Here is a 60,948-nt window from a genome sequence, read left to right as displayed (position 1 = left end):
TGGAACATTATTCAGCATTAAAAAGGGGGGGGGCACCTGAGTGGCTCAGGGTCCTGGGATTAGTGGGGAGCCTGTTTCTCCCTCTCCCTTTGCCTGCTGCTCCCCTTGCTTGTGCTCTCTCTCTTTCTGCCAAATATATAAAAAATCTTTTTAAAATAAAGTAATAAAATAATAAAATAAAAAGGAAGGAAAATTTGATACATACTACAAAATGATCAACCTCAAAGATATGGTAAATGAAATAAGCCAGATACAAAAGCATAAATATTGTATTGTTCAATTTGTATATCACAGAGACAGAAAATAAAATATTGGTTAAACAGGGTGTGGGGGAGGAAAGTGGGGGAATTGTTTAATGGGTACGGAGTTTCAGTTTGGGATGTTGAAAAAGTCCTGGAGATGGACAGTGGTGATGGGTGCACAACACTGTGAATGTACCTACTGCCACTGAACTGTATACTTAAAAATGTTTAAAGTGGTAAATTAAACATGTTTTATGCTAAATTAAGAAAATCCCCCTCGATGTAACATATATTAAGAATAGTGTATTATACATACATATTCTGTTTTAGAAGTAATTATAAAGCAAATACATGTGTAATCACCATCTAGGTCAAGAAATAAAATATTATCAAAGGGTATTCCTTTGGCCTGTGGCCCTCTCCAACAAAAAGCTTCTCCTCCTTTCTGAGTAACACTCTCACTCACAATGTTCCTGACTAACCCTTGGTTTAAAAAAAAATAAGGTTGTGATGTGATAATGCAGGATAAATTAAATCAACATTACAAAAGCAATGGAGCATTTATTTAAATCCAATATTTTCCATACATGCAATATTTTTTTAATTAATAACTTTTAAAGTGCCCTCTCTCCTTTCACTCCTGAAACTCTTCATATTCTACAACTTATCTTGGTTCTACAGTGGACCTCACCTGGAGTTAAAAACAACAACAAACCTACTTCACTGTTGAGTTTAGATTTTCATGCCTCCTGCTCTCCCTTGCCTCCAACTACAAAGAAACAATGATTTAAACCCTTTGTGCCCTTTTAGAAAATTACACAGATACCCCATTGTGGAACCCTATAATCCCTTCGTGGAAAGGAAGAGATTAGCATATGAATACAAAGCAAAATGAATCCAGAATACAAAATGATCTACTGGATTGTGAAGCTCTTGTATTCTTAAAAAATGTATTTATTTCCTCTTTTTGTATTGCCCCTTTAGTGGTTCTCAGGGTTAAGGGAACTGAGCTTCCCCTCTGATTACCCGGAAAAGGATTTAAAAAAAAAAAAAAAAAAAAAAAGCTAACATCCTAGGAGGTGCAAAACCAACAGATGGCTCCCAGAGCCAGTGGAATCGCCAGTGGAATCTGCTACACTCGACGTGAGTTTGCTTGCGGGCGAGGAGTGTAGAAAGTGCTGTTCGCAGACTGCGCGGTGAAGGAGAGAAAGCGACAGAAGAGAGAGCCATAGTGCTGACGTTGAAGGCCCGGCCCTGTGAGGTTGCACGGGGTAAGTGGCGTTGGCCAGGAGGCAGTAGCGAAGGGGAAGGAAAGAGGATTTGGGCTAGGGGCGGGGCCTGCGGCGCAGCGTGCGTCCTGATTGCTGGACCGCCGCTGCCAATCTCGCAGAATCGCTCGGTTAACCAGTGCGCTGGCTAGACGCGCTCAGATATACTGAGTGAGCCCTGAGAAGCAGTCTCAGATCCTGACGGTGCCGCAGCCCGCAGCCTCAGCCAGGGAGTCCCAGCCGCTTTCAATGGAGGAGAAGCCCGGCCAGCCACAGCCTCAGCACCATCACAGCCACCACCATCCGCACCATCACCCCCAGCAGCAGCAGCAACAGCAGCAGCAGCCGCCGCACCACCACCACCATTATTATTTCTACAACCACAGCCACAACCACCATCACCACCACCATCACCAGCAGCCTCACCAATACCTGCAGCATGGAGCCGAGGGCAGCCCCAAGGCCCAGCCTAAGGCGCTGAAACATGAGCAGAAACACACCCTCCAGCAGCACCAGGAAACGCCGAAGAAGAAAACAGGTCTGGGAGGGAGGACGAGTGGGGGAAGGGGAATGGGGGTGGGGGGTAGAGAAGATGGGGGTGGGGCTGGATGTGGAAAGCGCGGACGCGGTCGGAGAGAGAGAGAGAGAGAGAGAGAGTGTGTGTGTGTGTGTGTGTGTGTGTGTGTGTGTGTGTCGGTATCCTGCGGGTCCGGGGAAGCCCCCTTCCATTCTCCCAAAGCCCGGGCTGGGCCGCGGGGTTTGCAGCGCCCTCTCCTCCTCAGCATGGGAGAGGCCCAACCAGGCCAGTGTGACCTTCTCGGCCCCCGCCCGGGCTGGAGGGAGACCTGCAGGGTCGGCCTTGGGAATCTAGCCTCATTATTCCTTTCCCGTTTACCTTCCTGAGGCTCCAGAGGAACCTGAATTTGGTGGCCGAGTTAGGGTGAACATACCCGCCCCCCCCCAAAGCCCGCGGGGTGTATCTCTAGAAGGCCTAGCGAATCTCGACTCGGGTGGTGTCGCGAGACCCTCTTGCAGGCGGCGAGGCGAGGGGGTAGGTGGGCAGAGTTGAGGAAGTATCCTCCCTCACCCGCTACCCCAAGCCCACCTGTGGCCTTGGGGTTCCCCGTCTGGGGGGGGCGGCCAGGACCCCTCGACTCTCGAGTCATTTCTACCTCTGCGCGCCTTTTCTGGGCACCGGACCCCGCAGTCTACCCTCGCGGCTCCTCCCGAGCCCGGCGCCCGGGCCCGCTCCCCCCAGAGCCGGCGCGGCTGGAATGTTCTCTCCTCCTCGCGGGGCCGCTTCCTGTCCGCCATGTTGGAAGCCGATTCCTGTCACCGACTCCGGCCCGCTGAGGAGCGGAGGGGGAAGGGTGTCGAGGGGGCTCGGCGCGGCGGAGCTGGGGGGGGGCTCAGGATCCCCACCCGCGGTCGCCTACCCCCCCCCCCGCCCTGCGGGGGCGCCGTCGCCCCCGGCCGTGGCCGCCCCTCCCCCCGTCGCCGGCCGGGTTGTGTAACCCGGTGGCGGCCGCGCGGCCCCGGGCGGGTCCCTGGGGTGAGGGGCGGGGGCGGTTGGGGTGGGGGAGGGAAGCGGCCACGAGGGGAGCGGCCTGCAGCGGGCCCCGCGCGCCAGCGGCCGCGTTTCCCGCTCCCGGGTGCGGCGGGAGGCGCGGGCGGTCCGGGTGGGGAGCCGGCCTCGAAGTGGGGCCGGGAGGAGGAGGCCGCGGGCGACTGCTGCGGCGCTCCTTGGGGCAGGAGGGCTGGGGGCGGGGGGGATACATTTTGGGTAAAGGCGGTGCCTGAAGGCCGGGTGGGGTACCCAGCGGGAACCAGGCTCCCCGGTCACGAGTTTCTCTGCCACAGGAACCTCGTCTCCTGCCAGGTTCGCTCACGACTCCGCCTCTCAGGCTTTCACTTGGGCCCTCTCTTCAAGCAGCTCATTTTTACAAAAAAAGCTTGTTCTAGCTTCCTCCAGTCCCCCAGCATTTACCTTCTGGGCTTGGGTGTAGTGATTTCGAGGAGAGGGATTAGAAAAATGATTGGATGGGGTAGAGGGTGAGTTTTTTTGACCCCTATTTCTTGTCCTTAAGGGAGAAACGAGGTGGCTCATCCATGAGGTTGGCTCACTACCATCTTGCCTCAGACGAGGCTGTTTTCCATTTTTAAAGGAAAGGTGTTTTCCTATTTTCAAATTGATACGATCCCCAAACTCTTGATTTTCACAAATGTTAAATTGAGAGTAAAAGTAATTTTAGAAGACATTTGAGAAGAAATGAACTTAAAACCTTGAAATCAGGCAGGTTTTTTGTTTTGTTTTTTGTTTTTTTACAAATTAAAGGTTCTTTGTAAATTAAGAAATGAAGGGAATGATAAGAAAATGTTAAACCCAGCAAATCAAATGTGATACAGGCAGTTACTGAGAGCTGGAGAAAAATTCCTATTCTATTGAAGATTTAATGTAACTTGAAGACAAATTGGAATGCCAGATTTTCCACTTCTGGGGTGGGTAGGGACATCACGTGTGCAGTAGAAGTGAAAATGTAAATGTATTGAGTATTTAATCATAACAGATTTGAAACAGTTTGAAACTATTAGAAAGTATACAACATTAAATGTTTTAACGTTAGGTCTTTTTCAACTTAGAGGAAAGAGAATCTTGCTTTCTTATGGTTGTGTGGAATATAAAGCAGTATTACCGTTCACATTGGAAAATTTTGAAACATTGGTCAGGTATTATACCCTTGCAGGAATCTCCTCTACAGATAGAAACAGCCCCTGAACCATTCAAGGTGGTATTCTTTAAATTAATAGATCTATCCTGGAAGAGGATAAAGAGGGGAACCTGGGTTTAGCAATTTTGTGAGAATGTAAACAATTTGGGATGAATAGTTTTCCACATGTGGCCTGGTCGCAGTACTGTTGCTTCAACATGTAAAATACTAATTTACTAAGAAAACTTAGGACTTTTTAAATATATCTCATATGTTGAAGTGGGCTTTTATGACCCATTACCCATAAACCTATAAAGAGGAACCTGTTTCTTTTTCCAGAAGAGGGCACTAGAGAGGGTCAGATGTGTTCAGTAATTTCGGTTTCTATTCCAAAAGCTAGATTTATCCGTACTGAAGTTTTGCAGAGTCCTTTTGAAGTAGGGTTAGATGCTTTAGCACAGCAAACCTAAATAATAAAAGTACAAGGAGCCCTTTGATTTCTTTCAGTAATTCTGTGGTATTTGCATTTTTCTTAAATACCTAAGTTTTAAAAAGAAAATGTCCCTGGTACACTTTGCATTCCAGCAAAGTTGCTATGGAAAAAATTTTAAATAGTTAGAATGAGCTGTTGTTAGCCTAATTGTTATTAAAACATGGGAATGTAAGTATAGTGGCTTTTGAGCTGTTATTAAATTGTTTGGTGATTTCTGATATTGGAGCCACTAAATAATAGTAATTTTAGGAAAAATTATTCTGGTTCACTTAAAAGTCTTAGCTTTGGTCCAAGTTAGTTTGGACATTGGGGTGGGGTTTGTTTGTTTGTTTGTTTGTTTTCCCTTTCTAAGATTGCTTTCTTATCTTTGAGAAAGTTATGGCTAGTGGGCCCAAGAGTCCAAACCTTTGTTTAGCATATTAGGTTGTTAAGTGGTATATGTAGTTTTTTTCTTCTTAGTCTAGAGATGTACACAGGTAAAACTTGCATCTGTTAAAAACATTGATAGCTTCATTTTAGGAACTAGTTGCTTTTCTCAAGAAAGAAAAACCTTTCAGAAAACATCCTAAGCAGCGATCTTTTAGTAGTTTCATAGCTAGAATTTTTCCACCAAAAGTTTGATTTGAATAGCTGTCAGAAAAAACCTCTTTCAGCAGCCAAAAAATTTAAAATACAACTACATAAATTAGGGGCTTTAGCAAAATAGTTTTTATGGTACAACTTTTGTGCCACTCAATCTTAGGAATGATTATAGTCTTGAGTTATTTTCTGAAAGTACAATAGAAGAAAATGCCTTGCCTTTATTTCTTCATTCTTAGTGTCCTTTTTCTCTGATATAGAATGAGTGTCTTAAAATAAGAGTAAATCCTGTTGTTCATCTTCCCAGATTATGCTCTAGATCACATAAAATCCTTTTAAAACCATGGTTCTCAAACTTTTTTTTTTTTTTTTTTAATTATTTATTCATGACAGACAGAGAAGAGAGGCTGAGACATAGGCAGAGGGAGAAGCAGGCTTCTTGCAGGGAGCCTGATGTGGGACTCCATCCTAGGACCTCAGGATCAAGCCCTGAGCTGAAGGCAGATGCTCAACCACTTAGCCACCCAGGCATCCCTGGTTCTGAAACTTAAAAAAAATCTTAGATCCTTTATGCTTTAGAATGCACAAAGAGCTTTTACTGTGGTTATATTTATTGATATTTGCTGTGTTGAGAATTACAACAAAATTTCAAAACAAGAATATACACCTCACATTCCTTTTAGTCTTCATAGGCGGAAGGCCTGCAAGGATGAAAGTGACAAAGGCAGATTACTTGGTATTCTTATTGGACATCCCTTCCCAGCCCCCTGAAAAGCTGCCTTAAATGAATGTGTGTGTATCCTGTTATGTATCTGTTTCTAATGATTTGACCTCAAAATGCTTTGGGGAACATTTCACAGAAAGACAGGTAACTAATACCATTATTTTACTGGTAAGGAAATAAGAAAAGCTGTTGTTAGCCTAATTGAATAACGTATAGTAATAAACTTCATGGTAGTTGAAGGTCTTAAACTTGAACACTGGGGGATCCCTGGGTGGCTCAGCAGTTTAGCGCCTGCCTTCAGCCCAGGGCGTGATCCTGGAGGCCCCAGGATCCTGTCCCCCATCAGGCTCCCTGCATGGAGCCTGCTTCTCCAACTCTGCCTGTGTCTCTCTGCCTTCTCTCTTTCTGTGTCTCTCATGAATAAATAAATAAAATCTTTAAAAAAAAAAAAAAAAGCTTGAACACCATAACACTTTTTAAAATTAGGCACCTTTCACTGTAGTTTTGTTAGTAGTTTTGCACCACAAGTGATGCAGTATTAATGTAGTGATAGGAAACCATGTTATAGGCAGCCTGGAGTTCAGATTTCCAGTTCTCTACTTTGTGACTTGGGCAAATTAATTTCTCTAGTCTGCTTACCCAGATGTAAAATGAAGAAAATATATCTTAAAAGAGTTAAAACATTGGTATATAGGTGTTTTGGTTTCATACATTGACAGAATGATCTAATGTCTGGGAAATGTCAATAAATTTAAGACTACTGTAGGAAAAAGCTCACAAGTATTTGATTTTTGTTTAGCGGAATGCAGTAGAAAGAAACTGCTTATGGTGACTACCAGCCATTCATGGTTTCATAGAAAGGGATTAAAAAAAATTTTTTTAAGGATTTTATTTATTTGAGAGTGCGTGGGGGTGTGGTAGAGGGTAGACTCCCCACTGAGCAAAGAGTCTGATGTCTGACCCTGAGATCAGAGCCTGAGTCAAAGGCAGACACTTAACCAACTGAACCACCCAGGCACCCCTAGAAAGGGATTCTTTAACTTCCCTGTAATACATAAAATTAACATACTGGCATAATTTGACTTTTACCCAGAGGGTAGCCCTGCTGTTAATTGTAAAGGAAATTTTATAACAGCTTTGTGAGAACAATGGGGAAGTTGATTTGTTAAATGAGAGGTATAATGGCATTAATTTTTTATTAATTTATTTATTATATATATTAATTTATTAATTAATGGCATTAGTTTTTTGTGACCTCAGACTTTGGTTTGAAACCAGCTTGTTAGTTTCTTGCTTGGTAGACTTCTAATCAGTAATATGGGGTTCACAAGTGTTTTCTTGTAGTTGTGAAATAACATAGTCAAGTTAATATGCTCATAGCATAGTCTCTTTGAATGTTAGGTATTACTGTAATTTATATATTGTAAAAAAGCCTTTTTTTCCCCCCTCTCTCTAGGCTATGGTGAACTGAATGGTAATCCTGGAGAAAGAGAAATATCTTTAAAGAGCCTGGGTTCTGATGAAGCTACCAACCCTATTTCCAGGGTGCTCAATGGCAACCAACAAATTGTAGACACTAATTTGAAGCAGACTGTAAAGGCCAGCACCTTTGGGAAAGCAGGAATTAAAACCAGGAATTTCATTCAGAAAAACAGTATGGACAAAAAGAATGGGAAGTCTTATGAAAATAAATCTGGAGAGAACCAGTCTGTAGACAAGACCGATACTGTAGCAATTCCAAATGGTGTTGTAACAAATAATTCTGGCTATATTACTAATGGTTATATGGGCAAAGGAGCAGATAATGATGGTAGTGGATCTGAGAGCGGATATACCACTCCTAAAAAAAGGAAAGCTAGGCGCAATAGTGCCAAGGGTTGTGAAAACCTTAATTTAGTGCAGGACAAAATAATGCAACAAGAGACCAGTGTCCCAAACTTAAAACAGGGACTTGAAACTTTCAAGCCTGACTACAGTGAACAAAAGGGAAATCGAGTAGATGGTTCAAAGCCCATTTGGAAGTATGAAACTGGGCCTGGAGGAACAAATCGAGGAAAACCTGCTGTGGGGGATATGCTACGGAAAAGCTCTGATATTAAACCTGGTGTGAACAGCAAAAAGTTTGATGATCGGCCCAAAGGAAAGCATGCTTCCGCTGTTACCTCCAAAGAGGACTCGTGGACCCTATTTAAACCACCTCCAGTTTTTCCAGTGGACAATAGCAGTGCTAAAATAGTTCCTAAAATAAGTTATGCAAGCAAAGTTAAGGAAAACCTCAACAAAACTGTACAGAATTCCTCTGTGTCACCATCTTCATCTTCATCTTCTTCGTCTACTGGGGAAACCCAGACCCAATCTTCAAGTCGGTTATCCCAGGTCCCTATGTCAGCGCTGAAATCTGTTACTTCGGCCACCTTTTCTAATGGGCCTGTTTTAGCAGGGACTGATGCAAGTGTATATTCTCCAGGGGGTCAGCCACTGCTAACTACTGCTGCTAATACTCTAACACCCGTCTCTTCTGGGACTGATTCAGTTCTCCAGGACATGAGTCTGACTTCAGCAGCTGTTGAACAAATTAAATCTAGCCTTTTTGTCTATCCTTCAAATATGCAAACTGTGCTATTGAGCACAGCACAAGTGGATCTACCCTCTCAGACAGATCAGCAAAATCTGGGGGATATCTTCCAGAATCAGTGGGGTTTATCATTTATAAATGAGCCCAGTGCTGGCCCTGAGACTGTTCTTGGGAAGTCATCAGATCATAAAGTGATGGAGGTGACATTTCAAGGGGAATATCCTGCCACTTTGGTTTCACAGGGTGCTGAAATAATCCCCTCAGGAACTGAGCATCCTGTGTTTCCCAAGGCTTATGAGCTGGAAAAACGGACTAGTCCTCAAGTTCTGAGTAGCATTCTAAAATCTGGGACTACTAGTGAGAGTGGAGCCTTATCCTTGGAACCCAGTCATATAGGTGACCTGCAAAAAGCAGACACCAGTAGTCAAGGTGCTTTAGTGTTTCTCTCAAAGGACTACGAGATAGAAAATCAAAATCCTCTGGTGTCTCCTACGAACACTTTGTTAGGCTCCGCCAAAGAACAGAGATACCAGAGAGGCCTAGAAAGAAATGATAGCTGGGGTTCTTTTGACCTGAGGGCTGCTATTGTATATCACACTAAAGGTAATTCATTTGTTTTTATATAAAGATTCTTACATAAATTTAATAAGCATTTATTAGCTGGTGTATTAAGGGTAAATTTTGGAAGTTTTTATGAGATTCTTTAAGAATTTGGGAACTAAGGTGAGAACAGTGGATAAGCAGTAGATAAATTAATTCAGGGTCTTTGGAAATAGTACTATTTAGAAGGAATGTTCACTTTCAACTTCAAAATGTTTATATATATATATATTCACACAAACACAAAAGTATACTTGACTTCTTACACCTGGTTCAAAGAATGAAGAGGGATGGGGTGGTGCCCAAAGGGATGACATATTTTCTCATGAGTTCTTTTTAAAATTTTTCTTTGAACAGATTTTCCCTCTTTGCTTTTTATATCATGTACTTCTTTATTAGTGAGCTCACTTGATAGTTCTAATTTGTATAAAATGAGTAGGAGCAGTGTTTTTTGAGGAGGAGTCCAGAAAGATGGAGTGTCAAACTATTTCTTCTCTTCCAAGAAGGAATAATGCGTGCTAAGTGGTAACTGGAAAATAATTTTGACAATTGCAGTGGCAGGCTCAATTAGCAATGTAGGAACCAGGCTCTTGGGGTCTGTACTTTTCATAGCCCCAAAGCCTATGTTAAAAAAGGAATCATATCTTTCAAGTTCCATGCTCATAACTTTAGAATATGGTTTATTTGTGTCTTCTTTTTTTTTTTTTTAATGTTTATTTCAGAGAAAGTGAGTATGGAGAGGGGCAGAGGGAGAGGGACACAGGCAGACTCCCTGCTGAGCCGGGAATCTGACATGGGGCTCAGTCCCAGGACCCTGAGATTAACTCACTGAGCCATCCAGGCAGCCCTTTGTGTCTTTAAAGAAAAATTTACTGTATGGTATAAACTTATTTAAATCCCTACAGCAAATAATGAGTCTTAGTGAATGATGTTTATAACCTCGGTACTTTTGAGAATGGTGGTTTTTTTCATCTTCCCCTTCGGTCTTCCCCTAGTCCCCTAACAGAAATTTATACCCCATGCATGCATACGCACACCTCAGATATGCTGCATATTCCCATTTTTAACTGGCTCATTTAGGCAGTGACTTGGAGCTGCTGGGAAGGGGTAGCATATCAGATAGTGGGGATGAGGTAATTCCCATATTCTCCCTGGAAGGATCACTGCCTCAGAGATGAATAACAAAGCTATTTATGTGACTTTTAAGCAGATTGCCTCCTCTGCATACCTTTCCTTATCTGCAAACTGGAAGACATTAGTAAAATGAACAGATGTCCTTTTTCTATTTTTCTTCCTTTAGAAAATGGTAGTAAGTAGTAGTATTACCTTATGGGAGTTTAGGAGTAGAAATCCTGGCAGATAAAATTACCTGTCTGCACTTTTTTTCTCCAGCACTGCTGTTGGGAAGTAAATAAATTAACTAAGAAGTGGATGTTTTTAGGAAAGTTAGGACAAAAAAAATTACTTATTTTCTTAAGACTTGTAGTTAATTATAAGTTAAGTTCTGCTGGGGGAGTTGGTGTTTTTGGTGATATTATCTGTGCTATCTGCCCACCAGAGACCACTACTGGGAAAATCTTTACCTGAATATTTTGTATGGGTAATTAGGAACCTGAAGGAATATCTGGTTACGTTCTTCCACAACCTGCAGAAAAGTTTGGGACAAGTTGTTCCATGAAGTGGTTGTTGGCTGGTGTTTTTATATGTTTTTATTACGGAGAATTGTAAGCCTTTTTAAATGGGAGTAATAACTCCTATTTATTTATAGGTATTCTGTATGCATTTTTCCTATAGTGACACTAATTAGATCTGAAATTAGTGGTATTTAAATAAGCTAAATGCCCCTACGTGGATGCAGTTATATTTAGTTTTGCTGATATTACTGAAAGATTTGCTTTAGTAAAGTGCATCAATTTGAGTTTCGTAGTTGGGTATTATTGAGATTTAATTGGTATTGATTGTTTTTTCCCCCCCTAACAATGGTTAATGTTCAGTTCAGTTAGTTCCCAAAGTGGCAAGTTCTTTGAATTCCTGCCAAATGTGGATTGGTTCATTAGGTCACTAATTTCTCTTTTCTGTGAGTTTGTTTTGAATCACAACCTTTTCAAGATCTGAAGAACTTTCTCATAAGTGAAGGCTGGCCTTTTTTTTTTTTTTTTTTTTTTTTTTTTTGAGTTGTCTTAAACTCTAAAGGAGGTAATAATCAGTTGGGCTTATTAGACTATCTTTTAAAAGAGCACTTGTATTTTCTTGGTCCTTTAGTGAAGTCTTCTCTTTAAATGTTCAAAAGCAGTCACTTACTGAGTTAAAGTTAGGCTCAGAAATAGAAGTTTTTATGCATACCTCCTTACTTTAAAAGTAAGCTCCTCAACAACTTTATTTGGAAATAGTAGATAAGAGAGTGCTTAGTGTCAGTTGAGCAGGAATGGTGCATTTTTTAGATTAAACATTAATTACTTGAACCCTTAGAAATACTGCAGATCCTTTGGAAATCTGAATATTCAGTACATTTGACGATAGGAAATAAAGATACTATGAGGCATAAAAAAGGGATTGGTGGGAAATCTAGTTCTTGGGATTTTTCTTTCAGCTTTTGATATATATTATGCTATTAATTTTTCTTAAGAAACGGGAGGGTTAATCTTTTTATTATCTAGGGGAATATTGTACCATTACATAGCAGTATTAATATTTATGGTGAGATGTAAGTCCTATTTTCTATTTCTCTCAAATGGCACTTAAGGGGCATTTATTACCTTAATAGCTTTTTAAATTAACTATGAAAAAATTGATACTCAAAAGTGGAACCTATAATGAACCTCAGTGTACCCATTGTCCCGCCAGAACATTTAGAAAGTATTCATTCTTGTTTAACCTATCTACCTTCACACTTTATTTGGTAGGAATTTCAAAAGCAAATTCCAGGTATCCTAACATTTTGCTAGTTGATACTTTGGTTATGTTTGAGTGATAGCTTTTAATGCACCTACCCAGGACATACAACTGTCGCCTCCTTTAAAGCATTTACTTTTCAAAGGCTTGTAACACTACACTCAACTTTTTGAGGTGAATCTTTGGTTTTGAAATGGTCATTTGAAGTCATTTGATTCAAAAAGTCATTTGAAGACAAATCTGTTGAAATAAGGTAGGTTGATGTGAGTTGTGTGTTTGGTTCATTTAAACCAGGTTGATTTATCTTGCCTAACTAATACTGCACGGAATTTCATCAAGTATTCAATGCTGATATTTTGGAGTATTTATTAAAAAATAATTTAATATGGTAAATTTTACCCAGTATGTAGACATGCAAGGGAGGATGAATAAAATAAGATAGAATTCTTGATGGTTGACGTGGATCAACATGACAGTTACCTAGTAAAAAATATCCTTGAGGGAACACTAGGCTATAGTATGAAACTTTAAGAACTTGTTTCTGTGTTACTTCTATAGGTTATTAGCATAAATGACTTGAGGCACTAGATGTGGACTATACTCCGGATAAAAATGTAGTGGTTCTCATTGCCAGCTAGGATTGGGAACTCTTGAGTCTTAGAGAGCTTTCCTCAGTTTAATCCTACTTTTCTGTTTTCTGCCAGAGTTGTGCAGTAATATACGTGTGTGTGTAGTGTATGTTTTCCTTTCCCTTATAATATAGGCAAAGTACTTTGCTTAGTTATGTAAGATTTTGGCAGGGTGTGTCTTTTTCTTTGAAGAGCTTAATTAAGTAGAGGAGAAAACAATACACAAGTTTATAAGGCAAGATTTTTTTTAAAGGTCATATGGATCAAAATAGAGGATTTTAGTGGAAGAATTTTTTTTTAATTTTTTTTTTTAATTTTTATTTGTTTATGATAGTCACAGAGAGAGAGAGAGAGAGAGAGGCAGAGACACAGGCAGAGGGAGAAGCAGGCTCCATGCACCGGGAGCCCGACGTGGGATTCGATCCCGGGTCTCCAGGATCACGCCCTGGGCCAAAGGCAGGCGCCAAACCGCTGCGCCACCCAGGGATCCCTGGAAGAATTTTTAATGGAGTAAAGGTGGGAAGAGTTAATGCAGCCTGTGTTTTCCTGGAGGCAGCAGCATTTAAACTGGGTTTTGATGGATAGGGAAGATTTTTTGATTTAATGGAAATGCAAAGAAGAGGAAGATAATAAGTTGGAAAATCCTGAGTAAATGTAAATATTGGAAGGGATCTGCTTTGGATGTGGTGAAAGGACATAAGAGAAGGAAGGTAAGTTGCTGCCAGATCATCAGATTAGTCTGGAAGGCATTGAGCATCAGGGAGCTGGGCTGGGGGAATGGAGGTGACTTAAACTGACAGAAGACTGGAGTTTTAATGCTTCTATTTCTAATTTCTGTGTACCTAAAAAAAATCATGTCATTTTTAAGCACTTACCTTATAAAATAAGTGTATCAACCTTTGTTTTATTCTATCAGATTGTACTAAAGTGCTTTAAAAATTAAGTTGGTATTGCTGACTTGCATTCAGGTAGATTAATGTGGCATCAGTTTTGTGTTTTTTTTTTTTTCTTAAGATTTTATTTTATTTTTTTTAATTTTTTTAATTTATTTATGATAGTCACACAGGGAGAGAGAGAGAGAGGCAGAGACACAGGCAGAGGGAGAAGCAGGCTCCATGCACCAGGAGCCCGACATGGGACTCGATCCCGGGTCTCCAGGATCACACCCTGGGCCAAAGGCAGGCACTAAACCGCTGAGCCACCCAGGTGCCCCTGTGGCATCAGTTCATAGGGTGGATTGGAAGCCATTTTTCTGATGAATTTTTGGAATAGCCCAGGCAGAGAAATAACAGGATTTTTTCTTTTGTGTTTGCAGCCATAAGAATGTATTAGTTATCTGAAAAGAAGGAAACGTTATTTAAAAAAAAGAAAAAAAAGACTAGGTTTGGCAATGAGGAAGCTGATCTACCGGGTATGAGGAGATAGGAGACAAGTTATGGTTAATCTGTCAAAGGGAAGGGGGAGTATGTATAAGGTTACTTTGGTTCACAGAAGGATCTGAATACTAAATTTTTTCTTTCAACACAATGCTGAAAAAATATTTTCACCTTTACTGCATTTTATTATTATTATTACTGTGATGGTGGCATCACAGCTATCTTTCTCATAATTTTAGTAACAGGTGCCTGCTGATTTGACTGATTTCAGCCCTAGTTGAATTTCTTGTGAGATCCTTTTTTTCCCCCTCTGCTTACCAATTTTAGCATCCACGTTAGGATGCTTGATTTTTCATTATGTCTGTGAGTGCAATAGTAATGAATTTACTTTGGTGTTAGTCTGAAAGGTAACTTATAAGGAATTTATAGAAGGTAAAATTTAACCCCCAGATTTTATTAGCTTACATCCTGTAGGTGAGGGAAGTAACCACCCATGCTATAAAAGTAGAAATTGTTGATTACTATCTTAGTAGTAGCAGTTGCGTTCTAAGCAACTTGAATTTTATATTTTTGCCTTAAAAGTAAACTAGATTAGAAGTATAGCAGTAGCAATGAACCAAAATCCAAAAGCAAACCTTTAAGATCCAAGTTTCTAATATATGTATTTAGAGGTAGTTCAGACAGTTCTATTTAGTCTGGTTTGGTGTAGCTCCAAATTGGGAATATAAAGTTAAAATTGATGCAATGAAGAGTTAGGCATCTGAAAAGGTGATGATTTCTAACTATTTCAGTCAAGTTTACTTGAACATAAGCTGTTATCGGGGTGCCTGGCTGGCTCAGTTAGTAGAGTATGCAACTCTAAGTCAGTCTCAGGTTGTGAGTTCAGCACACCCTGAATGTGGGGCTCGAACTCAAAACCCTGAGGCCAAAAGTCGTACACTCCACTGACTGAGCCAGACAGATGCCCCTAAAAAAAATTTTTTTTAAAGAAAATACAAAGTTCACTCTCTATGGGTGTAGTTAAAATGGAAAAGAATAGCATGGAGAGAGGATTCTGACTGCCTTCTTTGCAAAAGATTAAGGAGGCACAGAGGACTGTTGGGAAAGGAAAATCAGAACAGCAAAACATGGTGATGAGGTACCCAGTAATGGCTTGGTAATGGATTAGGAGGCAAGATCAGTGGTGAATTGATCTGGGGGTTCTTAGTTGTGGGACTCCTCTTGTTTGGCCTTCTGTTTGATTTATTTCCTCTTTTGGGGAGAGACATGCTTAATGTTTGTTTTTTTAGATTTTTAAAAACTTATTTAGAGAGAGGGAGGGCGAGAGTGCATGTATGGGGACAAGGGGGGGAGACAGAATAGAATCTCAAGGATACTCTTTTTTTTTTTTTTTTTTAAGATTTTATTTATTTATTCATGAGAGACACAGGGAGAGAGAGAGGCAGAGACACAGGCAGAGGGAGAAGCAGGCCCCATGCAGGGAGCCTGATGTGGGACCCCAGGTCTCCAGGATCAGGCCCCGGGCTGAAGGTGGCGCTAAACCGCTGAGCCACCCAGGCTGCCCTCAAGGATACTCTTATCACACAGTCTGACTCAGAGCTCAATCCTTTGACCCCAAGATCATGACCTAAGAAATCAAGTTGGGCACCCAACCAACTGAACAACCCAGGTGCCCTGAAACGTGCTTTTTAAAATGCTAAAAAAAATTTTTTAAGTGTTATTTTTTTGAGAGAGAGACAATGCGGGCCGTGTGGTGGGGTGGAGAAGGGGAGAGAGAATCTTACTTAGGCAGGCTTCTCACCCAGCAGGAATCCTAAATCAGGGCTCCATCTCACAACCCTGAGATCATGGCCTGAGCTAAAATCAAGATTCAGATGCTTGGGGCACCTGGGTGGCTAAGTGGTTGAGCCTCTGCCTTCAGCTCAGGTCGTGATCCGGGGTCCTGAGATTGAGTCCTACATCCAGCTCCCCTCAGGGAGCCTGCTTCTCCCTCTGCCTCTGTCTCTGCCTCTTTCTGTGTCTCTCATAAATAAGTAAATAAAATATTTTTTTAAAAAGATTCAGATGCATAACCAACTGAGCCACCCAGGTGCCACTTAAATGTTATGTTAAACTGGGACAGTATTCAATTTTAAAGTAAAAAGAATGAGCTTCAAGTTGGTTTTAACCCTCTTAGCTTTAGTCTTTTTCTTTGAAGAATTAAATGCTGAATTTTTGGTTGGACCATATGCAATTGCTGTTTTTACAGGTCAAAAAGGGTTGAATATCAATTTGAAAAGGGCTTAGTACTACTTTGTTATATTATTACTTCCTGACTGATTTAGGAGTAGTATTTTGTTCAAATATTAACGTATTACACCAAGCTCTGTGCAAAGCAATTGTGATAAGCAGATGAAAAGAGGATTCGTGTCATTAAGGAATTCAGTCTAATAGGGAAACAGGGAAACATACATAAAAGGAAATATATGACTAGTGTGATGGCTCTGTAGAAAAATGTATGAAATGCATTTGGAACATAGAGAAACCCATAAGTGAGAGGTGGGGGCCAGTCAGGGAAGGCTAGTCAGGATTCAAAAGAGAAGTGGAAATTGGCTTATTTGTTGTACAAGGAAAGTCCTAACTATTTTGGGTGGAGGAAATGGAATAGTATTTGAACATGCTAGTCATTCAAAGTGATTCAAGGAAGGTAAGTGGTGCAAGTTAAAATAATCTTTAATTTAGTCATCTAATTTATTTTTGATAAACAGCTGTGTCAAATGCTAGACGTGTTATACAAGATAAACAGATCTAGTCTCCCTTTAGACAGTGAGAATCTACTGAAATGTTTTGGTCCCTTTCAGGCTTTTATTTATAGGGGAAGAGAATGATAGCTATGGTGTAGAAGGTAGAAAGTGAGGCCTAATTAAGGGCAAGAGAGGCCTGTTAAAAGATTACACTGCAGAAATGTTTGTAAGGTACCACTGCTTGAACCAGGCAGTGACATCTGGGTGGAGAAAAAGGGTGACTAGAAAGTTTAAAATGTCTTAACTGTAAGAATTGCAGTAATTGAATGCTCCCTCCCTCCCTCCCTATATTCTCTAATTTGCATTTTCTTGACTACTCCCTTTCTTGCCCTTTTTTTTCTTTTTTCTTTTTTTTTGTATATTCAATATCACTACTCTAATTCTTCGGATATAAAACTGAATTCACTTTTTTCCCAAACCCTAATTGTTAGGTTATGGATCCTATCTCTAACATACTCAGTTTTCCTTTCTATCTGTAATACAACTGTCCTAATTTCTTCACTTTTGCAGTAACATTTACTGGGCTCTTTCTCTGTATAGTAGTCCTACCTTTTCCGTGGTTTTGCTTTCCGTGGTTTCAGTTGCCTGAAATACATACATCCGCGGTTAGCTGCAGTCTGGAAGCAGATGATCCTTTTGAATTGTCAGAAGGTCAGTAGTAGCCTAACTCTATGTCACTGCCTATTGTCATTCATCTCCCATCATCTCATCGTGTGGGCATTTTTTCATCTCCTCACAAGAAGAATGGTAAGTACAGTATAATTAAGATATTTGAGAGATACCACACTCAAATTAACTTTTTTTTACACTGTTATAATGGTTCTATTTTATTGTTAATCTCTTACTGTGCCTAATTTATAAATTAAGCCTTATCATAGGCATGTATGTTTAGGGAGAAGTATATGTAGGGTTTGGTACTATTTGTAGTTGTAGGCATCCACTGTATGTGGGTGGGTGTTAGAACCTATCTACTGAAGATAAGGGGGGAGGAGACTACTATATTATCACTTCATCCATACTCTTCAGTTACCTCAATCATTACTAACATTGAGTATAATAATCTCAGATATTTTCAGTTACTCCCCTTTACCTATTTGATTTAAATAGTAAACTTTGCGCCTTTGTGCTGTCCTCCGAATAGCAGAGTAGCATTTATCTTTGTGTAGATCTTTCCTTCTTGGTGACTTTTAGCTCTGTTCCTGAATAGTATGCTTCTTCTAAATCTTTTTGTCTTAGTGACATCCAGCCTTAATAAATTAATTGTGACCACCAAAGCATAGGGCAGTAAACTTTTCATATGAATGCCCAGATAGTAAATATTTTAGGGTTTGTGAGCCATAGGGTTGGTCTCTCCTTGCAATTCTAGTTACTTGATTCTGCTTTATACACAAAAACAGCTAAGGGTAATAATAGAAAATGGGTATGGCTCTGTTCAAAGAAAACTTGATTTGTAAAAACAGGCAATGGGTAGATAACAGTTTATCAACCTCTGCTTATCATACCTCATACTTTAATAGCACCAAGCTTTGTTCATGCTGATGCTTCTATCTAGAAAAGCTGTTTCCTCTACTAAGCTTGCAGAAGCAGAGCCTTTCTGGTTTCACATCTGTATCTCTAGCCCCTGACTAGTACTTTTTTTTTTTTTTTAAGACTTTATTTGAGGACGGGGTTGCAGGGGTGTGTGCATGAACAGGGGGAGAGAGAAGCAGATTCCTCACTGAGCAGGAACCCTAACTCTGGGCTCCATCCCTGGACCTGGAGATCATGCTGGGGAGCCACCCCAGCACCCCTAAATAGTAGTTTTTAATCCACTTGGAATTTAGATCTTGTAGGTAATTGGACATCTACAGGGAGCATTGTGAAAGGGAGCTACATAGGAAGTCTGCTTTAGAAAATTGAATGTTAAATTTTATTTACTGATGAGGTGCCATAACTATTTGAAATTTTTTATATTTTAAAATTTGGGTGGTGGCAGTCTAAATTACAGAATTTTAACAATTGCCTACTCTGGTGTATGTATGTATTTCTTTCTTTCTTTCTTTCTTTCTTTCTTTCTTTCTTTCTTTCTTTCTTTCTTTTTTTTTTTTTTTTTTAACTCTGGTATATTTTAAAAGCAGAAACCTTCACTTATGTTAGCAAATTTGGTCCTGTGGCCATTTCTCAATAACTACTTGATTGAGTAATCGGGTGCTGGGATCCAACTCTAAAAAGAACTGGAAGTAAAAGACCTTGTGGTGGGGGGCAAGGGCAGTATTAAAAGTAGAAAGATTAATTACTATATTTTGAGTTTGTATAGTTGAATGTGCCTTATTTTGTTCTGCTTCTCTTGTGTAGTTAAAACAATTACACAAAGTAACTGGTTTTGTATTTAGAATCTTGATGGAGACTTCTGGAATTTAAAAGAGGGCTAATTTCTTCTATATTCTCTATCAGTAGCTTCTTTTTAGTCTTATGATTGTTTAGGCATAGCATGTAATCATCCAAACAATACTTATTTTCCCTTTCTGATCTTCAGTTGAGTTTCAAAGTAACTTGAAATTCTAATCAAGGGCATCAGGTTGTTGGGCAACCCGGGTGGCTCAGCGGTTTAGCTCTGCCTTCAGCCGAGGGTGTGATCCTGGAGACCCGGGATCGAGTCCCACGTCGGGCTCCCTGAATGGAGCCTGCTTCTCCCTCTGCCTGTGTCTGTGCTTCTTTCTCTGAGTCTCTCATGAATAAATAAATAAAATCTTTAAAAAAAAGACATCAGGTTTTTACTAGTAACAGAAGTATTTAATGTTAAACAACTGGAATGAGAGTTGCATTCATTTTTCTTTTCAGCACTTCAGATCATGCTGATTCATTTCTTGGCTAGAAGTTGGCTAATTTTTTAGCCAGGTCCTACATCCCTTTCCCCTCCTCAAAAAACATAATCAAATTTACTACTCCAGAGCCCTTATTTGAGTGTAATAAAACTTTGTTACCAGAAATCATTTAAAATCTTTGTGTTTAAAACCTAAAGCTGAATGTTCTGGATTAAGCTAAGGAAAGGACACTGAGTGGTTGCAAATAGTTACTTTTGTCTTTAAAATGTGTTTATTTGCTTTTAAAGTACTATAGTTTTTACAGTGACTCTTCAGTATAGTCCTCCTGTCTCTCCTGCCAAAAAGGGAGGGGAAAGAGGCAGGTTGACAACAGTTTGTGGGGGACAACAAAAGGCAATGTTATAGCATCAATGGGCCAAAATTAAAAGTTTTGTTTTTCTCAACATACAACTAAATATACATTTATCTTTACATTAAGTAGACTTAACAATAATGGGGCATCAAGTAATACAGACTTCAGGAATTTATTTGTTGCAAAATGTGAGTTCTGTACTTCGCTAAAAGAAAAAAATGTGTTGGATTAAAATTTTTGAAGTCAGTTCAACTAAGGAAAGCCTTACCTTTGGACTTCTTCACATAAGCCATTCTGAGGTACAGACATGTGTAGGATAACAGCTCTAATGACCATTTCAACTATTTCTAATTGTCTGAAACTAATAGAATTAGAAATTATATTAGAGTGATAGATACGAGTGTCATGGGTAGAATAGCCTTCCCGATATATATTCTTTTTCCCAGATTAGATTGATCACAATTCTCTCCCCTGCTTAGACCTAGGAGATGGGTTTTCCTGCCATTCTTTGGGTATCCAGTGATTTAAAGCCCATAGGTGGCATCCATCTAAGTTCTTAGACCAAGTGACAGTTAGTATATTATTTCTCAGTCTTTGTTTAATCAGGCAATTGTTGTGCTAACTTGAATGCAATTTTATCTGGATAATTACTTTGATTATTTTGAATAATTAACCTATTTATTGTTCCAAACGTCCAAATCTGATAAATTTTCAAAACTTAAAAGTTTTTTAGGAGTGAATTATTCTTTTTTAAGATTTTATTTATTTTTCATGAGAGACATAGTGAGAGGCAGAGAGAGAAGCAGGCTCCGTGTAGGGAGCCTGATGTGGGATTCGACCCCTGGATCATGCCCTGAGCCAAAGGCAGATGCTCAAACCACTGAGCCACCCAGACGTCACTTTTAGGAGTGAATTTGTTGGAAATAGAGGAGAGTAGGGAGAATGTGATCTACCTACCATTCTCTACCTCCCATAAAGTAATAATTTGAGATTTATATACTATTAGGCCTAGGGAGAGATTATGTTGTACTCTAACTGTAACCCACGTCCAGATATATCCTATCTTCATGAGCTCTAGTTTTATTTTTTAATTAGAATTAGCTGCTGGTAAACTGTATGAAATACAGTTACACAAAATCCAGTTAAACAGAATAAAGGTACTTTTTTGTCTTTTCAGAATGGCAGTTGGATGGCCATGGGAAGAGCACTTACTCTCAGTCCTAGTTCTAGTTCATTCCTGTTACTGTGTAGTCTTTGTTTACATTGTAAACCTAGTGGAGTATTTCCTTTCAAGGTATTGTAGTTCCTATTTCCTGTTCTTTGGTTCTTGTGGTATGGTGGTCATCTACTGTCTTATTCATCAAACCTTCAGATAAGCCCTCTGTACAGCTTTCTGGAATGCTTCCAGATAGAATTTTTTTTGCCTTTTCTCTGTATGTCACTATAGTTTGGTCTTGCACATATTTTCTTTACTGTAAGATATCAAAGTAAGCACATTAGGATCACATTTGAATGGAGTTGGAGCAAATGAGAATCGTGTTTACTAATAAATGGGTATGGATTGGCATTTTGACCTTATGGGTTAAAAATAAAGAGTAGGTGTAGTTTGAAGAACAGAACCACTTGCCTATAGCAAAGAGTTAAGTAAAATTTTAATAAGGCATTTTAAGCATCATGCTTAATCAAATTTGAATGCTTCATTCAGAAAATTTAGGGTTATAACCCATGGGTTATGATGGGTTGCCAAAAAATACTATTAAAATGTTTTTAATAACAATGAGCTGTTACAAGAAATATTTAATCTATAGCAGGCTTCAGCATATCTTTGCTATTTTAATAGACAGAATTGCTCTCCTGGTAGTTTGATTTCAGATAATAATTGACTTTGTATAACCAATTTAAGGCAATCTGAAAGACATTTCTTAAGAATTCCAAGAGATTAATTAAGAGTCACCACTCAATCTTTATCTGAGATTTAGTAGAACTGTGCTATTTCAACCCTACCTTCAGGCCAGCAATAACCAGTCTAGATTTTTTAGGTTTTTCTTTTTTTCTTTTTTTTTTTTTTTTTTTTAAGGTTTTATTTATTTATTCACGAGAGACAGAGAGAGAGGTACAGAGACACAGGCCGAGGGAGAAGCAGGCGCCATGCACGGAGCCCGACATGGGACTCGATTCCGGGTCTCCAGGATCAGGCCCTGGGCTGAAGGCAGTGCTAAACCGCTGAGCCACCGGGCCTGCCCGATTTTCTTTAGGTTTAAAGTGAAAAGTGTAGCTTTAAATTTTGCTCTGTAAAACTTAGCATATAAAATAATTATTTTTTTTCCTTTGCAGAAATGGAATCTGTTTGGAATTTGCAGAAGCAAGGTAAGAATGGTTAGGTTACCTAAAATGTTAGTACTAATGACTAGTGTATGTTTGGGTGGGAATAATCTAGTGTTATTTCACTAAGTGACTAGGCTTTGTATTTTGAATTATTTAATAAATGCAGTTAAAAGACATGGCTGCTATACTAGGATTGCTAAGGATGGAATAACACTGTAAGTGAAAGGAGTATATGAAAATAGTCTTCACCTGCTAGGTGAAGAACATGAATTTTTTCCCCTCTGATGATGAAAGTAAGACAGAACATAAATACTTTTAATATAGGAAACCAGCATAAATGTTTCCACTTATAGTCAGTCTTTATCTGTATTTGTGGTAGACAAGTGGTAGCCTGAACTGAAATAGTTCAGAAAAATATTAGCTGGTTTTTTTTTTCTATTATTAGCTGTTTTAGGCTAGCCTCATTTGTGCTTCAAAGTAATAGATGGTTAAAAATCTAAAGAAGAGCAAAGTAGCTTCCTTCACGAACCACGTATAAGATGTGAATAGTAGGAAGGCAGAGGGACTGAATGATCCACATCTGAATTGTTAAGAATTTTCAAAAAATTTAAATTGCTTATCCTAATTATTGTGTGCTTTTCCAAATATATTAAAATGCAGTAGCTGTGGAATACCCGAAATAAAGTTAAATGTCAGTCTCAAGAACTAGTCACTAATAGAATTGGGCTTTTAGAATCTTGACTGAATTGCATCCATTTCCATCCACTTTGCTAGCTAATACAAGTGAGAGAGGTCACTGTGTAGCTAGCAAGTGGCAAAATTAAATGTAGGTTTCTTTGGGGGCGCCTGGCTGGCTCACTTGGAAGAACAGGAGACTCTTGATCTCAGGGTTGTGAATTAGAGCCCCACATAGGGTATAGAGATTACTTAAAAAATAAAATCTTAAAAAAAAAAAAAAAAAGGTTTCCCTGATTTCCCAGCATTGCTCCTCCTTCCATCTCCCTTGTACTTAGGGCAGGTCTTACTTGTCCAACACAGCTGTGGTTTGAAGGTAACTAGCAAGATCTTATTTTGAGTTTCTTTCTGTGTGCCTTATTCAAAGGAAAATGAAAAAAAGGTAGACTAGAAAATAATATCTGCAAAAGTAGACATCCCTATATTTACTGTAAAATGGTTATTAACTATTAAGAATGAGCATTATCTTCATAGCAGGTTGTTAGAGGGTGGCTGTTGTAGTCCTAGAAAGGATATTATCTCTGCACTAAATTAGATTGACTCAGGCAGAGGTGAGCTTGAGATCTTTATTACTATTTTTAGGCCTTTATACTTTTCCATTAAGTGACAAGTTTTATTAGTTTCCTATTTTTTATTAAAAGTGTGTGCTTTTTTTTTTAAGTTATTATGATAGGTGGAAATGGTACATAATAAAATTACTGCCTCTCTTGAAGAAGGAAGCATATAGCTAAATAATTGGAATTTAGAGTAACATTGGAATCTTTATACATGTTGCTGAGAAGACAGACTGGTGGTGCTATGGGAAATTTGGAGGAAGGAAGAAATATGTCATGATTAGGACTGAACTGATATTTCTGGCCAAACTTAACCTGAAGTGTTTGGTGCTAGATGTTACTTGAACAGTTCCTTACTAGACATTCCACACAGGTTAAATTAAATTTTGACTTCATTTTATTGAAAAGAACAAAAAAAAAATCCAAGTATTTGTTTTAGTATTGAATTATTGACAATTTAATAAGGCTTTTATAATTGGGAGAAACACAAACCCTTGTCACTTGTCCACTGAACTCAACCCCTTTCTAATCCATAGGAGTTGAAGCCCTCACTGGCTAGAGAACCCTTTTCTGGAAATCCTTTGGGATGTCAAACTATTGGGTTGTGGAAAAGTAGATCATATATGTATTAATACAGAGAAGTCTTTATTTTTTAATTTTTTAGGGGTAGCGGACAGAGGAAGAGAGAGAGAATCCTAAGCATGCTTCATACCCCATACAGAGCCCAACATGGAGCCCAATGCAGGGCTTGATTTCAACCCTGACATGACCTGAGACAAAATTGAATTAGGTAGAACCTGACACTTAACTAACTGAGCCACCCAGGCACCCCAAAGAAGTGGTCTTTAATTTGTGTTTATATAAAAGGAGGCAGCTAAAATGATGATGGTTATTTGAGATTTGTTATTTGGAATATGGGCATTTTGGCATTCCAGATCTCAGTTTTATTTATGTATTTTTTAACCTTCTCCCCAGATCCCAAGAGGATAATCACTTACAATGAAGCCATGGATAGTCCAGATCAATGAAGGACCAGACTGCCTATTTGTAACCTTTCTGCAGCATTAGAGCCACCGTTCATGGGGGACACAAGGCTTTTATGCTCCTAGATCTTCAACGCAGCAGAGGAACCATAAGTAGAATCACAGGATAATATATACAAATATATATATATACATATATATATATAGTTATTTAAAAAAAGGCAACTGAAAGTAATTAGACTTCTTAAGGAATCAAATTTATTTCAAGAGACTACACATGGTTATTTAATCTCCGGTACTGAATAGTTTTTTTTTTTTTTCTTTTTTCTTTTGTTAATTTTTGTTTTTAAGTGTGAATGCAAGTGATTAATGAATACAGACTTATTAACAAGCGTGGTTCTAAAGTTCCTGCTGTCATCAACTTGGGCAAGAAATGACCCACTGGAAAGGCAAATCCACTTTTAAAAGATCAGTATCTTGTTCTGTGACTAAAGTGATACACTAATCACGGGGAACCCAGAATGATTCAACATTTTTCCCCCACTCCTCCCTTGATCTTTTGGTTATACTTTGAGCCCTGCGAGAATGCTGGATAAATGCCTTGAAGTTTGCAGGGGTGTATTTTTTTAGCGAATATGATTTGCATGTCTTGCCAGGAGTTAAGCAGCCTCTGTGGGGTGTCGGGGAAATTCTTTCTTTCTTTTCCTTTTATTTTTTGTGGGGTGGGCTTAGGGGGAGGGCATTGAAGTTCTATAATTCTGGAATAGTTGATGGTACATAGTTCACTTGGCTTTGGTTACATGGACTTTAACAAGTGAAGAATCCATGAGTGTCATTTGAAGAAAAGTTACAGAACAAACAATTGGCTTTAGATATTTAATATGAAAAAATATTCCTTTGCCCATATTTTAATGTAATTGTATAAGTGGGAGCAAAAATATATTCTGCTTTTCAACTGTAGGTGCTCCAGACTTGCTCTCTGTCACTAACACTAAATGTGCTGTTTTCCTTGTTTTTCATTGAACATCTAAAGAGAAACTTCTGTACCTTTCTGTAAATTCTTTTAGTTTTCAGAAAATTCTAAAAGGGGAAGAAAAATTTCCATGAAAATTATAAAACTTTTCATGTTTTTAGCCAGTGAGGAGGAGGTAATAAACCCTACCTATAGAAGGTGTGTTTTCATGCAAACTATACTTCTGAGCTTATTAGCTTCTAATTATATCTTAATAAATATATTTTATTACTAGAGCAAAATGGGTTTTTTAAGGAAAATAATGTGAAATTCTGGAAATTTTCTTTTGGGCAGAGAGGAGCATTAGCCCTGTCTTATCATCACATTGCCATCCTGTTGCACTGCAGCTTGTATATAGCATGCTAAAATAAATTTTCTTGTGTGTGTGCAGAAATTAAGGGTCCAGTTTAAGATTGAGTGATGTTAGTGGCATAAAAACAAGTTCTCTGGCCTGACATAACATCCCATCACATCTCTCTCTCTCTCTCTCTCTCTCTCTCTCTCACACACACACACACACACACACACACACACAGAAATTAGTATATCCATGTATGTCAAATACAGGTTAAAATAGCAGGGCATTTATATAGAGAGGTGTAGTCTTCTAATAAAAGTAGACTGGATCCCTTGGGGTGTTTGGAGGAGAGGGTACCTACTTCTGCTCAAACCCTTTGCTTAAGAAATGTCCAATTTTGAGTGACTGTAGTATGGATGAGTTTTCTTGTTTTGTTGATTATTTGAGACTTTTAACATGTAGTTTGTGAAAGAAGCTGTTGGACTCCACATAGAGTAGAGAAAATATCTTCAGTCTGGATTTCTGCCCTGCTTAGATTTTAAAAGTATAAGCATGGATTGCCAATTCCATTTGATGTAAACAAAACTTTTTATACATAATATATATATATATATAATAACTTATTGTATCAGTCCAGGTTCAGAAACTTGTGGTAGGCCAGTTCCAGATAGTTTCATTTCACCTGTAAACTGTATCACTTTTACTGATATTGTAATTTTCAAATGTATAATATGTTTACAGATGTGCCCTGCATTTAGTCTGCCTTGTTCCTATTTTGATTTTTGTTGAGTCTCCTGCCTGCTTGCCAAAAGCTAGGATGCTTCAGGCCCATGTACAATTGAAAGCAGAGGCATCCTTGAGCTTTAAAGCATTGAACAAACTGGAAAATGCAACATACCACATACTGAAGTGAAAGAAGTCTGTGTTTTTGTGTTTTTTTTTTTTTTTAATAAAAATTTTCAAAAAGTTAAAAAAAAAAAGATATAAGGTTGATTAAAGGACAAAAAAGGCTCCAGTTTGTTTTATAGGTTTTAAAGTTCTGCTGTGTGTTCAATTGCCTTGTGTAACCACTTGTCGCCTTAGGGCCAGATTTCCCCCTCACCTCCTCCCCTTCTTTTTTTTTAAACGTCCATTTTGCTTGCCTGGAATTTAAAAGCTCTTCTGTCTCACAACTCACAAGAAACTTTCTGGGTTTGTGACATAGAGGTTGAATGAATATAAATTTAAAAAGGAAAAAAACCCCAGCCCCCATCTAATTGGGCTTTTTAATTTAGAAGCAACACTTAAAAAATATCTTTAGAAATATGTTTTTCCTACTTCCCTTCCATATCCCTCAGGCCTCCATGTTTAGAGAAGCCAAAAAGAGAATGTATCCCTTACCTGTTTGTCCAAAGGTTTTTGAGAGTTCACTTCTAAATGAAACAATGCAACATTTCACCTTGATTTTCTCCACTGAAATTTCCTTGATTATATGGTTAGAGGTATATAGTTAGGAATGTCTTTCTGGGAACCCTAGTGCCCCATCATATTATTCATCAGTATTTTTGGGCATTGGGTTAATGGACTTAATTGCCTAGGTACAAGCAGGACTTTGGGACAAATCTCCTTTATGCTGTTTGGTAACACTTAACTCTACTTGTCGCAATCTTTCTCCTTAGGTCCTCACACAATTCCTTACAGAGCACTTATTAAAAAAAATCTTAAGAGTTGATCTGTTTTCTGATTATTTTTGTGTAAGCTTCTAAACAAACTTCAGCTGTGATTAATTTAGCACATTTAAATAACATTAATGTGTTATCGTTTGGTATAAAGAATTTTTCTTCAACTCAGAGTATTAGTACTGTAGCATAAACCAAATACAGTCTAGAGGGGATTTTTAACATCCCTCCATTATAAAGACTGAAAAAGGAGTGTGTGTGTGTATGTGTGCGTGTGTGTGTGTGTGGTGTGTGTGTGTGAGGGACAGAGGGAGATAGTAAAAATTAGTAAATGAATGTGTGTAAGACTTAGTATTCAGAGAATGAACTTGTATTTATTTTGTGCCATTTGTTTTCATTACACAGAATTAAAGTCAGGTGGTTTTAATCCTTAAAAGGGTAGTATTTGAAAAATGGCACTAAGAATGAAATCATGACCTATTTTTTTAATAGCTATGAAGATACTAATTATGGGTGAAGATTTCTTTTTAAATCTGTCTTGATTGTAGGCTTCTGTGTCACATACCACTCTTCTTGTAGATGTCTTGAATAATTCCCCCTTCCCCACAAAAGACAGGGTGTATTTATCTTTCTCTTTATTCACCCCCACCTTGCTGAACTGAAGTTAATTGCATAGCCTTTCCTCTGACTTTCTTAGAAATGAACTTTCACATAAAATATATATACAGCATCTGTAGTTAGCCCTTCCTCCTCCTTTCTGGGAGGGGTTAGACAATAATTAGGAATTTGTTAGTGCCAGTTTGTTTTTTCTTGGAATAAATGGCTGGAGAAATTATCTCCATTTTAGAATTTTGCTGTTCTCCTTAATCATCTGCTTACCTAGTCATTGAAAATTGCAAAAACTTGATAAAGGAAAAAAAAGTGCTGCATTGGTTTTTCAAATAAGTTTCTAGGGAAATACAGCAAATCTCATTAGTATTGTCCACAACACAAAATGTGTTTCTTTACAAAACATTACATAGCAGCAGTAGTTTCATACTTGGTTGTTAGTCTTGTTGCTAACCCAATTGGAGGCATCTAATGGTTTATTTTCTGAAAACTTTTAAACACAAAAAGCCATTTAGTGTGAAATTTTATGTCCTACCCAATGGCCACAGGCAAGGAAAACTGGAAGAGGACTTTGATTTAAAGTTGTAAGTAAGGAGGAAGTCATTCTGTCAAGGCTTTCTTCAGAGAAGTAAATGTAAAAGTCCCATTTCCAAGGATTAGGAGTATAGTTATGCCACTGGGCTATATCCTCAACACATGATCCTTGTATACCTATGCTAACTGCAAAAGACTATATATAGTAGGACATATTATGGACAATTTTTATGATCACATCTGTTGATGGTGTACTAGTTGAATTAGATTCTGATTGGGCAGTGTCCTTTAATAGTCCTACCCATAATCAAACTGCTACATTTTGAAAGAGGATAGAATTTGCTCATCTTTTCTCTCCAGAGTATTAATACTTATTTAAATAAGGGGAGGGGCAGAGGGTAAGATTAGAAGTATGTTTAATAGCTGCTCTGAGTTTACAGATACATAGGTTACCTTTAGTTCTTAATACTGATGTTATTTTTATTAATGTGGCTAATCAACAGAGCACCAGGATTTTATGGTGACAAAGATGGGCTTATGCTTTGAGTATCTTAAAATATTTCTTTTTAAATATACCTAAATCTGTTTGGCTGCGTGAGAGCCAGGACCACCTTGGGTTGGTTTAAAGAATGAAATCATTGGTTCCCCTCAAATGCACTGCTTTACTGAGTTTTAAATTTCACACTGTTTTGCTACTCATTAAGAATAAATAGAATTTTAAGTTGTCTGCATAATAGAAACACCCAGTGAAGCATGAATGGTGTGTTGCTTTGGCATTACTGGGAGTGTCCAATAGCAGTTAATAGAAACCTATGGAACAGCCATCCTCACGTGTGTTGGGATTGCTGATTCAAACTTCCCTATTTATCCACAAAATTTTGCTTATGTCCAGAGTTCTAAAGCCATTTTATAATACTGCAGTATCCCTTTTCTACAGCCTTACTAAAATAGCTACAAACATATTCCAATGCAGTATCCCTTTTCTACAGCCTTATTAAAATAGCTACAAACATTTTCCAATTCAGTTTCGCTTTCGTTGTATATCAAAGTTTTATTCTACAGACCAAGAAACCAACTTGAGGTAAATTACATAGCTTTCCATTTACCCTTTTTTCCTCAGGTGCTAAATAAAGGCTCCAAAAATGGATACTGCTTTAGTAATGTCTTTTATTCTTAAACATTTCTTTTGCTAGATGTAAAGATTTGGTGTTAACAAAAATGGTTTTAATATGTAAATATGAATGAATGCCTTTAGTTTGCCTGTTTGTCTATTAAGTCTGTTTCGTTTATCCTCAATAGAGGAGGATCCTTTCATAATCTTGAATACATTTCATTAGGAATTGTTGCATTAGGAATTTTTAGAGTGAAAATACAACTGTTTTCTGTCTTGGATTAATCCTGCTGCTGCTATGAGAAACTGAAAATCAAGAATGTGATGCACTTTTTACATTACTATATACCATACCTTTATAAGTTGCTTTGAATACCTTTATGGTAGCACAGCCACTAACAAAAGTGAATGAATTTAAAATTTTTCTTCAGGAGGGAATCAGTACAAATAAACTATTTATGGTATTGGCCTATGAAGGACAGTAACTTATGAAAATAAAAATTGTTAGTATTACACTTTTTGGCCTTAAAATGTCTTCTACTACTGAAAATCTTTTAAATCTTAGTTTTGTTTCTGTTCCCTCTCTCTGCCTCAAAAAGAGGATTTTGGAAGAATGGTTTAAAGGAAGTATCATTTTGTTGCTGATTTATCTTTTAGAAAGAAAACAATTGTCTACTATATAAGTTGGGGGCTTTCTTGTTTGTATACAGAGAAATAATGCCATCCGAGCCAGTCAGATTTAGTATAATCAAATCAATCAAAACTCAACTATTCTGCTTCTTTAGTGTATTTTTACTTAACAAAGATAAACTTTAGTAGGAATGCTACTTGACAAGAGGAAGTCATTTCTCAAGCACATACCCAAACTTGAAGGAGACTGAACCCAAAATAATGGAGGAAAAAAACACCAAATGGGGTGGAGGAATATGAGAAAGATACGTGGTCCAAAGCTATCTGGTTATATTTTGATGTTGCCAATATTGCCAAGCCAAATTTTTAATTTGCTTATTTAATATGTTTGTTGGCCAGAGATCTATTTTTATATCAATGTGCCTTGCATGTATATTAAAAAAGTATGGAAAGGCCATGTAGTAATGCCTAGGATAGTTGACGGTTCTTACCACCTCACTAATTTTTATGCAGTATGAAATGCTCATTCTATCGCCCAACTGGTGCTCTCTGTTTAAAGTTATAGGTCTTGTCACAAACTGGAACTATTTTATAAACTGGGGAAGTGATTTAATTTACTTTTTTTGTTGTTTCTTTTTTTGTTCTTAATCTGTTAGTGGCTGTTCTGTAGTGGGAAATAGTAAGAGGATTCTTCGCTCCCTTACCCTACCCCCTCAGCACCTTCTTCAAGTAATGTGATGACACCATTTCTTGTGTGCTTTGAAAAAAGTTTCAGCTTGCTGTCTCCTTTAGTGTTATAAAAAAAAGTGTTATAAAAAGCATTGTTTGCAAAATCTAGGGAGATAATGGAGTCCACTTTAATTTGGAATTCTATGTGAGCTATGATCCCAAGTTACTGGCTCTTTCCAACTTAAAAAAAATACTGTTAAAGCACCTTGGCTTAGAAAATCTTAAGTATTTATGTCTGCAACAATTGTCTAAAAATAATGAACTGTGCAATTCTTGTCATTAAAAAAAGAAAAAAAAAAAAGATCTGAATTCTCCCTAATGTGACTTGTTAGTTTCTTTGTATTTCCTGCCAGTGTAAATGTGAAAAGCTTTGCTTGCATTACGTTTTAGAAATGCATTTTGCACACTCGAATTTTGCTGAAGCTCCATGAAAAGGTTAGATCTAAGTAGATGAATAAAGCTATGCACATGTTTTGAAAATTTAATTTGTGTGTCATTACCAAAAGTGACCTATCCTTATTACTTTGCTGTTTTTAGCTTTACCATCTTTAGAAACATGGCTCAAAGTAATAGTTCTAGGCTAGTTCATCAGTAGAACTAGAAGAGAGGAAAACTGGCACCTATTTTAATAAACTTCAGTTTAAATGAGAGCTGGACTTGTATCTATTAAAGGGCTTTTCTTGAAACAGGGCAGTTTTATCAGCTTTACAAACTTCTGGATGCTCTCACTTCCTCGTGGAAACTTTGGTTTATTTGATCAAATAGAAATGGGAGGTAACTCAGATATGAGGGAAGGACCTTTGCCACATGGAGTTCTGTGACAATTCTGTGTTTTAAGCCTGGTTTAAAGGTAGGATAATCTTTTCCCCTTTATTGCTTTAGCATATGTTTGGTTTTACTGAATGAATGACGAGATTATAATCATTCATCTATTTAAAGATCAAAGCACAGGTTATTTTAAAGATAATGTGTATCTTTTAAAAGTTGCCCAAGCGGATTAGAATAAAGTGAAGAAATTGGGCGAATTTGGTTAAATTGCTGCAGTCTGCATGTACTAAATAGCTTTACTTCACATGTATGTGTACTTAAACAATTGTGTAGATGTACTGGCCAGGTTTGTCAAGTCATCTTTTAAAAGATTGTTTTGTAATCTACTTAGGACTTTTAGAGAAGAGACTAAATAAGTTTAAGTAGAAGATAATATTAATGGTACTTTCCCCATGCTCCTAGATCTAAAAGAAATATTTCTGATTTGTAAGTTTTTTCCAATGTGTAGAAGAGGGTTACTTCTCTATCATCAAGTGTGCTTTTGATGTATGTTCTGTTGACTTTGAAAACAGCAAAAACCCTTCTTTCTAAAAGTGACGGTCAAAAACTAAATCTAGTAGTCAAGATTGCAAAGGTAGCCCATCATGCCTGGCCTAAAAAGTAAAAAATGCAGGAGAGTAGTAGCGTCATCTTAAGTTGGCCATGGCTACTTCTCCGCGTCTGTCAGTAGTTCACTTATGTTCAGTGTTAGAACAAACATTGAAGGAGCAAAGTAATTTCTGTGTCTTGTGTGCATCAACACTTAGGAGCTGAGTTACCTCTTCTCGATCTGCGGGAAAGGATAATTGGACTACAGTTATGTTGAAGGATATTTTTCTTTCCCTCTCCCAACTAAATTTTTTTTCAGTGTTTTTTTTTTGCCCAGTCAAAAAGATAGGCCTTTTCTAGATAAAAGAACAGTGGCCAGAAATTTACCCTTTTGCTAATTGCTTAGGTATTTGCCATAGCTGTTTCTGATGTCATGGATTCTGAGGAAGTGTCAGTTACATGATGATCTTCCTTTATTGATGTCTTACTCCATGTTCAGTGTTTTAAAAATATAAATTACAAACACTCAACATCCATACCCAGATTTACTTATTTTATCAGAAAAAAAACCTTGAGAAATTTGTAGATCAAATTAAGAGACAATAAGTGTACATTGTTGAATAAAAAATTTTAAAGTTTCTGAGGTGTTTGTGTTATCTTTTGTGTGCTTTTAAAAAATATATACTGAAAACTAAGATTGTGGGATGTACAAATTAAGTCTTAAGTGTACCATGGTCATATGTCATTGATTTAAAACAAATCATACAGATGCTTAGAATTGGCATATTTATTTTAAAATGACCTGTGAGAACAGCTATCCTATTCCTTAATGCCCATTGATCCTTAATGTTCTTCAATTGGAATAGGAAGCCAAAATTAAACTAAGCAGTTAAGCAACTAGATCTAAGTTGCCAAGATTCTGAATTTGTGACTTTATGTTGAAATACATGGCAATGCATATTTGAGAAACTTCCTAAGTTTGTATAGCATTGATTTGTCACAAGTTGAAAAAAATCAGTGCTAACATCAACATGTTAGAGTAGGGAATGTGGGGAAGGGATGTAAAAACATTTACCATAAGTGTGTTTGTTTGCCACTATATAGACTGATACATTTCATATGCTTTTATGTTCTTTGAGTTAAGGAAGAATTGTCAGTTGGCCTGCTGAGTGACTTGCAAGGATACAAAAGGAATTGGGTTTTATTGAAGCTTGTCTTTAAAAATTCTCAGCCCCATAGGTGTGATTTATAAAGTATGGTGGGGGACACCTGGGTTGCTCAGTGGTTAAGCGTCTGTCTTCAGCTCAGGGCATGATCCTGAAGTTCCAGGATCGAGTCCCACATTGGGCTCCCTGCGTGGAGCCTACTTCTCCCTCGGCCTGTGTCTCTGCCTCTCTGTATCTTTCATGAATAAATAAATAAAAATCTTAAAAAAAAAAAAATGGTGGGATGCCTGGGTGGCTCAGGTCTTGATCTCACAGTCCTGAGTTCTAGCTCCATGTTGGACTCCATGCTGGGTTTGGAGCCTACTTAAAAGGGCACCTGAGTGGTACTGTTAAGCATCCAACTGTTTTTGAAGGTTGTGATCTCAGAGTTGTGAGATAGAGCCCTGTGCCGGACTGTCCACTGATCATGGAATCTACCCAAGTTTCTCTCTCCTGCCCTTCCCCCCCCCCCCCCCCCACTTACACTCTTTCAAATCTTTAAAAAAAAAAAATTGGGCATGTGGGTGGTTCAGTCGGTTGGAAATTGCCTTCAGCTCAGGTCATGATCTCGGGGTAGTGAGATTGAGTCCTGCTTTGGGCCCCCTGCTCAGCGGGAAGCCTGCTTTTCCTTCTCCTCTGCCCCTCCCCCCCATTCATGCTTTGCTCTCTTTCAATTAAATGAAATCTTTAAAAATCAGTAAAACTGGGGTACCTGGGTGGCTTGGTTGAGCATCTGCCTTTGGCTCAGGTCGTGATCCCGGGGTCCTGGGACTGAGTCCTGCATCGAATTCCCTGCATGGAGCCTGCTTCTCCCTCTGCCTTTGTCTCTGCCTCTCTCTCTCTCTCTCTCTCTCTGTTTCTCATGAATAAAAAGTAAAGCTAAAAGCATGGTAGTTCATTCAGTCTACACAGTTGTTGTTTTTTTTTTTTTAATGACATTTATTGTGGATTTCAGCAGCTAACATAAAACTAGATTGCTTAGCAAGGTTCCTCTTGGAGCTTTCAATCCACTACTGTTGAATACGGCGAATTGATTGAATCTGGGAAGTCTGGGCATGAGAACCCCACTCTCTCCAGTGTTTATAGTCTCCTCCATGATGGTCACATTCCAAGATATATTGATACCCGCGATATCCAGGATACTGGTAGCAGACCCAGCTAGAAAATCCAAAGCACATTAGATTATTAAAACTAGTTAGGAAAGGGGTCAGTACCCTACAACCTGAGTCTCTTTCATCAACACAATTGGTATGGAATGCTTTTACGTTTAGAAAACAACAGCCATTCTAAATGTGCCAAGCACCATTTGTGGACATAATATGGCTATAGCTAGTTGAAAATTAACTTTTGATCATGAAAAAAATGTAAAAGGGCTCCTGGGTGGCCCAGTAAGTTAAGCATCTGACTCTTGATTTTGGCTCAAGTCATGATCTCAGGGTTGTGAGATGGAGCTTCACGCTCAGTGGGAAATCTGCTGCTCTCCCTCTCCCTTTGCACCTCCCCCTACTTATGCATTCTCTTGCTCTCAATAAATCTTAAAAAAATAAAAAATTTAAAAAAAGAGTAGTCAACAAATAATTCCATAGAGAAATATTTAAGAGGGGGAAACACTGACCTTAAGTAGAAGTTGGTACCAACAACTTAAAATTTGAAAATTACTAATAACTAGAATGTGTCAGCCATACCAATATACTAATGTATGAAATCTCATAAACTATAACCATTGATGTATTCATACAAGGTTAACATTTGCAAGAGTTACTTTGAAATGTGCCCCATCCCTGTCTTTTGTACTTACGCCCCACATTGTATCTTCATGGAACCAACTTCATTGTTGAACCAACCCATGGCTTGCAAGGAGGGATAGTCATCACAGATCTCCCATTGGCGTCCAATGAAGTTTTCCTTCTCAAAGATGGTAATCTTAGACTCCTTATGATTCTGTAATGCAAAAAAATTTTAAATCATTTAGTACCCGTGTTGATGGCTGTCATCTTAATTCTTTAATTTCTACATTTTTTCAAATTAAAAAAGCTTTTGGTTTACATTTTATTTTAAGAATGTTTCAGTATGGAGATATGGAGATAAAAATACTCAATCCTGTCCAAATTTAATACCGTAACATTTAAAATGTACAAATAATTGATATAATACTTTGGGGCAACAAAAATCATAGAAAATATAATAAGAGCAGGAAGAAACACACAGCCAACCAAGGGGGTTAATATTCACTTATGTGAGAAAAGATCACAGAAATTAATAGAAAAAGTAAGCCTGTGTGTGTATATGTGTGTGTACAGTGCTGGAAATAACCTGAAGTCTGGTAGGGGATATGAATACTACACAAACATTAAGGCAGAGACTAACCTGTATGAAGTACAAAAACGCAAACCTAGCTCTCACTAGTTCTGCACTGAAGATCTGCCCTCGTAAGTATTCACTTCTGCCAATCTTTTAGCTTAATGAAAATACCTTCTAGTAGGGAAAAAATCAAAGGGCAAATTTGGAAACAGAGGGACCAATGTTCTCTCTTTTATCCTTCCTGCTGCATTTCAACGTAACTGATGAGAAGTAGCACTAAATGTCCATCCACACGCACCCTCTCTTGCACCATCCCCCCACGTGCACAGAAGTGAAAAATTCAGACTCACGGCTGAACAGATGGGGCGGAAGGACATGAGGCGCTCAATGTGGTAGGCGTTACTCCCGCTCCAGGCGTCCCAGCGAGGGTACTCTCCTCTCTCCAAGATGAACTGTTGCCCACAGAAGCTGGTATGCTCATAACCAATCCAGCTGCCAGAGACAAGCAGTGGGGTTTGTTGGTGGTGTTCAGAGCCTACATGGCCTCAGGGAGAGGCATCTTTTTTTTTTTTTATTAAGATTTTATTTATTCATGAGAGACAGAGAAAGGCAGAGACATAGGCAGGGGAGAAGCCGGCTTATCAAGCCAATTTCAAGAGAGCCATGCAAAGTGATACATTTGTCACAAGAGGCGGGGAATGAGCTGGCAGCTACCTGAAGCAGGTTTGTGAATGTAATGTTTGTTTGGGGATTATCCACTGAAAGGGTCTGCTTCACTGACCTGAGTAATGTGTATGAACAAAGTCAGTCTGAAATTAGATTTCCTTTCTCTCCAAGTCACCTTATTCTCTACTTGGAGCTCCAGGTTCAGGATCTAGTGACTGACTATTGCTTTGGCTCCAGCCAAACCTACTGGCTTCTCCCTAAGGAAGCAAAGGGATGAACAGGCAGCTGATGGATTGCTAGTCTCTTGTTTCCTGATAACTTTGTGGGTTCTAGCTCCTGCTGTCACACACCTGTTCCTTATTTATTTATTTATTTATTTATTTATTTATTTATTTATTTTAAAGATTTTATTTATTTATTCATGAGAGACTCAGAGAGAGAGGCAGAGACACAGGCAGAGGGAGAAGCAGGCTCCATGCAGGGAGCCGGATGCGGGACTAGATTCTGGGACTCCAGGATCACACCCTGAGCTGAAGGCAGACACTTAATAGCTGAACCACCCAGGCATCCCTGTTCCTTATTTATTAAAACACCTCAGGTCCACTTTTCACAACCAAGTCTCTGCTACCAGTGACATCTTAAAGTATTTTACTCCCTTTAAAGGGTTAGCTCAGTGTAGTGGCCCACAACTTGTGGAAGCCGGAAGCCTCTCTGTGTGCTATGCTGGCTTCACTTAGGCTAAGGGAGAGACCTTTCCTTGGTGGTAAAGGCTTCAACTATCCTGCCAATCCTGTATCCTGAGTCAGGAAACAAACCATGAGTCTAATTCGTCCAAGAAATTAATCATCAACAAGAAACTCCTGAATGACTAACTGGGACCTGATAGAGCTCTCACGTCCTGGAGTTGAGTTCCTTTTTACACAGAGAAACTAGCCGGTAGTGCCTTTGCAGGAGGGAGTTAGCTGGAAAGAGGTTGCTGCTTGCGGGTTTCCTCTATTTTTCTGTCGGCAAGACAAACTAAAGGGTCCTGTGCCTCTTCTGAGAGAATCCTATGTAGCAGCCTATGAGCTCTAGGGGCACAGATCTGATTCCTGTCACTGCCCCACCCCATGGTCTACATTTCCTTAATGCTCCCCTCCTCAAATCTATTACCAATCCACGAGAATCTTCAGTTCCTTCTAGCTTTGAGTTACTAAATTACACATATAGTGATTTCCTTTGAGACTACCTCCATATGGACGCCTTTCTCCCAGAAATGATTAGAATCTGGGTGAACATCTTTTTTCCCTATCCCCACCTTTATGGCCCCATGTCTCCAGAGACCACAAATATGGGTCCCAAGGTTCTGCTGAGGTCCATACTCACGCGCCGCATTCCACCTTGAGAGACCGGACATTATCAAAACTGCGCTCAGAGACATTTGGGCAGGAGCTGGTGAACTCCATCCTCTTGCCCTGGAAATTCTCCTGATCATAGATGGTTATCTGAATGGAATTGAATGGGAAAACAGAGTTTGAATGTGGTACTTCAGGAAGAGCAGAGGCCCAGGTCAAGAGCTTAACTTTGGTCTGTAGCCCAGGATGTCTGGTAAGGTCTCTTCCAGTATAGACAGGATAGGAAGGAGTTTGGATTATACCACTGGTTGGTGGTGTTTACATGTCCAGGCAAGGGATGAAGTGTAAGGATTGGTTTATGATAGGAATTGTTTGCCACGGACAATGCCTGGTCTAGTGGACAGGCCAAGGACTCATAAACTCTTATTCCACCTTACTTTCTGCATAAATGTGGCCCAGAAGTAAGGACTCTGAGACTCCCAGAACTTCCTGTGGGTTATTTATTATCTTCTCCAGTCATATTCAATACAGAAATGCAAGGTGTAAATGGAGAATTGTGATAAACCCATTTCATACCTTGAACTAGAATTTGGCTCTTGAACCTGGCTAGAGGACAAACTCCCAAAGCTGTGAACTGTCCTTAGAGTTAACCCAGTGAAAAGGGTAGGGGTGTTGAGGAAAATAGTGAAAAGCTGAGGATTAGCCACTTCAGGCAATGGTTACAATCAACCTCAGGCTGAGAGTGAGAAGACCTTGTTTGGGATCTGGTAGCAAATCTCTTTTTATTTCTGGGACTCCAGTTTCTCCATGGCAGCATCATCCACTCCGGACTGCTCTATTTTTTTTTAAATTCTTTTTAAAAATTATTTTATTTTTAAGTAATCTCTACACTCAACATGGGGCTCCAACCCACAACCCCGAGATCACGAGCTGCATGTTCCACCTAGTGAGCCAGCCAGGTGCCCCTGGGCTGCTCTTTTTTAAGATTATTTTAGTAGTGTGGAGGAGAGGTGACCTAGAAAACTAGGTGTCATCTTCCACCCATCATGGGCTTCCAGGGTCATCCTCTGTCCAAATGGGGCATCCTGAAAGATCCTTCCTGAGACAGCATATGGAGGTTGGGTAGACCCTCGCCCTAAAACTGGTATATTACTTGCCAGTCATTCTCCCATGCAAAGCACAGCCCTGGTGGCCGCCCTATGGCAATATCTCATGCTCTGCCCTGTGGGACGGCTCAGTATTCCACGTGATGGAGGTGAGCTTACCTTCCATGGCCCCACGGACCCCGGCATGGGGTTAGTTTGAGCCATCTTGGTGGTTGGAAGGGTTTCTGGAAGACAAAACACGTATCAGTGACATGGCCTCTGGGCTGGAGGTTGAGGTGACAGCACAGAAGAAAGGAAAAGAAGGTTTAAGTCCAGTAGATAGACTTTTACTGGGGTCCCTGCTTTGCCTCTCATTCGCCGAGCCTCCATTTTTTTTCCCATTGGTTGAGCTTCCACAAGCAGTGATGGAGGGGATTAGAAGCAATAATTCAGGGAAGGTGCCAACAGGCCATGGGACCTCTTGGCTTGTGTCACTGTCACCCTCTTGCCTGCTTCCAGGTACCCCGTACGGGTTGCAGCACTGCCTCAGCCCCGCCTACCAGTGTAAACTCCTTGGCTACCATCCAGTCCACACACAGCATGTGGTCCTTTTCCACCTGGCTCCTTACAGCCCCAAGCCACCCGGCACTGCAGGACCCTGCCACCATTCCTTCCCAGGTCTGTCTTCTAGACTCGCCCAGCCTTGGTCTTGCCTCCTCAGAGAGACTTTGTTGCTTTTCCAGCCTGTGCTGACTCACTTTCTTTCCTGACTTCTAGCACTCATCAGAGTCCCAATCTGTCTCTCCATGGAAGGTGTCCCAAGTGAACATCTCTGTGGCAAGGCCTGGGTCTCCTGGCTGACGATTTGGCACTGGGCTGAGCCCAAGTCTGAGAAGCAGGGGGTTGAGGGGAGGATGAGTGGCATTGAAGAAGTCTTACTGAAAGCAAGTGAGCGAGAAATGGGGATGATGATAGCCAATGACATCCTCACTGGATGCCAAGCCCTGCTCTAGACGCTTGATATGCATTAATATATGTCATCTTCACACCCCAAGCCTGTGAGGTTAGTATTGTCATTATCCCCATTTTACAAGGATATTGAGGCTCCTGGAGTTTAGGTAGACAGAAAAAGTGGTAGCAAGAGGAAAGGAAGGAAGGATCAGAGGGAGGGAAGGAGGGGAGAAGAAAGGCAGCTTCCGTGGCTCAACCACAGTAGCCCTTCTTTCTGGCTGGTATCAGCCCCAAGAGCCGATGCACATGATCTCTGACACAGCTTTCCATTCTGCCCCTCTGATGAAGCCTTTCCCAGCTCCTGCCCCCCATCCCTCCTCCTGATGCCCTAGGAGCCAGCTTACTTCTTGGAGCCCCACACACCCTCTCAGCCATGATCGCTGGGCCAGTGCTTACGGCCATATAAATGACTCCTCTTGGCGCAGTGAGCCTTATAAATGACTCCTCTTGGGGCAGTGAGCGAAGGCTGCTTCCCCCCAGAGTTCTCTCTCTCCTCCAGTCAGGCCAGGATGCTTGGACCTCAGGGCAGGAGCCCTGGGCCCCCTCCTGGGAGTGTCTCCATTGGGGAAGGATCGGAAGGGCCAGGGCACCCGCTGGGCCTTACTCACCCAGCTCCTGCTGCACAGTCTGGGTCTCCATCTGGTGCCACCTTCCTCTGCGGCCCTGCTCTTTATAGCCCTCTGGCCGATGGCCTCTGGCCCTGTCAGCACTCTGCTTTCCCTCTGCTTTTGTTCCCCCTGATCCCCAGAGCTTTGGTGGCTCAGCCAGCTGGGCAGGCCTCCCCCCACGGCTTTTGTTTAAACCAGGGAAACAGAAATCCAAAGAGGCCCTGCTGCTGCAGGCAAGGCTGGCTGGCGGCTGCAGACCTCGGCTGCGCTGGTCTTGATCTCAGAACAGCTGCAAGGTGAGGCCCGCCGGTTTGCCAGTTCTCGGTGTGAGCACTTGTCCCCTACGCTTCTCCCGAGTTCCGGGAGCCATCCTGGGACCTTCCTTGGGCCCCACATCAAAGCCAACACATCAAAACAGACCTCTTCCCAGCCAGGATATATGGTTTTGTTGTTAAAAAATGTGAAAGGAAAAAAAATGTGAAAGGACTATAAAAATTCTGAATTTTATTAGGAGAAATAAAGAAGAAAAAGAAAGAAAGAAAGAAAGAAAGAAAGAAAGAAAGAAAGAAAGAAAGAAAGAAAGAAAGAAAGAAAGAAAGAAAGAAAAGAAAGAAAGAAAGAAAGAAAGACAAGGTTTACTGTGTTCTCAGGAATCTTATATTTATATAGACATGTAAGGGCTGAATTCAGTTATGGTTGACTAGTGGACATGAATCTCTCTGCCGCTATTTTATTAAATATTTGTCTTAATTTTGCAGTTTTATTTTAAATTTGGGGGCCAGTAAATCTTTTGGGGTTGTTACTATATTGTTTCAGGACCTTGGAGATCTCACAGGCCTAAGGCACTATGCCTATAATACCCTAAAGGGTATGACCAGTTCTCCCTGAAAGTTCAGGGCATTTGGTGAGTAGTGTAGGAGAATCATGGGCTCCCCCAGGAGCCCCAAGGAAAGGATATGTTACTGCAATATCACAGCTGCTGTGAGAAGCAGGAGGTCGCAGTGGGTGAGGAGGGCTTTGAGGAAGGGGTTCAAATCCCAGCTCTACTGGCTAGGTGATTCTGGGCAAGTCACTCAGCCTCTCTCAACCCCACAAAAGAAGAGCATATCTCCCTGACACATCATAGGTTTATTATCGCTTATAACCCTGCTCTCTTTCTGGTGATAGATACCGTATAAAATTCCATAGCAGCTTGGAGAGAGGAAGAAACTATTCCCAGTAAAGTTCTCCCAATCCCTCTGCCAGTCGCTCCAGCCTGTGACTCAAGATTTGTTGGCGCCTCCTTTTTTGTAGAATCAAAACCCAGGAGATGAGTTCTGATACATACGCAAATATTTGCAGACTTGGGGAGAACATTCCAAACATAGAGATCTGACACTGAGCGCATGGTGCCACCCTTGATGTTTCTGCTGCTTGATTAGTTGGTGATGTACAGAATTGCCTTGGGCGGGGGGGGGGGCGGGTCATGGCAGGCTCTAGCCAGCTGGTGGCCATTCAAGGGCTTAAGGGACCAGCTGTCTGTGGCTGGTGGTTCTTCCTCACCTTTCCTTTGCTCCCTGCACAATTAGGGTCTTAGGGAAATACCTATGTGGTCATTTGTTCATTCATTCTTCCCCGGGCCTCTGGACTGGCTTAGGGACCCTGCATTGTGCTCTCATGGCTCCTTGCACATCTCCAACTATTGCATTGGTGATGCTGTAGAAAATACTTTAGAAACTAGAAATATTGGACTCCAAGGAGGGCAACTGAGGCATTCGGGGCCCAGGGGGAGAACAAAACTTTTCACAGTATATTTTCCAGTACTTTTGAGCAACGTGAACACAGTTTCTATCAAAATAATTCAAAATATTTTTTAAAACAAAAAAAGCCGAGTGCTTAATTACCTGCCTCTTCTACTACACTTTATTCTCTGTGAGGACAGGAGCTTCCTCTGTCTTGTTCGTCATTATATCTTCACTTCTGGGCATAGCTCCTAGCTCAGTAAATATGTTTTGAGTGAATGCATGAATACATGAATGACGTCCTCCAGTGAGGTTTTGTATCTCTGGGGGCACAGGGGTAACTGCGAGAGAGCCTTTACCCTCGTGAAAACTGACCTGCTGGTGTTGTGTTGGTGCTTTATGTGCTCTCAGCGTCTTCATTTTGGGGCTTTACACCCTATTTAAGTGTTAGTACAACAAAGGCTGATTGAGCTGATTTTTATTTTTTTAATTTTTATATATTTTTATAGATTTCATTTATTTATTAATGAGAGATACACAGAGAGAGGCAGATACATAGGCAGAAGGAGAAGCAGGCTCCTCGAGGGGAGCCCGATGCAGGACATGATCCCAGGACCGCAGAATCACGACCTGAGATGAAGGCAGATGCTCAACCACTGAGCCACCCAAGCATCCCAACTTTGTGAGCTGATTTTTAATTTTTACAGAAAAGTGGGGCTCTTATGTTTGATAGAAAATCCCAAACACACATGCACAAAACAATTGTGTGCGGGATGGGGTGGGGTGGGATTCAGAATTATTTTGGGAACAATTTACAAATATCCATCCAATATCCTTGGAGTCATGAGCAGCCCTAGCCTGTCCTCCTCCTGCTTTCCTTCAATTACCTAAAGCCTGAGAAGCTGGAATAGGACTTCCAGATCTCCAACTAACCATTACACTTTCCAGGCATCACCTCAATATGCTTTGTAACCAAGTTGTAGAGGATTCTTCCTCTGGCATTGTCTGGAACTGTTGCTTCCCCAGCCCCACCAAGGTTATAGCCTGGGGGCTTCAGCCACCACCACCATCTCTTTCCACAAAAGTCGGGCATAGCCACTCCAGGAATGTAAATGAGGGGAGTAACCAGCTTGCAATTACTTCTCCCAAGCTGGATTTGGGTCTCTCCTGTCATCCTTGATAACAACACCTACAGTGTACTGAGAATTTACTGTGAATTAAATGGGACCTCCTTTATCCTCACAACAACCCCATTAAGTAGATCACTATAGTACCCGTTTTACCTATGAGTTTACTGAGGTTCTGATGGACCTCGTCCTGGCCCAGGAAACCCAGCAGTGACTGGAATGCATGTCTATCTCACTCTAAACACCATTGTTTCCTCTGGGCAGCCCTGCATCTCTGGCACAGGGTGAGATGATACTACGCATTGGCTCACTGCCGTCAGACGGGGCAATGAAGGTTTTAGGGTACTCAGAGCTTAATAAATGGCAACTATGTTATTGATTGTCCCAAATCAGATCTGTCTCGTGCCAGATTCTCATGGAGATAAGTGGGAGTGAGCTGCAAAGATCTTAGAAAAATGTATCAGATAAATGTTTTCTTTGAATTTGGAAAAAAACGCATTCATTCGGTTTTCTTTTTTCCAATATTTTTCTTTATTTGATTTTAGCAGTACATTCTGTCCAATTCTCTGGGGGCACAGATCTACTGGGGACATGGATTGTGAACTATGTTCTCAGCCCACACACTCATCGCATGAGCTGGTGGGCCAACTGGCTGTCCAGCGGGATGGAAGTGATAATGGCCCTTAAGGGGAATGAGACAGTCTCCAAATGTAACCTGGTTAGTTTAAACTTGGGCTTCTCATGGCTAGGGCTACAGGCCAAGCATGGAAGATGCTCAGAAGAATCTTATGGACTGCTGGCCTTATCTCTGGGTTGGGGAAGCCTCACAGGATGAGGCCCAGTGCAGGGGTGAGGTCATGGGGCCAGGGCAGCCCCTGGACTCAGCAATTTGTGGCAAGAGCATAATGGGGCTAACCAGGCGGCTGAGCAGCACTTCTGTTGTTTGGGAATAAGCAGGATGGGTACAAAGCAAAGGGCTCAGTCAGCGTTCAGCCTCCACCTACCTCCCCCACAAGGGGCTGCTTCTGGGGGATCTGTTTTGCCCTAGCCCTAGCAGGAGAGCCAGGGCCTGGATGGGCCCGAGAAGGCACAGGTGCTGGGAGAAAATGTGTGGGGCATCCTGAGTCTGAGCACTCCATTCTTTCGGAGCATTTGGCTCTGGGCATCTGTTCCTCGGTGCCCAGGAGCAAAGGATGCCCACATGCTTAGGATGCTGTTGTCCTGAGGGCCAAGCTCCCTCTCAGGCTCCCTTGGTGGGGAGCTGGCTAGAAGGCATTTCAGTTTGGTTCAGTCTCATTGAGTTTCATGATGCTGCAGCTCAAGTCGTGTCCTCTCAACTGAAACCCCACAAAACTTAGAAAACAGGTACAAGGTTGGGTCCTATCCTACCAGGTGACACCCAGCCCATTCTGTTCCCCACAGCCCAGCAGACCAACACTGTCTCATTGAGAAGACCAGAGTTAGCAAATTAAAATACAGGACACCCACTTAAATACGAATTCCAGATAAACAATGGATATGTTGTAGTATAAAGAAGTTCTGAACTTTTTTTAATCTAAAAAATTATTTGTGGTTTATCTGAAATTCAAATGTAACTGGATGTCCTACATTTTCTCTGCCGATCCTAGTATCCCTCCACCTTTGTCTGGAACACTCTGTGATGCTCCCCTGCCTCTCTGCTTCTTTTTCATCCTCTGGAGAAGTCAGTGCAAAAAGTCACTGTCTTCAGGAAGCCTTCCCTTGCATACCCTGGTCCACATCCCATAACAAAGAGGGGAATGGAAGAGAGTATGTTTTTCAGTGTTTTCCCAAATGTTATCTTGTATAATCTCCCCAAATAACAATGTGAGATATGCTTAACTAACTCTTTTTACAGGAGGAAAAACAGACTCAGAGAGGTCATGTTACTTACCCAAGGTCACATGGCTAGGAAGTGGCAGAGCCAGGTTTCAAACTCAATTCTCTTTGGTACCAAAACCATTGTTTACCATGTTGCTTTGGGAGTCCCTTGGCTTTCATTTGTGTGAATTAGCATGGCTCACGGGGAATAACCATAAAAGCAACTTTATTGGGACACCTGGGTGGCCCAGCGGTTGAGCCCCTGCCTTTGGCCCAGGGCGTGATCCTGGAGACCCTGGATCGGGTCCTACGTCGGGCTCCCTGCATGGAGCCTGCTTCTCCCTTTGCCTGTGTCTCTGCCTCTCTCTGTGTGTCTCATGAATGAATAAATAAAATCTTAAAAAAAAAAAAAAAGCAACTTTATTTTCACCTGCTCTGCCCCTCTATGTTTTTTCAGTGGCACTAGTTTCTCTCCCTTGTCCTGGATGTAAACTTGGTGGGGGGATGTCGTGAGTTTTCTGGTTACTTTTGGGTCATAAAACCTTAGATGGTTACTTTATTTTTTTTTTTAAGATTTTATTTATTTATTTAAGAGAGAGAGAGAGAGAGACAGCATAGAGCAGGGGCTATGGGGTAGGGACAGAGGGAGAGGGTGAAGCAGACTCCCCTGAGATCATGACCTGAGCCTAAGGCAACCTCTTAACCAACTGAGCCACCCAGGCACCCCGGGTAGTTGGTTACTTTAAATCACAAAAGACAGGGGGCACATAGGTGGCTCAGTGGTTGAGCATCTACCTTAGGCTCAGGGTGTGATCCCGGGATCTGGGATCGAATCCAGAGTCTGGCATCATGCAGCCTTGCTTCTCCCTCCTGTGTCTCCTTCCTGCTTGTGTCTCTGCCTCTCTCTCTGTGTCTCTCGTGAACAAATAAATAAATCACAAAAGACAGGCTCGATATTCATTCAGTCCACTATAGTAGCCAAAACTTCAATCTCCTTTCAAAGGTATATCTTCTCCCTGCCACCCTAGCTAGGAACTACTTTATTTTTTTATTTTATTTTTATTTTTAAATGTTTTATTTATTTATTCATGAGAGACACAGAGAGAGAGAGAGAGAGGCAGAGACACAGGCAGAGGGAGAAGCAGGCTCCATGCAGGGAGCCCGATGTGGGACTCGATCCAGGAACTCCAGGATCACACCCTGGGCCCAAGGCAGGCGCTAAACCGCTGAGCCACCCAGGGATCCCCTAGGACCTACTTTAGATGGAAAGCCTGCACCCAGGGAAAGTGCACTCCTTTCCCCCTCTTTCACTTACTCACTGGTTTCTGATCCTCCCAGGGTTGGTGGGAATAGGAGAGGAGGGAGAGCAGAACATTTCTTCCCAGATGGTGCTGTGGCAAGATGGCTTCACACTCTGTACCTGGCGACTCTTCAAAGCTGCTTGTCTTGTGAGCACTTAGTGGTTCTTGGGAGAGTCCTTACCTGCAGTAGCTCTGACCTAGGTCTGCACATCTCCACCATGGCCCTAGGACCCATCAATCCTCCAGGATGTCTATTGGACTAAATCTCCTCCAGCTTCATCCAGTTCCTTCTGAGGCACGACCCACCTCCAGTCTATAGGAAATACTTGTGTTTACTTTCCCAGGGCAAATTCTTTGCCTCATCCCTCAGAAGTTGTCCAGCCCACCATCCAATCTTTGGATTTCTAACTGGAGGGACACACAGCAAGCTTTCCTAGTGGGCCTTGGAATCTTCTCCTTTCTTTGAAATGAAACTCTTTCCACTCCTTCCCCTGAAGGTGGGGTTCAAAGCACAGCTTTGTCCAAAAACTGTCTCCAAGTTCTGCTTCTCATCTCTTCGAGTCTACATATCCCTGGGGTAAGAAGGGAGGGTTAAGAGCCATCAGATGAGCTCTCAAACACCTCCTTTGAAATTTCTGCAGAGTGGTATGTGCCCTAAGCGTCACGTAACAGAAACCTTCCCTGGGTTTCTGATATGGACTACTTTAGCATCTCCCCCCAAACGTCCATGTTGGCATCTTGTTCCATGCTCTCCTTGTGCTGCTCACCCACCAACACTCCCTTTTCTTCCAGCAGGAGACCTTACATCCTGTTTCATCAACCACGGCCTTCCTCTGCCTCCTGCTCCTGGAACCTACAGTACCTGCAACACCAACAGTGTTTGTTTCTACAGCACGAGCCCTGGATGCTCATTGCTTCCTGACTTCCTGACTAACACCCCTTCCACCTTCTTAAGAACTTCATTTAAGGGGCACCTGGTGGCTCAGGTCATGATCTCGGGGTCCTGGGTTCGGCCCCCATGTCTCTGCTCAGTAGGGAGTCTGCCTTTCCCTCTGCCTCCGTGCGTAGTGCTCTCTCGCTCTCTCTCAGCGCTAAAATCTTTAAAAAAATAAAAGATGTATAATAAATGGTTTTGTTTTGTTTTATTTTTACAAACCCAGCAGCTGGGCTCCCCAGAGGCTCCTGCTGTCAACGCTTTTAGTTTTCCCTTTGGTATTCGTTGATTTTAGGTGTCATATACTTACTTCCTATCTTGGCAGATAGGGTTTTAGCTCTTTCCCCCTCCCCATCCTCGTGCAGATATACTACAAATTTTGCTTAACTCCATATTCAGTGAGTCTGTTTCTGTAACTTTGTAAATATTACTTCTGGACCAAGGACCAAGTAACACATGGTAGCATTTCTTTCTTTCTTTTTTTTTTTTTAAGTAGGTTCCACACCCAGTGTGGAACCCAATGTGGAGCTTGAGCTCATGACCCTGAGATCAAGACCGAAGCTGAGATCTTCAAGAGTCTGTCGCTTAACCAACTAAGCCACCCAGGCACCCCACATTTCCTCTTTCAAACCATGTTTTGGGGCAGCCCGGGTGACTCAGCAGTTTAGCGCCACCTTCAGCCTAGGACATGATCCTGGAGACCTGGGATCAAGTCCCCCATTGGGCTTCCTGCATGGAGCCTGCTTCTCTATCTGCCTGTATCTGTGCCTCTTTCTCTGTGTCTCTCTTGAATAAACAAAATCTTTTTTAAAAAAATAAACCATGTTTTGCTTCTCCTGGAGTTAAAAATTAACTCGTTTTTTTCATAGTTTCAATTTTCCAGTGTTTTCATTACGTATCTCTTAACACGATATTCTGCATGCTCAACCTTGTCAGATTATCTCTTGGCTCCATCTTTCCCCCTGGAAACCTCCTTCTGGAAGCCTCTGTTGTCCTGCTCCAGTCTGAAGAAATTTCTTTCTTTCCTTTAAAAAAAAAAAAATATATATATATATATATTTATTTGTTTGTTTATTTGAGAGCCAGAGGAGGGGAGGGGCAGAGGGAGAGGGAGAGAGAGAATCCCAAGCAGACTCCACACTGAGCATGGAGCCCAACAAGGGGCTCGATCTAACAACCCTCAGATCAGACCAAGAGTTGAGGCTTATCTGACTGTGCCACCTAGACACCTCAGAAGAACTGTCTTTCTATGCTGCTGCATGGGTACTGTCCAGAGACTTCTCTTGGCAAACATCTCCGGAAGCCCCTGTGCTATGCTCCAGGATTGAATTCCATATCTTTCTCTCATAGTTTACTTTTTTGTTTTTATTTTCTTATTTTATTTTATTTTTTAAAGTAAACTCTACACTCAACGTGGGGCTTGAACTCACGACCCCAAAATCAAGAAGTCAACATGCTCTACTGAGCCGGCCAGATGCCCCTAATAGTTCAATTTTTTCAGTTGGTAAAGTACATTCTCTAATAGCATTCTGCCTGAGAAATGGTGCATAAGAGATGAATGTTTTAAGATCAAAATGTGTAAAGATGTATTTTTGCAGTCACATTTGGTTGAAGGTTTGGCTGTGTATAGACTACTAGTTCTCTACAAATTGAGAGGGCATTTCCCCTCTGTCTTTTATGTGTGATGCTGTTTTGATTCCTGATCCTTTATATGAGACTTTTTATTTTCTTTCTAGAAGATTCTGGAGTCTTTTTTTTTTAATCTCCAGTAATATGAATTTCTTGAGGCTGTGCCTTGGTGAAAATCTTTTTCATTTATTTTTCTGGGCATTTGGTAGACTTGACCTTCAGGAAATGTATGTTCTTCAATTATGGGAAGTGTTCCTGCATTATTTCTTTGATCATTTTCTGACCTCTATTTAAAATGTCTCTTTGTCTGAAACTTTTTTCAATTGGATGTTGGACCTCCTGAACTGATACTCCAGCTTCCTTATATTTCTGTTTTATTTTTATGTCTGTCTTTTTGTTCTGACATCTAAAAGATTTCCTTGATTTTAGCTTTTGCTCCTACACTCATTTCCCCTCACTGCTAGAGCAAATTATCACAAGCACAGTGGCTTCCAATGACACAAATGTAGGATCTCTCAGCTCTGCAGCCGGGCTGCTCTCCTTCTATAGACTCTAGGGGAGAATGTGTTGCTCTGCCTTTTCCAGCTCCCGGAGCCTGCCTGCATTTCTTGGCTCAGGGTTCCTCCATCTAACTTCAGAGCCAGCAGCAGAACCTCTTCAAATCTCTCTCTTCTTTTCTCTCTCTCTCTGACTCTGATCTTTTTGCCTGCCTCTCTCACAAGGATGCAGTGATTACCTATCCAAGTAATCCAGCCTATTTTCCCCATCCCAAGTTCCTTTATCGTATCTGCAAAGTCCCTTTGCCCTGTAGGATCATACTCATATGTTCTGGGGGCTAGAGTGTGAACATTTTTAGAGGTCTATTATTTTGTTGACCACAAACTCTTACCAAAGCGATCATGTTTTTACTGTCCAAGAGCTAATTTTGTTATCTTTGATTGTCTCATTTTTTAAAAAAGACTTTATTTATTTATTTGAGAGAGCAAGCACAAGCAGAGAGAGAGGCCAAGGGAGAGAGGCAGAAGGAGAAGCAGGCTTCCCCCTAAGCAAGGAGCCCAATGTGGGGCTTGATTCTGAGACTCCGGGGTCATGACCTGAGCTGAAGGCAGATGCTTAACCTACTGAGCCACCCAGGGGCCCCTGATTGTTTCATTTTAAAAGCACTCTATTCTTGTTTCATAGCTGTAATATTTTCATTTGTCTCTCTGAGGATATTGTTCCTTCTCTGAAGTTTTCTTCTTTTTTCTACATTATCTCTATTCCTTTGGGTTACTTTACTTCTGTTTTGATTTTTTTTTAAATAATGTTGGAGGATTTTCTCAAATGTGTAATGATCTGTGGATGTCCTTTCTTATTTAAGAAAAATCTGACATGAAGCTGATGGGGAAAAGTGATTAGGAGTGCCAGATGCCTGGGTGAAAATTGTCAGGAAGGTTTCATTATAGGACAAGAAGTGGACAACCAGTTTTTTGTTGAGATCAAAATGTGTAGTATTTTCCTTGGGTTGGTTCAGTTTCTGCTGAGAATGATTATCTCTCTGACTATTAGTTTTCTGGAGCTGGGGGGCGACCAGGAGGAATAAGTGTAGCAGAGACTTTCACTTCCTCTTCCTGGTCTCAGCTCAGCAGCTTATCTCCACCCGCCCCTGTGACTGGTGTTCTGTCTCCTGCAGCCCCTCTGATTCAAAGTCCAGACAGTCTTCTCTCCCCAAAGGCTTTAACCACGCAGTGGGTGGGAAGGTGGGGGAACTGGAAGTTGGCTCCTCTTTCTACAGATCTTCACAATGTCCTGCTTTGAGCCTCCCCTGCTTAACGCAGCCTTTTGTGGGTATTTGGTGCCTCCAATCCCAGGCCTTTTTCAAAGTTCCAATGGGGGATCCCTGGGTGGCGCAGTGGTTTGGCGCCTGCCTTTGGCCCAGGGCACGATCCTGAAGACCCGGGATCGAATCCCACATCAGGCTCCCAGTGCATGGAGCCTGCTTCTCCCTCCGCCTGTGTCTCTGCCTCTCTCTCTCTCTCTCTCTGTGACTATCATAAATTTAAAAAAAGAAAAAAAAAAAAAAAAAAACAAAGTTCCAATGGATGTTCTGCACTGCCCTCTCTTAAATTTGACAGTCCTTTTTGTTGGGACACTTGCCATTCACCATTCGCTTTTTTTTTTTTTTTTTTTTTTTTTTTAAGTAGGCTCTTCACCTAACATGAGGCTTCAACTCAAAACCCTGAGATCAAGAATGGTATACTCTAATAACTGAGCCAACCAGGTGCTTTGTTTGTTTGTTTGTTTGTTTATTTACTGGATGTGGAGCCCAGCAGAGGGCTTGAGCCCATGACCCTAAGATCAAGACCTGAGCTGAGATAAAAAGTTGGACACTTTTAGGGGCACCTGGGTGGCTCAGTCAGCTAAGCGTCAGCCTTGGGCTCAGATCATGATCTCAGGGTCCTGGGTCAGGCTCAGCAGGGAGTCTGCTTCTCCCTCTACCCTTCCCCTCTGCTTCTGCTCTCTCTCTCTCATTTAAATAAATAAAATATTTTTTTAAAAGGTGCTTAATTGACTGAGCCACCCAAGCACCCCTTCCCTTTTTTTTAAAGTAAACTTTTTTAAATGTCAGAACAGTTTTAGATTTACAGAATTACTGTGAGGATAGTACAAGTTCTCATCTGCCCCACACCCAGTTTTCCCTATTATTACCATTGTATATCAGTTTAATACATCCGTCACAATTAATGAACAAATAATAGTACATTAACTAAATAGTATTATTTTTAAAAAAGATTTTATTGATTTATTCATGAGAGACAAAGGGAGAGATAGAGAGAGAGGCAGAGACACAGGCAGAAGGAGAAGCAGACTCCATGCAGGGAGCCCCATGTAGGACTCAATCCCAGGTCTCCAGGATCGCATCCTGGGTTGAAGGCGGTGCTAAACCGCTGAGCCACCTGGGCTGCCCCTAAATAGTATTATTAACTAAAGTCTATACTTATATAGATTTCCTTAGTTTTTCCCTAATGTCCTTTTTTTGTTCCAAGATTCCAGCATGGATACCATATTACATTTAGTTGTCATGTGTCCTTAGGCTTCTTTTGTTTGTGACAGTTCCTCAGGCATTCTTTGTTTTTGATGACCTTGACAGGTTTGTTTGTCTTTAAGATATTATTTATTTCAGAGAGAGAGCAAGAGAGAGGAATTAGCGGGGGTGGGGGGGGTGGGGGGGGTGGGGACAGAGGAAGAGGGAAAGCAGACTCCCCACTCCCCGCTGAGCAGGGAGCTTGACTTGGGTCTTGATCCCAGAACCCTGAGATCTGTGACCTGAGCTGAAGGCAGACACTTAACCGACTGAGCCACCCAGATGCCCCAGGTACCTTGATGGTTTTGAGGAGTTCAGTTCAGGTATCTTTACAGAATGACCTAAGATTTGTCTGGTGTTTTTCTCATGATTAGACTGAACTAATGTGTTGTAGGGAAGAGGACTTACAGAGGTAAAGGGCCATTCTCATGATATCATATCAGGGGTGTATACGATCAAATGACTCATCACTATTGATGTTAATCTTGATTACTTGGCTCAAGGAAGTGTTTGTCAGGTTTCTCCACTTGTAAGGTTTTTTTTTTTTTTTTTTTTTTTTTCTCCTTTTCCATAGTGTACGCTGTGGAAGAAAGTTACTGTGCACAGCCCACACGTAGGGAGAGGTGACTTATGCTCCACCTCCTCAAAAACTCCCACTCACTTTTTGTCTTAAAAATCTTACTAGGGGGCACCTGGGTGGCTCAACTGGTTAAATGTCTGCCTTAGGCTTGGGTCATGCTCTCAGGGTCCTGGGATTGAGCCCTGCATGGGGCTCTCTGCTCAGCAGAAAGTCTGCTTCTCCCTCTGCTCTTCCCTCCCTTCCAGTTGTTCGTTCTTTCTTTCTTTCTTTCTTTCTTTCTTTCTTTCTTCTTCTTCTTTTTTTTTTTTTGTATTTTACTTATTTATTCATGAGAGACACGCACAGAGAGAGAGAGAAAGAGAGAGAGAGAGAGAGAGAGGCAGAGACATAAGCAGAGGGAGAAGCAGGCTCCATGCAGGGAGCTCAATGTGGGACTCCATCCCGGGTCTTCAGGATCACACCCTGGGCTGAAGGCGGCGCTAAACTGCTGGGCCACTGGGGCTGCTCATGCTCTCTCTTTCCTAAACAAACAGACAAACAAATTAATTAAAAAATCTTTTTTTGAAAGTCTAATTTATAAAGAACTTATCAGACTTAACACCCCAAAACCAAAAAATCCAGTCAAGAAATGGGCAGAAGTGGGTGCCTAGGTGGCTAAGTTGGTTAAGCATCTGCCTTGGGCCCAGGTTGTGATCCAGGGTTCTTAGATCAAGCCCTGAGTCAAGCTCCCTGCTCAGCGGGGAGTCTGCTTCTCCCTCTACCCCTCCCGTGCTTGTGTTCTCTCTCTCGCTCTCAAATAAATAAATTAAAAAAAAAATGATGGAAGGACACCTGGGTGGCATAGTTGGTTAAGTGTCTGACTCTCGGTTTCAGCTCAGGTTGTGATCTCAGGGTCCTGTGATCGAGCCCTACTTGGGGCTCCCTGCTCAGCAAGGAGTCTGCTTAGGATTCTCTCTCCCTCTTCCTCTGTCCCTCCTGCTCATGCTCCCTCTCTGTCTCTGTCTCTCTAAAAATAAAATAAATAAATCTTTTTAAAAATAACTTAAAAAAATGTTGGATTTGTGCTTCTGTTTTCCAGTCCCTGTGTTCTGTTCCTGTGATTTTTTTTTTTAAGATTTTACTTATTTATTCATGAGAGACACAGAGAGCAAGAGGCAGAGACACAGGCAGAAGAAGAAGCAGGCTCCATACCTGGAGCCTGATGTGGGACCTGATCCCAGGTCTCCAGGATCATGCCCTGGACCAAAGGCAGGTGTTAAACTACTGAGCCACCCAGGGACCCCCCTGTTCCTGTCATCTTTAAAACTTTCTCCTCCTGATTCTTTTCCCTCAGCCTATAAATAGGCTTAAGGCTCCATCTCAGACAAAACTCCAAACCCACCCAAGGCTCTGCTTCCCCTTCTGGACAACATCCCCTCCCCAGTCATGACCAGAGGCCTTAAAGAAGTAATGATTAGGGGCGCCTGAATGGCTCAGTGGTTGAGCATCTGCCTTTGGCTCAGGTTGTGATCCTGGGGTCTTGGGATTGAGTCCCGCATCAGGCTGCCTGCTCAGAGCTTGCTTCTCCCTCTCCCTCTGCCTGCCACTCTTCCTGCTTGTGTTCTCTCTCTGTGTGTCAAATAAATAAATAAGTAAAATTAAAAAAAAAAAGAAAGAAGTAATGACTGTTTCATCATCCCCCTCCCCACTTTCAATAACAGCAATCTTATTTCTATCCTTGCCACTCCTCCAATACTGCTTTGGCCAGGGAGACCAGGGACCTCCGTATTGCCACACCCAATGTACCCTTTTCTCTCTACAATATCCATCCCACTAAGCATGTCCTTCTTTAGAAACACTTTTTCTTGACTTCTGAGTCACCAGTCTCTGTTGTTTCTCCTCAATCTTCTTGGTCCACTATGTTGCCCCTTCCTGCTCCTTCCATGCCAGTCCTCACTGGCCATTCTTGACCTCTCTTCTCATTCTACACTCTCCTTGGGTAATCTCATCTATTCCCAAGATTTCTTTTTTTTTTTTAATTTTTATTTATTTATGATAGTCACAGAGAGAGAGAGGCAGAGGCACAGGCAGAGGGAGAAGCAGGCTCCATGCACCCGGAGCCCGACATGGGATTCAATCCCGGGTCTCCAGAATCGCGCCCTGGGCCAAAGGCAGGCGCTAAGCTGCTACGTCACCCAGGGATCCCTATTCCCAAGATTTCAACAACCACTTTAAGTTGATGACTCCCAAATCCATATTTCAAATTTAGACATTTCTCTTGATATTAGTTTCCTAAGGCTACTGTACAAGTTCCCACGAACTTGGCTTAAGACAACAGAAACTCACTTTCTCTGAGTTCTATAGGCTAGAGGTCTTAAATCAAAGTGTCAGTAGGGTTGGTTCCTCCTGGAGCTTCTGAAGCAGAAACTGTTCCATGCCTCTCTCGTAGTTTCCAGTGGTTGCCAGCAGTTATTAGCATTACTTGGTGTGTAGATGCGTCATGCCAGGCCCTGCCTCCATCTTCATATGATGTTCTCTTCCATGTGTCTCTCTGTGTCTTCACATGGCCTTTTGAGAAGGACACCAATCAGTGGATTTAGGGTCCATTCTAATCCAATATGATCTTGTCTAAATTTACATAATTTCATCTGCAATGATCCTATTTCCAAATAAGGTCACATTCTGAGATTCCAGGTGGACATGAATTTTGGGGCAACACTATTCATTTTTAATTCCAGTTTTGAGTATTTGGCTACCTCCTGGACAACTCCAGGGAGATGGTTTCCAACCAATTCCTCAAACCCAATAGAGCCAAGCTGTTCAGATTATCTCTACTGTCACCCCTCCCCTCAACCTGATCTTCCTCTGATTTTCCCTGTTTCAGAGATGGCACCACCATCCCCAGCTACCCAAGGCAAAAATTGGAGAATGAGTTTTGACTTCTCTTTCTTTCTCCCCTTCATATCCAGCCTTTGGCTGAATTTTGCTAATTCTACGTCCCCGGTAGTTCTATAAATTCCTGCTTCTGCATCCTCATTGCATCAGTTACTCTAAGTATGTCTGCAAGAAAATCCTAGTAATGCAGACATATGCTGGGAAAATAAGAAAATTATTTAGTTTACTTAACAGACAATAGTGCAGTAAAGTGATCTTCAGGCTTGGTTGATCTTTCATGGCCTGGGTTTTTTCCATCTCTGTTCTACTGATTTCAGCGTTGGCTTCATTCTAAGCCTGGTTGATTTCATGATTGTTGGATGTTTTCCAGGAGCAATTGGGCCTGTGTGCTTCGTTGTTCACATCCATCAGAAGAGAGAGGGAGAGAGGGAGAGAGAGAGAGAGAGAGAGAGAGAGACAGAGTAACTTCCTGTAGCTTCCTTTTCCAGTAGCCTCCAATATCCAAAGCTCATGACTTACTAGCCATAATTTACAAGAGTTAACATTTTGTCATATTTGCTTCAGAACTTTTTTCTTTCTGAAATAAATCTTATGGATAAAATGGAAAGTTTCTTTGTGCTGCTCCCTTGTCTTATTTTCCCTTATCTCCCTCCTCTGAGGCAACTACTATCCTGAAGTTGGTATATGTGCCCCCATCTATGTTTGTATATTTTTAACTACATACTTATAAAACATATGGATAGTTCCTATGTTTTGTAAAAATATATTAAAAATGTACATGTAAATTGTATACATGTAAATGTACATGACAAATTTTGCAAATCACTTGCTTCTTTCAACATTATATTTTTGAGATCTGTCCAGTGTTGATATGTGCAGATCATGTGCACTCATTTTATGGACTGTATAATACCCATAGTATTGCAATCTTACTTTGTGTCTTTGTGTCTTCTTTTTTTGTTTGTTTGTTTGTTTGTTTGTTTTTTGTCTGTGTGTCTTCTAGTTACCATGATTTTCTGTGCCTCTCCCCCCTACCTCTCCCTTCTTTTTTTTTTTTTTTTAAGATTTTATTTATTTATTCATGAGAGACACACACACAGAGAGAGGCAGAGACACAGGCAGAGGGGGAAGCAGGCTCCCTGCAAGGAGCCCGATGTGGGACCAGATCCGGGATCCTGGGATCATGCCCTGAGCCAAAGGCAGACACTCAACTGCCGAGCCACCCAGGTGTCCCCCTACTCCTCCCTTCTGACCGAGTTCTTCAAATTATTTTTTTCTCTTCTGGTTTGAAAAGTATACATTCTGGGGCACCTGGGTGGCTCAGTGGTTGAGCATCTGTCTTTGGCTCAAGTAGTGATTCCAGAGTCCTGGGATCGAGTCCTGCATCAAGCTCCCCACAGGGAACCTGCTTCTCCCTCTGCCTATGTTTCTGTCTCTTTCTCTGTGTCTCTCATGAGTAAATAAAAATAATAATAATAAGCCCACCCTTTCCTACATAATATTTCACTTATCATAGGGATTCTATTTCTTCCTCCATGTATTTGAACATTTTAAGCATAGTTATTTCATTTTGTTTTAAAGATTTTATTTATTTGACAAAGAGAGAGCAAGCACAAGCAGGGGAGCAGCAGGCAGAGGGAGAGGGAGAAGCAGGGAGCCCAATGCAGGGCTCAATTCCAGGACCCTGGGATCATGACCTGAGTTGAAGGCAGATGTTTGACCGACTGAGTCACCCAGGGGCCCCTCAACATGATTATTTTAAATTAGCTTTCTTTCTTGTTTTGTAAACTGAAACATTTTTTTCAGATTGTCTTTTTACCTGTAAATCCTGGGTTACAAATATTCTCATTCATTGCATCTACTATCTCTCTATCATGACATTTCCATCTTTGTTTATTTATTTCCTCAGTGGGCAGGGTCTTGTTCATTCTTTAGGTCTCGGAGGAATTCCCATAGAGATTATTTTGTGTTTGTCTGTGCTAGTACTCCATGAGTTTTCACTACTTCTAGATAAATTTTTGCTAATTTCTTGGACTGGGGTTCCCAAACACCAAGCATATATAGCATGTCCTCAGGTGTAGCTCTGTGATGGGCAGTATTAGCGTTCTGATTCTCCACCCACGATGAGCTCTCTTGTCGTGTTCCATGGCCCTGGGTGCCAGTGTTCCTAGAGACTGTTTTATCTACTATACAGTTCTTTCGTTCTTGGCTCTGAGTGGGAAAACTGGTTCCACCTCACGGGCCTGAGGCCACATCTCCCATCCCTAGAGGCACATTCTCTCCCTGATTCTCATATCCTATAGAGTGCTAGGCTTCGGCTTGTGATAAGCAACACCTGAGTATATTCTGTGACTGCTCATGAGGGACCATCAAGAGTTTTTTAGGTAAACTTTTTATTGAAATCTAACATACTTATAGAAAAATGCATAGAGTAAACCGATGGTTTTTATAAAGTGTGCACACTTGTATAATCGCCACACAGCTCAAGATGCAGAACTTACTGGAAGTCCCCACAAAAGCCTCTTCCTACCCTCTGGGCCCGACACTACTGTCCCCTAAAAGGTCACTACTCTTCCAATTTCTAACAGCATTAGGTTCGTTTTGACCATTTTGCACTCTGTGTACACAGATTCATACTGTGTATAGGAATACATACACAGTATGTATTGTGCTGTGTATGTATTCCTCAGCGTCCGGCTTCTTTCTTTCATCATTATGTTTGTGAGATTGTCCTGTGTCATTGCATGTAATTGTAGCTCTCATAGCTGTATGGCATTGTCTTCTATGAAAATACCATGTTTTAAAAAATTCATTCTATTATTAATAGACATTAGTGTGGTTTCCAGTTTGGGGTTATTATAAATAGTTTTGGTATGGCCATTCTTACCTAGGTGCTTGGTTAAGGTATATAGGCATCTCTTTGGGGAATACGCTCAGAGGTGGAAGTGCTGGGTCATATCATGCTCAGGGCTGGCAGTCGCTATCACATAGTTTCCCAAAGTTGTCATCCTAATTTACACTCCTGCCAGCAGTCTAGAGCAGCTTTCATGTCTGTGCGCATGTAGTAGAGAATTCAGAATGAGAAGAAATTTTGTTCCTTGATGGCATAGGATTGAGAATTATCACTGTTCCCTTTCAAGGGGAATAAATCAAGACGTATCAGAACTGCTGGTTTGTATCTTCTACACGTCATGGTATCTCACTACTAAGTATATCAAAATCACTATGCTTTCGTGAGTTTGTACCATGCGCCAGGCAATGTTCTAAGAGCTCATTTCATCCTCATTACAACCCTATGAAGGAGCAATTAGTACTGTTTCAGGTTTCAGGTTTCAGGTGAGCACAAAGCCTGGACTCTTCACCTGCCCTGCAAATATGTGCTATGTTCTCATTCCAGAGCCTGGGCTCAGCCTTTTTCTTTTCTTTTCTTCTCTTTTGTTTTTTCTTTTCTTTTCTCAAGACTATTTATTTACTCATGCGAGACACACAGAGAGAGGCAGAGACACACGCAGAGGGAAAAGCAGGCTCCATGCAGGGAGCCCGACATGGGACTCAATCCTAGGACCCCAGGATCACGCCCTCAGCTGAAGGCAGATGCTCAACCGCTGAGGCACCCAGGTGCCCTGGGCTCAGCCGTTTTCAACAAACTCTTCTGCAGCCTTCCTAAAGACCTAAACCACAGAGCCGTGTATCGTCAAATAGGGATACTCGGACCAGATGAAATTTGCCCGACTATAGCTTGCAGTTAACGCCTCTGTACCAGTCGCCTTGAAGAATTCTGCTCCTCAAAGTCTTGTTTCTTTCGCGTGCACCATGTATTCTGTTGGCTCAGTGCTGGCACATAGTGGCATCTACGTAACAGTGGCTGCACGCAATTGCGGAGAAGTTCACGACTGTGTTGTGGACCCGGGGCCTCCGGGCTGCAGCTCCGGGCCTCTAACCTCTGACCACCAGGGGGCACACGACTGTCCCTGCGGCACCCTCGCTCCTCGGCTCCCAAAGCCGGTTCCTGGGGGACAGTTCCTAGGGAGGAACTCTGGGAAGGGAGGGGCTCGCCAGAAAACTGAATTTAGAAAAAAGATGCAAGAGAATTGGTTTTTTCAGGGTGTGATCCCAGGACCACCAAATCATAATCACTTAGCGTGCGTGGTTAAAACGCAGGCTCCAGCTTGTTCACCCTAGAGACCTGCAGAATCAGACTTTCTGGGGGTGGAGTCTGGGAATTGCTTGTTACACAAGGCTGCTGTGTGATTCTTCCTTCCTTCCTTCCTTCCTTCCTTCCTTCCTTCCTTCCTTCCTTCCTTTCTCTCTCTCTCTCTTCTTTTTTCATGCACATAGTTCTCTATTCAGACTACCTATGTTCAAATATTGACTTTTTCACATGTTATCTGGGTGACCTTGAGCAAGTCAATTAACCCAAGACTCAATATTATCATGATAGGACATCATAAAAGCATATTAAACACTTAGAATTGCTGTGAGTAATGTATGAGACAATCCACGCAGAGAGCTTAGCGTGGTGCCTGGCAGTATCCTGGCACTTCTGAAGCTTAATATATCATGATTACTGAATAATCAGGAGGGAGTGTGGTGAGGGTGCAAAAGCATGATGGATGAGAACTGGAAGAAGTTTGGGATTCATATTTCATTCATCCATCATTCATTCATTCATTCATTCATTCATTCATTCATTCATCATTCACAGGCGAGTCTTTGCTACCCTCACCAGTCGTGTGTTGTTGGGCAATCACTTAACTTCCCTGGGCCTCGGTTTCTACAAATATATAATGAGAGAGTGGAGCTACCTGGTCTGTGAGATCCGTCCCAGTGCTGATGGTTGAGGAAAGCTTCACGGCATTGGAGTATCCTCCTGAACACGCCACACACACACACAGTCCTTCAGACACACACACTCCACCTCCGCAGCTCCAGTGTGGTTCCTATGAGGTTCCTACAGCCCCTATGTGATTGTATCCTATCAGAGTGCATTGCTAATTCTCTTCCCTGCTTTCTCCGGAAAGGGCAGGGCTCACATGTTCTTCATCCCAGGGCTACAGAGCCTGGCCCACTGCCCACCATATGATTCCTGTACAATCCATGTCATTTATAC

General features: G+C 41.1%; 2 protein-coding genes across 2 annotated transcripts; one reads left to right on the top strand and one right to left on the bottom strand.

Annotated features, from left to right (window-relative positions):
* The first annotated feature begins 1,665 nt into the window (after positions 1-1,665).
* NUFIP2 (nuclear FMR1 interacting protein 2) lies at positions 1,666-33,199 on the top strand. The gene is made up of 4 exons (XM_072747886.1): positions 1,666-2,048; positions 7,471-9,192; positions 22,360-22,392; positions 24,615-33,199. The coding sequence occupies exons 1-4, from the start codon at positions 1,760-1,762 to the stop codon at positions 24,665-24,667; spliced, it is 2,097 nt and encodes a 698-aa protein (XP_072603987.1). The 5' UTR covers positions 1,666-1,759; the 3' UTR covers positions 24,668-33,199.
* Positions 33,200-34,756: 1,557 nt separating this feature from the next.
* CRYBA1 (crystallin beta A1) lies at positions 34,757-39,390 on the bottom strand. Its single transcript, XM_026016308.2, has 5 exons — positions 39,331-39,390; positions 38,097-38,215; positions 36,416-36,557; positions 35,563-35,705; positions 34,757-34,922 (listed from the first exon to the last, which is right to left on the bottom strand). Exons 1-5 carry the CDS (start codon positions 39,373-39,375, stop codon positions 34,775-34,777), a joined length of 597 nt encoding a protein of 198 aa, XP_025872093.2. The 5' UTR covers positions 39,376-39,390; the 3' UTR covers positions 34,757-34,774.
* Between the last annotated feature and the right edge of the window lie 21,558 nt (positions 39,391-60,948).

The sequence above is a fragment of the Vulpes vulpes genome, chromosome 2 (genome assembly GCF_048418805.1).
Source record: "Vulpes vulpes isolate BD-2025 chromosome 2, VulVul3, whole genome shotgun sequence".
NCBI classification, from domain to species: Eukaryota; Metazoa; Chordata; class Mammalia; order Carnivora; family Canidae; genus Vulpes; species Vulpes vulpes.
The sequence above is the reverse complement of the archived record's forward strand: the minus strand, read 5'-3'. Positions and strand labels throughout refer to the sequence as shown.

What these genes read in the sequence shown, in the direction of transcription:
- NUFIP2 (XM_072747886.1), top strand. Translation starts at nt 1,760, where the DNA reads ATGGAGGAGAAGCCCGGCCAGCCACAGCCTCAGCACCATCACAGCCAC. An exon ending in TATTGTATATCACACTAAAG is followed by an intron (nt 9,193 to 22,359) that starts GTAATTCATTTG and finishes TTTCCTTTGCAG; the next exon opens with AAATGGAATCTGTTTGGAAT. An exon ending in TTGGAATTTGCAGAAGCAAG is followed by an intron (nt 22,393 to 24,614) that starts GTAAGAATGGTT and finishes CCTTCTCCCCAG; the next exon opens with ATCCCAAGAGGATAATCACT.
- CRYBA1 (XM_026016308.2), bottom strand. Translation starts at nt 39,375, where the DNA reads ATGGCTCAAACTAACCCCATGCCGGGGTCCGTGGGGCCATGGAAG. An exon ending in GGTCCGTGGGGCCATGGAAG is followed by an intron (nt 38,216 to 39,330) that starts GTAAGCTCACCT and finishes AATTCCATTCAG; the next exon opens with ATAACCATCTATGATCAGGA. An exon ending in CTCAAGGTGGAATGCGGCGC is followed by an intron (nt 36,558 to 38,096) that starts GTGAGTATGGAC and finishes TGTCTCTGGCAG; the next exon opens with CTGGATTGGTTATGAGCATA.